At 41.8% G+C, this 62804-nt stretch overlaps 1 protein-coding gene across 2 annotated transcripts; it reads right to left on the bottom strand.

The window, feature by feature from the left end:
- Positions 1–7949: 7949 nt before the first annotated feature.
- LOC147905108 (uncharacterized) lies at positions 7950–36123 on the bottom strand. 2 transcript variants are annotated; one of them, XM_087390199.1, is made up of 6 exons: positions 35836–36123; positions 12479–12517; positions 11915–12364; positions 9184–9724; positions 8853–9076; positions 7950–8596 (listed from the first exon to the last, which is right to left on the bottom strand). In XM_087390199.1, exons 3-6 carry the CDS (start codon positions 12242–12244, stop codon positions 8234–8236), a joined length of 1458 nt encoding a protein of 485 aa, XP_087246325.1. In that variant the 5' UTR covers positions 12245–12364; positions 12479–12517; positions 35836–36123; the 3' UTR covers positions 7950–8233. The 2 variants fall into 2 exon arrangements, with proteins under 2 accessions (XP_087246325.1, XP_087246317.1); XM_087390191.1 differs by lacking the exon at positions 12479–12517.
- Between the last annotated feature and the right edge of the window lie 26681 nt (positions 36124–62804).

The following is a 62804-nucleotide window of genomic DNA, read 5'->3' as shown; positions in this document are numbered from 1 at the left end:
ATTGCAAATTTTGGCATTATGTTCCCCTTCTTGAAGTCAGGAAATGTACAAAGGGTAGGACTCCTTACCATCATTAAATGCCTCAAGGACACATGCTATTACTATGGGGTGGTCCTATCCACATCCCATATTAGTTCTTTTAGGGTACCATTTGGAATTTAGCTTCCCCAATAGTAGTGCCAATAGGGGTACCGAGGGAGTACATACTAGTGTCCAGACAGCCATTATATCTTTTTGTCTCCATGCTACTATCCCTAGGTACATGCAATCCTCTAAAGAGGATCTCCTAGGTGGGTGTATTTTTACACATGTTAAAAAATTAACAATTCCTAAAGATAGTTCTACTAGATTCCAAGATCTAGGAAAGAGGCCTTGTCCTGGTGCACAAGGATTATAAACATAAAGTTAGAGATGCCTGCAAGGACATGGTATTCACCCATAAATCATGAAGTTAGTGCATGTGGTGCTAGACCAAAAGCATGGTAAAATAGTAAAAACTCATAAGAAAAATAAGGTATTGAACACCTACTTCCATAACTGAATGTGTGTGCTGATCAGGTTAGGAATATGTGTGTGTGCGTGCGTGCATGCATGCGTGTGTGCATGCATGCATGCGTGCATGTGTGCATGCATGTGTGTGTGTGTGTGTGTAGATAAGAGTGTGTGTGTGTGTGTGTGTGTGTAGATAAGTGTCTATGTGTGTGAGATACATTTACTAATCAAAATTTGTGTGTGTGTGCATGTGTCCGCTTGCGCATGTGTTTTGATAACATTTTTCATCTCGTGTCCTTTTGAAGGAAAAAAGAGATTCTAGACATGATGTTGACTACAAGACATGTGTTTTCACATTTGTCATCTCTTGTTCCTTTGAAGGAACTAAGACATTCTACACATGATGTTAACTGTAAAGATGAAACAGAAATGTTCCAATGTCAAGTTTGGGGACAATACTAAGGTTCATGCCTATGTTAAGAGGGATACATATTGGGACTAGATGTATTTTCAAGGACAAGTAAGCAGAGAGGATTTGCACACCAACAACTAGAGCTTCTCCATGGGTTTGAGGAGGTTTGGAAAGTGTAGAGAGGAAATCATTTGAGTATAGAGGAAAGAATAGAGAGGAAATCATCTGAGGAGGTCTTGAAAGAGTAGAGAGGAATTCTTTTGAGTAGATAGGAAATCATTTGAGTCAATCCTTCCATGAGCTTTGGAATGACATGAAGGGTACAGCAAAGGTGAGACATAGCTAACATGGAACACTACTCTAGGAGACTAGTGTTTGGATGTGGTATTTCTTTCATCACGTTCTAATTTCTAAACCTTATTTCTATCCCAAAATATATGAGGTAAGAATCATGTTGTACTTTGATAGATGGATTCAATCTTTGTGTTAGCCCAAGGTATTGCCATCACTCCATCCATTGTTAGGGGGTTTTTAGGTTTTGGACCCTCAAAGAGAAATCCCCACTTTAAAGAGATCATGCCATCTCTCGATGGGAATTTAATGTGCATCCATTGTGGTTGGAGTAGAAATTGGGACATATATGTGAGCGCGAGGATGTGACCCCCATCAATTATGCAATAAATTACACGTGATCATTCATGGTGTGTTTGGAATTGGTTATGGGTAGAATGGAATGTTGAGTCATCACATATTGCATGCGCAAAGGTGTGCATGTGTGGTATGTATATGTATGTATGGACTTACATGTTCATTTGGATAGAGATCTCTTGTAACTTAGTAATTCTAATTTGTAGTTTAAGATCTTGAGAATACCCAGGAGGAAATAGCGATAGAGATTTCTTGTATATGTATGTATGGACTTACATGTTCATTTGTATATGTATGTATGGACTTACATCTTCATTTGGATAGAGATCTCTTGTATTTTAGTAATTCTAATTTGTAGTTTAAGATCTTGAGAACACCCAGGAAGAAATAGCGATGGGTGTCAATGTGGGCAAGACAAATCTCTAGATGAGTCCATAATGCATGGAAATGGGAAGAAGAACCACTTGAGTTCCCCATCTCATGACTTCCACTATCATGACAAATATCTAGAGGAGTCCATAATGCATGGAAATGGGGATAAGGACCACTTGAGTGCCCCATCTCATGACTTCCACTATCATTGGTCATGCCATAAAAAGAGCAAGTGGCATCAATTAAGTGCAAGGGAGAATACTTGAAGGCTTCATAAAAAATTAGGAGCAAGAGGGGCTTGATTTCCAACTCCAATCAAAGCATCAAGAAAAACTACAATTAGAGGTATCTAATTTTGCCTCTTACTCATGTGATACCACTTTGTAAATGGTATATGATGTGTGGATGGTATAATTATATAGATATGTGCATGATCTCATACCTTCCTTTTTTGATAATGGTACAATATTTTTACATATATGGATGTTATTCTGCAGAATGTGGAAGTGCTTGTTGGCAAGTTTGACTTGTTAGCATTAGATATGAGGGTAACACCTAGTGCTAGATCTAGTGGATGTTATTATTATGGGCAACACTTGGGGATATGTTTATGTGAAGATTAGATATGTGGGTGACACCTAGTGCTAAATCTATACACGAGCCTAGACCTTAAGTGGGTTCAAACTTGACAAGATCATTGGTTTTTGAGCGTTGGGTATAGTTCTGTATGGTTCATTTGCATTTTGAATCTCTTTCGTGGCTTTTGGGTTTGGATCTAGCTTAAGAGTTGAAAATCCACATTTGGACTGGAGTAGTTATGTCAATGTCTTGATGAGTATCTTGTACTAGTGACTTGAACTAGGATTCATAGAGAATGTAGAAAAACCTTTGAAGCTTCACTATCATCAAGTTTTGGAGCAAGAGCTTGCCAAATTTGAGAGTAAATTTAGATCTAGGTTGCAACTACCATAATTGTGGATTTTAGCAATTTGCAAGCATAGAAGACAACCGCAAGTGGGATGGTTAGTTGGGATTTTTTTGCTAGATACTAAGAGCTATGGAATTCGTAAGCTAGAAGGTCGAAGCTATTTTTGTGTTAGAGGCCACTCTCTAAGCAACTACTATCATATTGGGGCTACTGACTACTTGTGGATAGTAACTTCTTGCATACTTGCTGTCTTGTGATGAATCAGCATGTCCATTTCAATTGGTACTTGGTTTGTAGCTAGAACATATGTATGCAATTGACACACTAGGTTGATTGATATTGGATAATTGTAGATAGTCTCTGAAGCACATTGTTAACTAGAAAAGGGGTACGTTAAAATCGTATATGAACAAAGGCTCATCAAGTGATAATTGAGATTGGACATTTGCAGGGAGGAAATTTTGAAATAAGCAATGGAAACTGGGCATGATCAAGACGTGACATGCTTCAAGTTGTTTTGGTTCAGAGAGAAGGGGGGCTTTCATATGCTTGGAGACTTTTACTTTTAGGGTTTTTGGAAGCAAAATATGTATATGCATTTCATAAGCTTGGAGACTTCTACTTTTAGGGTTTTCAGAAACAAATATGTCTATGGGTCTTGACTCTCAGAGGTTGTCTTGTTTCATGAGCCTCTACAGTCAATAGTGTATCAACATCCAAACCATCACTTGTGTGCAAGGTGCCCTGTTTCAGCCATGTAGCTTTGGATGTTTTGCATTTTGAGGTATAGATTTGCATAGAGCTTATACATATTTTTTTATTGAATCACGTCAAGTTTAATGTAATTCAAAGAAGTGAAAGCATAGTCGAAGTCCCTACCCGAAAGCTATGTGATTTCTAGACTACATAAGGACCAAGGGATCTTAAGGGGTTTGATTGTTATGACAATTGGAATTGTCCCATTAATTTAATCGTTCACTATTTAGTCGATCAAGATCCAGCATTTCTATCATGCAACTGATGCATGTGTGCTCGCTGTTCGTAGTGACGCATGTGTGCTCCTACATGGCTAGATATATCACTAATGGCTATATGAGTGTGTGGCATTATGTGCACCACTTATGCGATGAAGGCATGTATAGCATGTGTGCACCGTCCATGCAATTTTATGTATGTATGGCATGAAGTGCACCATTTGATGGCATCTATCACATGCGTGCACCATCCATATGTGATTTATTGATTTTCTACCACGCTGAAATACTGAAAGGATGATTATTTATGGTGATTAATTCCAAGATTATTATATTCTTCAAATATATCATTATTATTGATTTTTGTGAAATCAAGGGAAGACTAATTGATCGGGCAATGCCATTTGGCGAGGCTATAATTTCGGCACATAAACGCAACTCCAGTGATGTGGGGATGAACTAGGCTAAGCCTATTTTTTTATATTGCAAATGCTCATGTACATAACTTAATTTTTGAACATTAGAGGCTTAGCCTAAGCGTATTAACTAAAGTGGAAAACGATAACTTTATTTTAGAAAAGCAAGCTATTTTGGAAGTGGCTTGTGGGGCTTTTTCCCAATTTGAGATGTACATGAAGTTGTATGATTCAATTAGAATTCAAATACATAGGAGATGGAAGGAGAGCACGACTTCTATGGGGGGAGATTACACCCAACACGCTTCTGTTTGTGAGTTCTGAAAGTGTCGTTTCGTAAAGTGTTTGCTATGTTTTTAAGGATTTGCAAGTTCCACAAGCATTCCCCGTCCTAGAAATTAATAATAATGAAATATTTCAAGCATATAATAACCTTGGAATTAATCACCACAATTAATCATCTTTCAGTATTTTAGTGACACAAAATCAATAAATCACATATGGATGGTGCAAACATGCGACACATGCCATCAGATGGTGCACTTGATGCCACACATACAGAAAATCACACAAATGGTGCACACATGCTACACATACCGTCACCGCGTAAGTATGCCACACACTCATACAGCCATAGCCGTATATCCAGGCACATAGGAGCACACATGCATCACTACGAACAACGAGCGCACATGCATCAGCTACTATATAGAAATGCAATATTCCAATTCTCATAACATTGATGGCTTTTTGGTGATGAGTTTGCGGTTCTCCTCCATACTTGCTTTACTTGCGGTTGTTTTGGTTGAGGTGGGGCAGAGATGAGGAGGACATTGCAAAATCCTTGGGTGCCAAGGGAGTCGAGAGCAAGGTATTGCTGCAACTGTCGGGGTAAGGTGTTTGTCACATGTGCCTTGATGTGGCTGTTTAGTTTTTATGTGGTTTGGAATACTTGATGGAGTGTAAGGAGAGTGTATTCCTTACAATTGTCTAAACTATTTGGCTACGAGCATCTTTCTGGGCTATTCAAGGACCTACAAAGTGAACTGGTTTATATGGTTTGGTTGAATAAAACTCACCAAGAATTGGGGAGTGCCAAAAAATCTCACGACAATAAGATCACCAAAAAAGCAACTCCTTTACTATGGGGGTCTCTCCCTCACCTACCAAATTTAGCATTATTATCCATGAAAAAAGAAATAGTGTAATGCAAGTCATATTTCTTCACTATTATGTCTTGACCATAACTACGTCTGTTCTATTTAGATTCAAAATATGGAGTGATAGGTCCTCTCTATTTTGATTTTGGTAAAGCCCCATTGGGAATAGGCTTGATTGGGACTCCAAATGAGATATTTTCATGGATCCACAATGACAAAACATCCCCCCCTGATTACTCCCATCATATAAAGTAAATCTATACAAATCTCTCATAGTATACGTAAAGTTGAATCATAAGGAGATTTGAAATGCTTATGTCATAATTTTCATGCCGTTACCAAAATGTAGTTACTACAACAAGCAACTCATGCAACTTAGGCTAAATTATCCACCTTATTGAACTTGGTTTTAGCATTTGCCATCTACTCTAGATCTAGTTGTCTTGTTAAGCTTCAAGTTAGAAGATATAGTCAAGGTCATATGAAAATCTTCGTTATCTTTTCTTGGCTCACAAGTGATGGACTTGTGAGGCTTACATCTATGAGACAACAAACCAAAAGTTGTTATACCTCGAGGAAAACATGTGGACATACCCACAATTTATAGCTGATTTATTAAACTTGGTTTTAGCATTGGCCATCTATTCTGGATCTAGCTGTCTTGTTAAGCGTGAGTTTAGAAGACATAGCCAAGGTCGTATGAAAATCTTGTCTTTCCTTGGCTCACAAGTTGATGGACTTGTGAGGCTTACCTCTATGAGACCACAAACCATAAGTTGTTATACCTCAAGGAAAACATGTGGACATACCCACGCAAATAAGCAATTGTGGATCACAATCTAGCAAGAATCAATCCACCATGGCACTTTCCATAACAAAGGTTGAGTGCTCATGAGCCACATGGTTGAGATGGCTCATAGAGGATCTTGGTGGTACTCAAGATACGACTAGTGTGATTTTTTGTTATAATATAGTGCCATAGACTTGGTAAAGGATCAAAAAAACATGAGAGTTTCAAACACATTGACATCCAGTATAGGGACTATTCAACCTATCCACTATTTCTCTGTGTTTACCAAAGCCTTGTGTTGTGAGAACCTTGATAAATTCAAATATCATCTTTGTCTATTTGATGATGACATTGGGGAGTGCTCATTGGTCAATCTACCTACATGTACATATCGAGGTATATGCGAATACATTGTATTGTTGATTATAGGTTTGGAGTGAACGTCTCCAGTTGCTCACTTGTCTTCCAAGCATTGTGCCATTGTCCCAACTTCTTTACGTAGTCTATTCCAAGCCAACTCTTATTCCTTCCTTGCCCTTATGCAAATGCTTTTATGCAAGATGCACTTCTTCAATTAAGTCACCTCTCCAAGTGGCATGCTTATTTTCCCTAAGCCCCCCTTGGGTGCTACTAATACACACTACTCAAAAGGCTATTAAGCTCTTAAGAAGAGCCTTCAAACTAATAATAACCTCTCCAAGACAAGCATGAGCCCTCTTCTTGCTTTAGGTTGCTTACATCGCTTAGGTTGGCTTTTGCTCTTACTCAAATGATCTTCCAAGCTCTAGTTGAGCTCCACAAACTTTCATGACTTTTTGTAACTACTACAAGGGTTTACCAACCCTCTGGCATTTATATAGGCCGGCTTTGGTCAACTTGCTTTGAAGCTAGTCATGGCTACCTTCTATGTAGTGATGGGCTTTGGTTACTCATTTGCAAAGCCTTGCACCCTAATCTCTACTTTGACTCAACTACTAGTGCCACTCGCCTCCAATACCTTATATTTTCCTTCACACATGTTGCTATTCTCTAAGGCTTGTGGACACCCTACTCTTAGTTTCACACTTGAACTTAGAAGATTGCAATGCCATAGGACCATCACTTTGCTTATACTTTCTCAAAGTTGCTTAGGATCATTCCACCATCTTGGGCATGAGTCATGTGGTTGCCAACAAGGTTGCTTGCCTAGCCTTCCTCCCCAACACTTGTATAATAAAGCTACTACATGGCTTCTAATATGAATCTCTTTATTTCAAACTTATTCTGGCTGCATAAATGCCATTCTTTCATATTGTCCGCCGTGATTTTTGTTCATAACTTTTCCTCGGACTCTTCAAATGTTTTAATTGGCTTTATTACAAAACAGGCCAATCATAGTAAACAATGTATTGGGGGCCACACACACATTTACCACTTCCTATTAGATGTGTTTAGGAGTATGAATCCGAAATCCAAGTGACATTAATGAAAATAATCTGTTTCTTGGGTTTTAAAAATGTAAAATACAAAACATGGGGGCATTTTTCAAAATCGCATATTAAATCTGGTTCTTGATTGAATCATGTTTGGATGGTATTAGTGTATGCATCGTCAGCCTCCCTATGTACGAAATGGGATATAAGAGGGTGAAAGTTTGGATACAACTTGTTTACTAGGTTTGCTAGCCTCTTAGCTACTTAAAAGAAATTCATTTTATCATTGGAAAATCTAACTAGTCATATGACTCAAACAATTTGAAGCTGAAGATGGGGTCTACTCAAGTTTCAACCTGTGCCTTGTGCGAACAGGGAAAACAGAAAAGTTTCCAATAGACATCCCCTGAGTTTCTTTGCAAGAAATGAGTGAAATCTGTCCAAAAGACGCTACATTAACCATTTCAAATGTCATTTGAAAGCACGTTGATTTGAAACAATTCCCAGAGAGCTTGAGATAAGGAAAAGTGTATCTTGAGTTTCATTCAACGAAGAAGAAGAAAAGCTGCTAATGCCCACTAGATCATTTCAAAACTCACTATAAAACAGCAATAATAGACATTGGGAATCTAATAATGATATGGCCCTGGATGAAGCATGCCTGCCTCATATCCATGGTTTCTGTTGAAAGGATAGGGTGTGTCATAATAGTCCCCTTCACCTTTAAATGAGCCATAGCCTCCAAATCCTTCATTTCTGTCAACTGAGCCCATACCATAGCCAACCTGATCATGAGAACCATCGCCAGGCAGTCCACTAACGTTATAATTGTGATAGGTTGGGCCAGATTGCTGCGGGTGCTCCCGCTGATGCTGGTACTGTTGTTGCCTTAATTGTGCCTCGCGCCGCAAAAAATCTTCCCTCAGCTTTCCCTGTTGGGCTCTGAGAGTTACAATCTTTTGCCGGTATTGTTCTTGAATATCCATCATGCACTTCGATCAAAAAAAAGAAGTAAGCACCCATTCAAAAACTTTTAACCTGCTTCTGCTTACAATTTAAGAATGGGAAAAGACCTCTACCTTCAACACCACAGAAACCTATTCCAGTCACAACATTAATCATTACCTGCCTCAGAGCAATAGGCAGGTTGCCATCTTGGAAAACATGGATGGACATATAGCAAGGGAAGGAAATTACAACATTTTCATCATCAGTAGCAATACATTATAAGCATGGTGCAGTCTAAACCTCACGATGCCTGGTATTTTCCTTGTCCTCTGCATCATTAAGCTCCTTAGTAAGCTCCATTGCCTCCTGGACAAATCTGTGTTCAAGTGCTTCAAGAGCCTGGGTAATCGACTGCTGTTCATAATTTGACTCCATTTTTTGCATACGACCTTGGTCTTTAGAACTCCTGCTCCCCTTCTCTTGGTTTGGTCTGCTATCTTGATTCTGACGACTGTATGGAGATCCTAAACACAAGAAACAGTACAAATATTATACAAAATATTAGACCAAGTAAACTAGATAGAAAATTTTACGCTTTGAAAATCTCATGCGTTGAGTAGTTGCACCTCACCTCCTTTGTGCCCATATGACAACATCGGTAAGGATCCATTCTGATTTCCAGCCTCCCACTTCCGCCTTGCTTCCAGCTGGCTTAGCTGCTCAATGCTGTGCTGGTCTTCACCAAATGGACCATCAACTTGTCCATGATAGGGCTGCATATTTGGGTGGTGGTGCATTTGCTGATTGGCAATGTGCTGCATTTGTGCAGCAATCAGAGGATTCACATTCAAGCCATGGTTGAGTGAACCCTGTGGCCGGCGCAGATTCAGCTGCTTCCGATCATCTTGTACCATATCTAGAACTTTCTTCACTGCCTCTATAGCCTTTCCAACCATAGCCCGATTGGTGCCTGAAATTCGAATATAAAAGGCTCCATTTCCTGCTGTTAGGCTGTCCTCTAATTTTAAACGGCATCCTGTATCCTTTTCAATTCCCTGTATTGTGGCACCCCCTGTTCCTATAATTCTCGGCTTCAATCTCTTGTCTTTCACAGGGACTCTCTCTACAATCTCCCCTTGCTTGCGGTTAGCTCCCAAAGTTGTTGGGCAACCCTGCACACAAGTGATTTTATTCACAAGAACACAATTGAAAAAAACTCTCAAACAGTCCCAAAAGGCATCCTAACATAACCAGGTCAAACTGTAGCATGAAAGATTGTTAAGATTCAGGTGCAATTACTTAAGTCTAAAAAGACAACAAATAGGTTCAGAATCATGACACCACCCACAAGATCGAACCTATACACACAGCAGGGACTAGCTTCTATACCCATTTTCATCAAAGAAGGCTTCTTTGACAATAGACTGCATATATGTCCAAAATTTCATAATTTCTGAGTCTTGAATGCTCATGGCAGTTTCAGTCGAGTTTTTGGTTTCCCACCAGTGCACTCTTATCCCCTGGTGTGTGTTCAGGCACAGCCCTCCCATTTCCCAAGGAACACACCATTAAAGCTCGAGCGCTGACAAGAAGTTGGCTTGCAATTACGTAGTAAGATTATGAAATACCAAGACATACACATTACACAGTTCGGAAATTCTCACAAAGCAATAAAACAGCATATTTGCAACAAATGATACAAGGAAGGTTATAAGTGTAATTCTGAAACGCAAATTCTCATCATCTAATTGAGCTTCAAAAGATTTAAAATATATGCTACAATTGGTCTTGATGTTTGCCCATCAAGCCTGACATGCAGTGGGATGTATGACCACATCACCAATACCCAGGCCATAGGCATAGATCAAGTAAAATACAGATTGCTAGGGCATTCTATTCAATATGCCTTTCTCAATTGAGGGACTCAAGTGAAAGAGGTGAAATCTTTGCTTGTTTAGGCCTCGAAGAATCTTCATGCTACATCAAAATATCAGGATCGAGCGCATACTCAAGCTCTTAATTCCTGATTCACACCCCCGATCTTCGCTCACAACATATGATCCATTTTACTGCAGTTAAGCACAACTTTCAAGGACTGACTGCAAGACAAAATCACAGATCTTGAAAAATATGCCCAGACTTAAGAGGCTGGAGCATTAAAGAAATAGACCCAAAGAATGGGAATATTTTTATCTTACTGCTCTCTAATACAAAAACTCAAATAATTTTGAATCAGAGCCATGTGCTCCACCCAGATATACAAAATACACATTCCTAGGAGTATAGAAAGTTAATTTGCTCCTCCATATGGTGCACGTGCAATATTGAACCACGAAGTTGCTCTCTCCTTTCCAAGCTTCCTCTGTTCCATACTTGACAGGAATATATAAAGAGTTTCTATGTCCTTCCTCAGGCAAACTCACAGCCAGCCATGACAAAACCTGGCGTATCATTCACTAAAACTGCATAAAGGGAAACAAACTTTTTAGATTTTTGCAAAAGGTCTTTCCACTACATACAGGAGCTTGAAGAAGAAATTGAGCCACAAGGTGAATACAGGAAATCTAGCTTTGTAAGACTAGAATATATCCAATTGTACAAATTCAGATTTTCGTTGTTCTACAAGGTGAATACTGTTAAGACATAACCTGATTCACCTGATCCACAAATTACCTCTACCCCTGCCGACCAAGCCAACCCTTGTTAAATGATTGTCTAGCTAGTTCACTACCCCCCACCAAATAGGGGAAAAAACGTCTCCTTTTGTCATCCATTTTCCACACTGTAAAAAACTCTACAATCCCACGTCCAGACTTGACTTCACAATGATTCTATGCAAAGCATGATCATGAGACTACTGTCTACATGCTGTGACATCTTCCACACATCATCATACTGAACATCCAAAAAAACACCATATGTCCATGGAGAGAATTTACACTTGATCCTTCCAACTCTAGATCTCAGTTCATGCCTCATAGAGTCTAAAAAGCCATGTCACAATGTAGATGGCAAGTTACACAAAGGACAAGAGTTACTCTGGGTTGCATCCACCCAAGTATATCGCAGAAAGGACAAGAGTTTTCTTCTTATATGGCAGATCCTTTGCCCGAGAGGTGTGAGACACGGGCAGATGCACTAAGAATTCAAAACCATGTTTTCCTCTGGTCCCAGGGTTATATGGCATCCTTCACCCAAGAAAGGGGTGAGAAGACAGACGCCCCTATGAAGGTAGGCTACAACTTAACGTGAATTAACAGGACGCCTTTGCAACATCCCTTACACAACAATTCCTAAGACACTATATAAGAATGGAGAAGCAGAGAAGATCTGAAGTTACCTGCTGGGAATAACAAACATACCTGTGAAAAATGGCCATACTCCCCACAAATACGACAAAAGAGCTCCTCTTCTTTTTTTTTCTTCCAATTTCTCTCTACTGCTTTGGCCTTGGCCTCCCACACTTTGGCTTCTCTACTGGTGAAGTCAGTGGGAACTGCATTAGGATCACGAGGCCCATCATCCTCATCAGATTCCCCGGCAATTGAATTTTCCTGTGCAACAGGTCTTTTTTTCACACTGGTGTTATCATGAGCATTTTCACCGCCAGGCATAGGAGGACCAGTATATTCCTTCCCATAGACCTCCTTAAACCATTCCTCATCTCTTTCCTCATCCTTTGAATCAGCCATTGATGAAACCACAAAATCCTGCTTCCTAAATTTGAAGAACTACTTGACACGCCGGTGTGGCAGAAGCACCAGTAGTGCTAGGGCATTGCACCACTGCTTCGCACTGTACAGAACTGTGTTCTGTTGCAAGCAATAAACCCTAAAAATTGTCAAACCCTTGTTAATGCTCTGCTGAACAAGTGTGCGCTGTTCAGCATGTGCTGCCATTCCTTATGTAAAAATAAAGGAGCTTACCCAAAATGCAATCTTGCTTCTTTAATATAATCCAAAGACCTGAGATTTCATTGCATTCAATGATATGAAACCAAAATCCACTCGAGCAGAACACTTAACACATAAAAATTATGGGCCTCCCATCATTGAGATTTTTCAAAGACAATCCAGAATTTAAAAAATTATATTTCATATAACCCATGCCAGGGTTCATTCCCACACTTAGCATACAAAACCAAAAAATTCAACCCTACAAGAGTTTATTCAACAAAGCTTGAAGGGCTGCACCACATGCTGTCTCTCACTGGCATAACCAGGACATCATCACACTCTCAAAGTAGTTCCATAAACACAAGATCATACAGAACCAACACACAGGCCAAAACTTGTAGCTAAATGATGACAAGCTGGCAGCTGGCAAGGTTGGGCAAGATGATTGTTACAAAACCAAGCAATTACATCCAACATGCAAGAAGAACCTGAATCCAATTGTAAACACCAATGGATGATGCTCAAAAATCAGCCAGCCACCAATACATATATATCTAGATGAATCCAGGAACATGCTGAAACTCGTCCTCTAAAAATAGTAGCAAGTCCCTACTATGCGTGATGGAGTTTATGGCTTTCAACCCTTGTCACTGTCATGAGATCGATAGTGCTGTATGACATCCCCACCGACTTGATCAGTTCCAACAGTGGGTGTAGAGGATAGTATAAACATATGTTCTCACACATACAAATTTCATCTACTAAATCTTAAAACATAAATATCTCTACTTTTTAAGGAAAGGAGTGAAAACACATGCTCAGCCTATTCTGCCATTATATACCTAGATGGATCCAGAAACATTCCCAAACTCATCCTCTAAAAACACAACATAGTGCAGTTTCAATCTCACGATAGTCACTCATAAGATTGAAAACCATAAAGTCCATCACGCATAGCAAGGACTAGCTACTATGACATCCCCACTGACGTGACACTGCTCAAACTGCAACCAGAGTGATCTGCATAATGTATGCTCAAGAAATCATAGTCCCACGGTAATGACCGCTACTGAAAATAGAACCTGAGATGCCTCAAAACATGGGCGCCATTGCATAATCGGACTCGGCAAGAAAATCTGCAAATATCTCTCTTCTGCCAGAACTCCAAAATCCCAACTGATGAGTGAGAAATGGGAGTCAACACTTATCCACTGCCATGTGGCATAAATCTAAGGTTTCAAAACCTTAGAATGAAAAATGCATAACAGAGAGACGAAATCGAATACACAGAGATCTATAACTCTGAAAATCCTCCACCAAATCGCGTAAGAACTGATAGGTAGGGGTTTTTGGGCGTCCGGAACGCAATGGGACAGACGGTTTTGGAAACCGTGGTCTCAATCATTGGGTCCAACACACGGACTGAAAAACGTTTTTGGAAACAGAGCTGTTTGTAAACTCCACCGGAGTGCGAATGATGAGCAACATAGAAGTTTTAGGACCTCCTGAGTCCTCCTGAGTCCACCGGAGGGATGTAGACCATAGTATAAAAGTATGCTCTCACACATACAAATCCACACACCCACACATACTTAAACATCCATTTATACAAAGCCTTCGTACTGAGTTTCTGTCGGCACTCCGTAGGTGAAGGGCAAACTCAGCCATGACGACGGCTAGCACTAAAGGAGAAGGCTAATCAAAAAGTAGTCCAAATCTCTTCATTCAAGCTACACAGCTGCTTGTGAAGTCTAAACGATTTCATTTTAGTCCCTCCCAAACGAGCATCTGAATCTAAATCTAGCTAATAGGGCAACGCACCGTTTAAGATAGAAAGAATTATCGCAATACCAACAGGCCGCAACTTGGACGAAAACTTCACAAGGTGAAATTTGCATGTCCGCTGATACGGCAGAAGCATATACCTAGATGAATCCAAGAACATTCCCAAACTCATCCTCTAAAAACACAACATAGTGCAATTTCAATCTCACGATAGTCACTCATAAGATTGAAAGCCATAAACTCCATCACGCATAGCAGGGACTAGCTACTATGATATCCCCAATGACATCATCAGCGCCCAATAGTGGGTGTAGACCATAGTATAAAAGTATGCTCTCACACATACAAATCCACACACCCACACATACTTGAGCATCCATTTATACAAAGTCTTCGTACTGAGTTTTTCTCGGCACTTCGGAGGTGAAGGGCAAACTCAGCGATGATGAAGGCTAGCACTAAAGGAGAAAGCTAATCAAAAAGTAGTCCAAATCTCTTCATTCAAGCTACAACTGCTTGTGAAGTCTAGACGATTTCATTTTAGTCTCTCCCAAACGAGCATATAAATCTAAATCTAGCTGATAGGGCAACGCACCATTTAAGATAGAAAGAATTATCACAATACCAGCAGGCCGCAACTTGGACAAAAACTTCACAAGGTGAAATTTGCATGTCCGCTAATACGGCAGAAGCATATACCTAGATGAATCCAGGAACATTCCCAAACTCATCCTCTAAAAACACAACATAGTGCAGTCTCAATCTCACGATAGTCACTCATAAGATTGAAAACCATAAACTCCATCACGCATAGCAGGGACTAGCTACTATGACATCCCATGAGTTCATTCCATGAGGCCGTGAGTTCACTCCATGAGGCCCCATTGCAATTGGTAAATTGTCAAAAGATTCTCATGCTTCCGCAAGCGAGCCACATTTGGCATACATATCCACTGAGGCGCTGTAAACAAGAAGACCTTTGAGCCCATATTGGCAATAACACAGCATGTATCTCTCAGCCTCTTTCTGCATCCTTCAGTCCGGCACAAGCTCAGTACAGCCACAAAGGTATACTTATCAGGATGTATAGAATCCTCTTGCATCTTTTGGTGAGGTTGAGGACATGCTGTGATTCCCGACATTCATTACCCATGATTCCCAACATTCAACATAATGCATGATGAATACTCGCAAACCAGTTTGCAACCCCCTTTTGCCTATGGTTTGATTTTTTCATGGTTTTCTCTACCAAAATCGTATGACACCTGCATCACTCCTCAACGTTGATGCTCCTCATCAAACAAAAACTCAATGGAGGCATTCAGTCTTGGCATAGGAATCACGCTCAACATAGTTGCTATCACAAGAAATCTCAAGAGTAGACAATAACACTGCACCCTCAGCAGAGTCAATATTGCAAGATATCTCAAGAGTACATAAACACGGAATTTTATCTACATTTTTCCAATTGCTACATTAGAGAAAGCAACTGCTCCATCCTTAATTCCTCTGGCAAACACATGTCTTGTCTTATGCTGTGTAGAATTGCACTGGGGCAGCCCCACACTGCCTGCTCCCCAAATGCCTCAATCCATGAAGGGGTCAATTGCCAGAAAAAACCAAGACCTATGAGCCTCAAATAGAGCTCGAAGAAGAGTTAAGAGGATCCCATCAAGTCTGTGCCTGCATAGCCTCTCAGCCATAATTTGACCTCACACACTCTCCCAAAGGAGCTAGTTCACTCTGATACCACTGTTGACAACTTGCAGCAACTGAGTTGCAGGCTGCTGAGCTTGAAATAGACTGTTGCCTAGAACTCTCCTCACAATGGCTGCTATAAACAATACTCTCTTCTAACACAACAACAATACAAGGCAAAGTCATGCTAGCCCAAAGATAACTCTTATTAAAAATATCATTTGAAGGTCATACTGCACACAAAAGAAAGCAAACTATATTTCATTATAACCTTCATAAGATTTGTACACCTAGCTTCCAACCTAAATATTTTGTAAAACGAGCAAAACAACAAGCAAAGACGAGGGAAAAGGGGGTTTGTAAGACATGTGAAACACAACTAAGAGTGAAAGAGAAAAGTAAATGTATGCTTATGTTCTCATCAAGACCCAAGCATAAGCTGCAACCTGTTTTCAAAAGATCCTAGAATCTCTTGGGTAAAACCAGTGATTACTAAGCTATAAAACCCCAACTCAAACAAGAAAATTGTGACTGTGACAGGACGATGACACAAAAAGAAGAAGAAGATTTGAATGTGTGTGTGTGTGTGTGTGTGTGTGTGTGTGTGTGTACCTTTGTAAGACTAGAATATATCCAATCGTACAAATTTAGATTTTTTGTTGTTCTAAAGTCCAAAATTCTACAAAGAAAATAAAAGAGAAAGCGAAAGAGGAGAAAAATGAGGAGAGACATCCTTAGCAAGCAAAGCAACACTTATGTCTTCATCAGTGCCCAAGCATAAGTAGCTATACTAGGTTTCTAAAGACCCACGGAGTCTCTTGGGCAAACCCAATGCTTACTAAAATACGTCAAATAAACAAAAGAGAAAGAAAACAAGAAATAAAGAAGAAAGGAAGAAGGTGACTAAGCAAAAATAAGCTCTCCTCTCTCTCTCTCTCTCTCTCTCTCTCTCTCTCTCTTTCAAACTGAGCAAGAAACTAGATCTTGCCACTCCGTTCTCGAAGGTTTACTGCACCAAAAACAGCAAGAAAATTGACATGCTCATTAACATGTTGGTGGAACTCCAAGCAGAAAATCTCCAACTCCACAAGACTGTGATGCAATTGCAAAACAGAGTGACAGTGCTAGAAACCAAAGTGGAAACAGGCTGCAAACAGGTACATGAACTTAAACAAGCCCAAGAACAGGGGAACAAGGAAAGATTCACCCTAGAGGAACCCAAAAAGTGGGTAGAAGTTGCCTCAAAGCTCACACCCGGTGGAAATGCAAACGAGCATAAACAAGCTCAACAAGCCCAAATTCCTCCAACCCGCAACAACACTGCTACACAGGAAGACCTACAGGAACAAAAAGAAAAAGAAAGACGATCCCGTAACCTTGTCATACGAGGAATTCCAGAGGTGGAAAAGGAGAGTCCCCTCAGCCTAGCAAAAGAGGTGACAGAGTTCTTTGCAGAGCACTTCGCGATGCCAGATGTGGCAGTGTATGGAGCACATCGTGTGGGTAGAATAGAAGAAGATACGACTCGTAAAAGAGCCATTGTATGCACAGTGATGGACACAACAAAACGTGACATCATTTTGGACAGCAGTAGAGTATACCTCAAGGGCTCCCCTTTCTATGTCAGTGAGGACCGCACCCCAAAATAGCAAGAAATAAGAAGGAAGCAATACAATGAGAGGCTCAAGCGACAAGGGAAAATCCCTCCAATGGAGGAGACTATCAAATAGGGATGCGAGACCCATGGGACTCACAAGTCCTTACAAGTAATGTTTTGGAATTGCAAAGGATTCCCCTGGAACAAGGGAATTAGTATCAATGCTTTCATACAAGATGTAGACATCATTTTCCTTGGAGAAACATGGGAGAGCGAAATTTGCACGATTCCAGACGTACCAGGATACATGGTGCATACCGTGTATGAGAAACAGATAGGGAAAAGAGGTCAAGGTGGTGTAGCATGCATGCATCAGGAACATTTGGCAGAAAAGATCAGTTTCTACAGAGCCGACAAATACAAGAGGTTTATATGGCTGAAAGTCGAAGGCGCATGCCCTCTCTTCATTGCAGGTTGCTATATACCACATCATGACTCTCCCTTTTGGCAGGAATGGAATAGACACCAGTGATGCATTTGCAGCCTTATGCCTAGACATTGCTGAGTTGAAGGAAGTAGGTAAAGTCATAATACTGGGTGATCTCAATGCAAGAACTGGACAAATGCAATTTCAGCCGATCATGCATGATGAAATGGATAAAGAAAATGCAATCGAAGTGGATGACAGATGGTACAGGATCTCAGACGATAACACCATTAATGCACAAGGCAGAGCACTCAGAAGCATGATGAATGGTCTACATATGCCAATACTAAATGGAATGCAGCTATTTCCCGGGACCAATGGGACTACATGTTTTTCGGCTAGTGGAGGGCACAGTGTATTAGATTATGCTTTGGCACATGTAGATGCATTACCTAACATTCAGAGCCTCAAAATAGGAGCAAAACAGCCAGAGTCATACCATCTCTCCCTGTGGCTCACCCTTAGTGTGCAGGCTGAAATCCACACACAGAAAATTACAGCACATCCAGGAGGCTTCCAGGTGGATCAAGAGAAACACAAAGAATATGCCATCACACTGGATGCAAAGCTGAATGCAATGGCAGTTACACCCACATGGGGAGCCCTCAAAGAGGCTATCTTGGACACCGCCACAAAGGTGTTTGGAGTAGCCCCCCAAGCAAGACAGAAATTGGTCAAAGGTCTACCATGTAAGAAATGGTACGATGAAGAGTGCAAGCAAATGCGCAAAGCATTGAAACACATTCCAAACACAAACTTGTACAGACAGAAGGAGAAACAATATAATGCTCTCACACGGAAAAAGAAGAGGCATTACATTCTAGAAAAGGAAAAATCTGATTTACTTACATTCATCAAAAATCCCAAGAAAGGTTGGAGGCATGTCAAGAGTCCGAAGAAAAAGATCATGGGGAATATATCAGATGAAGATATGATGGAATACGTCATTAAACTCTACAATCATGTCAATGCGACAGAAATGGGGACTGAAGAGATACCACTTACTTCTCCCAATCCTTTTGCATTTGAAGACATAGAAACAGGGCTGAAAAAGATGGCCAATGGAAAAGCATCTGACCACATGTCTATGTGCGCTGAATTTCTAAAATGGACAGGAGACAAAGCAAGAGAATTGTCATGTGCACGGATTGGTATCTGACGTGTACTAGGTACACAGAACTAGCTCAGGTTAGCCTGGGGAGGCTTAGAGCTAGGCAGGCTTGATTCTCGGGTTGAGTGGCAAGGGTACGAACTATTTATAGGTCTTCGCTATTTTTGGCGCCGGGGCCCGAGTCTATAAAAGAGGCCCAGGGGGTTCAGTTCTCAGTGTGCAGTTGGGAGCAAGTCTCGTTCCCAGGTGCTAGGTCTGATCCTGGATTGAGTCGCGGACGCGCGCCTGCATATCTTAGCGTAGCCCAAGGCCCAGTGGCAGATCCAGGGCTTCACAGCGCCACCTGGTGGTATGGGACACCAGGCTGGTTTGGATCTGATTGGGAGTTCGTGCCAGTAGCTCAGCTCGTGGCTCGGAGGGGACATCTTCTGATTCGGGATCACTTCCCGTAGATGTCACGGTTGGGTGGTGAGCAGCCTGCTCAGATCTGATATTGTGTGTGGTTTGTTTGCAGATCAGGGGTTTCAGGAGTGCTGGGATGTGTCAGTTGGTATCAGAGCCAGCTCCTGAGGTAGGAACTTCTGATGCGAGAACTTTTGACGAGTTTTTCCTCCAGGTATGCCCTAAATTTCGAAATCTGTTGCTGCGTTTTTGCTGGATACCTGGGATAGGAGGGGTGGAGAGATATCTGGGAAAAGGAAGAAGAAAAGGAGAGAGAAAAATCGAGATCCCTGAAGGCCTGTGAGAGAAGGCTGTAGGAAGGGGAGAGAGAGCAGAAAGGTAGGAGAGAGTGGCGGAAAAAAGCTGCAAGGGAGGCGTGGAAGGGGCGCCTGGGATTATACGGAACAGTCTGGGGGGCAAAGAGAGGCTCGTGGGGCGGCGAACAGGCTGTGTACAGCCTGCGCAGAAGGCTGATTACAGCCTGCGCATAGGGCTGCATACAGCCTGCGCATAGGGCTGTGTGCAGCCTGCGCATAGGGCTGTGTGCAGCCTGCGCAGAGGGTGCTTTTTCCGAAAAAGCACCCCTCCAAAGCTAGGGGAGCTTGGCCTTTTTTGGAAGCACAGCTTCCAAATAAGGCTGCCCTACTCCCTATATAGTTGGGGGCAGGGTACCAGCTTACCCACAAGCCCAGCCTCGAACTTCGAAGCACTGCCTCGAACTGTGCGCCAGCCTGCATCAGCCGTCCCTGCCTGAGCCAGCGCTACCCCTGCACCGTGCAGTCTGCAGCGTCCGTACACTGCCAGCGTCAGCCTGCGACAGCCATCGTAGGCTCTGCATCAGCACCGTACGGAACTGTACGGAATACCCTGCGCCAGCCTACGCCACAGTCAGCGCCAGCTGTACAGATCCCGCTGCAGCGAGCCCTGCGTCAGCACTCCCTGCACCGAAACAGTACCCGCAGACTGTACGGACGCCGTACAGTCCACGTCAGCGACCGCACAGTCCACGTCAGCGCGGCCGTACAGTCCACGTCAGCGGACCGTACAGCCACTTCAGCAGCGCGTGTATCCGGTTGCTGGTTCGGAAAGGTCTCGGGATTCGTGGGCTTCTCATTCGCCAGGTTCCAGCATCTCCTTCCGTCAGCATCCTTCGGGACGGTTTTCTTCTGCTCCATTCTCCTCTGTACTTCGTTTCAGTCGGTTATTTCTCTCAGCTCGTATTCAATCGAATTTCAGCCATGTCTGATGCTCCAAATCCCGAGTTCACCATGGGAGAGCAGGACTTGGATTACACTCCTGTGGGAGAGGAGGATCAGGGTCTCTATGACGACGTGATAACCAAAAAGGCCTTCAGTGAATTTACGACTGCTCTTGATGGCAAATTCGAGCAGGTCAATGCTAATCAATCGGGGTTGACACAGCAACTCCAGGGGATACAAGCAACTCTCACCCTTCTGGCTAGCACTGTACAGGCACTCACGCATGTGGATGCCATGGCTTCAGTGCTAGGCCCGAATATAACTCCAGATCCTTTTCCGGGTGACCAAAAGTCAAGAACAAAGGAGGTAGTTGACACTTGGTTGCACAAGTGGCAGGTACACTTCCAATTCCACCCCTATCCAGATGAGAAAAAGATCCAGCTTGCAGCAGGGTTTATGTCAAGTAAAGCCTTGCTATGATGGAAAGAACTCCAGCCTAAGCCTGATACTTGGACAGATTTTGAGGGCATCTTCAAGGAGGAGTTCCTGAAGAAGGAGGATGACTACGATATCGTTGGCAAGCTCAAGGCCCTCGATATGTCAAAATTAAACTTGACCTTTGAAGTTTATCTTCAAAGATTTAGGGATCTGCAAACCAGGGCCACTAAAATGGATCCAGTGACCTTGTTAGGTTTCTTCGTGGATGGTTTGCCAGACTCCTACAAGTTGCAGATAAAGAACAACAAGTGCACAACGTTGCAGGAGGCCATGACATATGCACACATATATGATGATACCATGGCCGGTACCAAGGCAACCACAGTTACCGATACGAGTGGAAAGAACAAACGCAAGTTCTTTCAGCATACGACTGGTATTGCGGAGACGAAGTCTACAGACAACGCCTCCAGGAAGAGCTTAACTCCAGCAAAGAATGGTAAAGCCCGTTTCCTTCGCACTCTGAGGCTCAAGAAAGAAGGGCGATGCTTCTATTGCGAGGAGCGGGGCCACACAAAGAATGAGTGTCCTAAGCGGAAGAACCAAAAGTTGGTGCTAGGACCGAAGCTCCAGGCAGGTCCACGTACCGCAACCAAGGGAGCAAACCAAGTCGCGATGACAGGTATTTCAGTAAATGTCATTACCTGCCCACTCTCTTGTAATTGTACTTTCAATACTTTGTTGTTTGGTTCCCATGATCTTTTCCGAGTTTATGGAGAAGTTAGGGACCAACAGGTTCACATTCTCTTTGATCCGGGCAGCTCTCACAATTTTGTTAATTACAAATTTGTGCAGAAGATGGGGCTGTCCACAGTACCTAGCGACCACACCTATGAGGTACAGCTTCCAGCTGAAAGCAGTTTTGGGATCGCAAGGTTGAAGCGCTTCCTATCCGGATTCAGGCCTACACGGGAGCTCTTACATGTTATGTTATGCATCTGGAGCATATAGACTTGTTGATCGGGATAGAGTGGTTTAAAACCCACAATATTCAGATCGGATGGACGGAGCATACGCTTTCTTTTGTAGATAAGGACACCCAATTTTGTATTCAGTGTGATCAAATTGCCCCTTCTCAGGGGCCTATTGTATCTGCGATGCAGCTTCGGAATATATTAAACAATTCTCATTATGATGTCTATTAGTGTGTTTTGATTCCACTTTCTTCATTTGTTGTTTCGGTAATTAACAAGAATGAATTAAGTGTGTTTGAACACCGTGAATTGAGAATATTGTTAGATAATTTTAAGGACGTATTCCCAGCTCAACTACCGGAAGGTTTACCTCCAGAACGGGCAGTAGATCATGGCATAGACTTAGTCCCAGGGGCTCAACCTATCAGTGTACCACCTTATAGCATGAGCCAGGTAGAGGAGGATGAGTTAGCTATCCAGCTTCAGGATTACCTGAATATGGACTATATCCGCCCAAGTAAATCACCTTGGGGTGCACCTGTCCTCCTAAGAAAGAAGAAAGATTCTTCCTGGAGAATGTGTATAGATTATAAACGATTAAATAAAGTCACAATTAAGAACCGCTATCCTTTACCTCGTTCCGATGATTTGATAGACCGTTTGGCCGGAGCGAAGTATTTCACTAAGATTGATTTGCGCACGGGTTATCATCAAATCCGTATCTATGCTAAACACATAGATAGGACCGCATTCCGGACTAGGTATGGTCATTACGAGTTTCTCGTATTACCTTTTGGTTTGACCAATGCTCCTGCTACTTTTCAGCAGATGATGAACGATTTGTTCAGGGATTTTCTGGGCAAATTTGTTGTAGTGTTCTTAGATGACATCTTGGTATATAGTAAAACGCTTGAGGATCACATAGGACACCTCCGGGTTGTCTTAGTTGTTCTAAGACAGCATAAGCTCTATGCCAAGATGAGTAAATGTGACTTCTTTATGAAGGAGATCATTTACTTAGGACACAAGATTTCTTCTGAAGGTATTAGCATTGATCTGGATCGTATCTAGAAGGTTTTAGAATGGCCTATCCCTCAGACTGTGAAACAACTTCGTTCTTTCCTAGGATTTACGGTATTTCTTCGGAAGTCAGTGCGTGATTATTCACATATCACGGCACCCTTGACCAACATATTGAAAGGTCGTGGACGCAGGTCTACCCAGCCGATCTCTTGGAATGATGCAATGAACAAGGCTTTTGAAACCTTGAAGTTTTCTATCAAGGAAGCACCCGTTCTTGCATTACCCGATCCTATCCGGCCTTATGTTTTAGAGGCCGATGCGAGTGATTATGCGATTGAGGCAGCTTTATTCCAAGAGGGCAGAGCTGTAGCTTTTGAGAGTAAGAAGCTAGACGACACTCAGTATCGTTGGCCCACACTCGAGAACGAACTTTATGCTGTAGTGTATGCTCTTAAGGTTTAGAGACACTACTTGTATGGTTCAAAGTTCCTTGTATTGACTGATCATCAGTCAATTAAGTATGTGTGTGATGGATCAGAATTGAGGGGAAGGAAAGCTAGATGGGCAGAATTAATGCAGGATTTTGATTTCGAAATACGTTATCGTAAGGGTTCGTTGAATAGTGTGGCGGATGCCTTAAGTCGAGTTAAGTTTGTAAATGCTTTGTCATTTACGAAAATATCCTCAGACCTATTTCAATCCTTGAGAGGGCTATACGCAACTGATAGTCATTTCAGTTCTTATTGGCAGAGAGTCCAGGATGAGAGCTCCATGGTTGACCAGGACTCAGGGATTGTGCCACCTAGGATACAGGCGGCGGGAGGTCAGTAGATGATTAGGAACGGCTTGCTGTTCCGGAATGAAAAGATTTGTGTGCCTGATGTTCTGGACCTTAAATCCAAGATTCTCTGGGAGTGTCATGATGCTCCTAGTGCGGGACATCCAGGTATACATAGGACTCTGTCTCTTGTGAAGCATACCTTTTATTGGCCTAAGATGCGTGCATTTATAGAGAACTATGTAGTAGGTTGCCGGGTTTGTCAGGTTACTAAGGCTGAACGCCTTAGAAGCGCGGGCTTATTACAGCCTTTACAGATTCCAGGTAATAAATGGGAAAGTATTTCCATGGATTTTATTACTGGTTTACCTCGAACGCGCAAGGGTCATGACTCTATTTGAGTCATAGTCGACCGTTTGACAAAAATGGCTAGATTCTTACCTACAAGAACAACTATTTCAGCTGTTCAGTTGGCTCACGAGTTTGTGGACCACTTGTTCAAGCTGTATGGTTTGCCATCTGACATAGTCAGTGACAGGGACTCAAAGTTTACAAGTAACTTTTGGACACTTGTTTTTGAGAAGTTAGAAACTACTCTAAGTATGAGTTCCTCGGATCATGCACAATCCGATGGCAGTACAGAAAAGGTCAACCAGTTGGTTGAAGACATGCTTCGGGCATATGTATCTAAGAGACAGTCTTCATGGGAAGATTATCTACCTATGATTGAATTTGCTTACAACAGTGCAAAGCATTCTAGTACAGGTTACAGTCCTTTTATGCTTATGTACGGGTTTCAACCTAAGTCACCAGTTATGGTTGGATTAAAAGGGATTCAAAATGATGCTGCTAAGAATTTCTTGCTAGATATGCAGGAAATGTTGCAGTTTGCCAAGGAGTCTATTAGAAGTGCCCAAGATCGGGACAGATTTTATGCTAATAGACATCGTTCACCCAGAGTTCTCTGAAGGAACGATGGTATATTTGAGAATTCCTAAGGAATCCAAGAGCCTAAGTACTGGTTTGGTTCCAAAATTATCCCCCAGATACTGTGGCCCATTCAAGGTCATTAAAAGAATTGAACCAGTTGCATATCGACTAGAATTGCCTCCTGATGTTAAAGTACATCCAGTCTTTCATGTCAGTAGACTGAAAGAACTCTTGGGTGCAGATGATCAACTTGTTTCTCCTCATGAGATTATAGAAGTTACAGATTTAACTTTTATTCCTCACGAACCTGAATGTATTCTTGAATTTCGCGAAAGACAGAATACAAGATCAAGTGGAAGGATCGTGTTGAGAAGGATGCAACATGGGAGACATTACAAAACCTCCAAAGAACATTTCCAGATTTCTTAGCGAACTCAGGAGTGAGTTCTTAGAGGAGGGGGAGTATGTCATGTGCACGGATTGGTATCTGACGTGTACTAGGTACACAGAACTAGCTCAAGTTAGCCTAGGGAGGCTTAGAGCTAGGCAGGCTTGATTCTCGGGTTGAGTGGCAAGGGTACGAACTATTTATAGGTCTTCGCTATTTTTGGCGCCGGGGCCCGAGTCTATAAAAGAGGCCCAGGGGGTTCAGTTCTCAGTGTGCAGTTGGGAGCAAGTCTCGTTCCCAGGTGCTAGGTCTGATCCTGGATTGAGTCGCGGACGCGCGCCTGCATCTTAGCGTAGCCCAAGGCCCAGTGGCAAATCCAGGGCTTCACAGCGCCACCTGGCGGTATGGGACACCAGGCTGGTTTGGATCTGATTGGGAGTTCGTGCCAGTAGCTCAGCTCGTGGCTCGGAGGGGACATCTTCTGATTCGGGATCACTTCCCATAGATGTCACGGTTGGGTGGTGAGCAGCCTGCTCAGATCTGATGTTGTGTGTGGTTTGTTTGCAGATCAGGGGTTTCAGGAGTGCTGGGATGTGTCAAGAATGGCTATCACAAGTGTTAACACACGCTTTACAACATGGTTTCCCGCTTGATTGGCAGGAAAATTGGGTTCAGCCCCTTTTCAAGGGAGGCGACAGAAATTCAGTTACCAATTATCGAACTATAATGGTTAGCTCCACCCCAGCCAAACTTTTTAGTACAATACTTGAAGCAAAAATCAGCAGCTGGGCAGAAGAAGCCAAGAAAAGGGCTATTGGGCAAGCAGGCTTCTGCAAAGAACACAGAACTGCAGACCACCTCGTTACACTAAGGGTCCTCATGGATGAAAGCAGATTACACAGAAACACTCTACTCTGTTGCTTTGTTGATTTCAGAAAAGCAATTGATACAGTACCACGAGGAGGTTTATGGGATAGAATGCACATCCTGGAGGTCCCTCTGACACTCAGAGTGGGCATCTCCCGGATATATGAAAAAGTTCTATGCCGATTGAAGCAATCTCAGGGACTATCGACTGCATTTCAAAGCAACATGGGAGTCAAGCAAGGCGGCCCACTCTCACCCACTTTATTTGGGATATGCATTGACAGGCTAGAAGAACTTGTAAAAGAAGCTATGTCAACAGAAGACATACAAGGCCCCAAAATAGGAGTGTGGGTAATATTGTTACTGCTATATGCAGATGATATAGTTCTTTTTGCATATGATCCCGATCACATGCACAAACTATTACAGATATTGAAGACCTTTTGTCTAGAGAGCGGGCTGCAGGTAAATGTCAACAAAACCAAAATGATGGCAGTGTGCACCATTCAGCCTTTACATCCCCCAGACATTATATTCGATGGACAGCCCCTCGAATATGTCAATACTTTTAAATACCTAGGAATTGATATTCCAGCAGATCATAGATGGTGGCAATGTGTCCAAAGAAGACTAGACACAGGCTGGGGCAAATACTATCACTTTGAAAATGACTACAGGCACACCGACACTCGCAATTGGAAGATTCGGAACATTTTGTTTGATGCATATGTGGTTCAAACAGTACTCTATGGAGTGGAAGTATGGGGAGGCAGCATTCCCCCCCATCGACATGGAATGAGATCGAAAAAATGTAGAAGGCTTTCTTACGCCGCCACTTAGGTGTAAAGGCAACTACTCCATACTCGGTGCTACTATTAGAAACAGGCAGGAGACCTATCGAGTTCAATGCTTTGGTTAGAGTACTGCAATACTTAGTGGAGGTACAACAAATGCAAACAGATAGATTACCTCACACGGCATGGATGGCCAGCATGAAACTTCAAAAGAACCATAAGAGCAAGATCATTTGCACAGGATGGGGGACAGATATAAGGAAGTGGTTCAGCAGATGGAATGTAGACTCATACCTGACTATGCCACCCGCAAGAATTGATATCCAAGAGTTTCAGATGTCCCTACTGAGCACTCTACAGACTCAATGGCTGACAACAAAGAGGAGGGTGAAGCTGGAGTATTACCAAGATCACATCAACCCCACATGTTGGTCCACATATATGACAAAAGAGGCCCCTGCTCAGGCATACATCAGCACTTCCATCCCCTTGCTCTATCGCAGAAATATTGCTAGATTCCGGACTAGATCTCACATGCTTGCAATTGAGAAGGGAGCGTGGTTGAATCTTCCGCAACATGCCAGAATATGCAGATTTTGTGACTCTCAAACAGTGGAGACAGAGGCACATATAGCTCTGCAGTGTCCCAGTTATGCACACATTAGGGAGGACTACCGGAAGTTACTGGGAGACTCCACATAGTTAACATCAGTCCTTTCCACTGCCTCGCCGGCAGCATTAGGATCTTTTGTTACCCGCCTCTTTTTGTACCGTCAAGAACTTGAAAATTCTTGACCCTTCCACACCGGAGGAGACTTTTCTTGTACACCGTTCGGGTCCCATGGGTCGTTTTCGGCCCCCCGTGGACGATAATAATTTCTACTTCTCTCCCCATACCCACCACAAGCAACAGCGCCGCCACAAAAGAAGCCAACAGCCACCACAACAATAGCCAGCAACCGCTGCCACCAGAAGCCACAGTCCGCCTCAGCAAGGGACACGTAACCCCAGGGTTTGGGCTGAGCCCCAAAAACCCAACCCTGGGGTTTAGTTACAGCAAGGGGCGCCTGAATATATGCAGGCCACTATGCATGGGGATGCCAAGACTTCTGTGGCCTTCCCCAAGATCAAGACACTTGTCTCAACCCCGACAAAAGCACTATATTCCTCCGTTGCAGCTCTCCCCTCACCTCCCCCCTCTGTGTTTGCAAGGGTGCCTTCCCCATATGCAAAGAACTATCTACAGCAGAAGAGAATGGTAAGCATGATAGACCCACGACCATATTTATTACTTACAGCAAGAAATCCGTGAGCTCAAGCTCAGACTTGCAGCTTTAGCAAGGAAAACAGATGCATGGGAAGCACAAGGAAAACAGGAAATTTTTCACGAGGTACTGCAGATACACAGTAGCACCCACACCACAGATGGTGACTAAAGTCCAGGACAAATCAGCTCCAATCAGTAAAACAGGAAATTACAGCAACACTGGACACTAAAGTTAACACATCGGATGTGTATGAAGAAGTACAAGAACAGGAAAAGAGGGTGGCTAATACACGACTCGTACGCAAGGAGGGCTACCAGAGGGCTGGTTTGAAGGAACTCAAAAGGAAAAACTTGAAAATATCATGGCAAGAACCCCACAACTAGAATGGGATGCTGAAGATGTAATAGGTGTCTTACAGGAGGGGACACAAGCCAAAGTATGCTTCCAAAACAAGATGAAAAGAAGCAAGATTCTTAAGCAAACCAATAAGCTGAAAGGCACTAAAATATGGATAGCGGAGGAGCTCACCCCAACTCAGCTCAAAATGAAGGCCACTGAATTGGCTAAAGTGAAGGATGCTCGAAAGGAAGGAAAATGGGCTGTTTACAAAGATGGAAAAGCACTTATAAGAGACATCCAAACCTAAAGACTCTCAGTCTTAAACTGATGTAATGCAGGCCGATTATCATTGGTAGTAGACTGTAGTTAACCTATAATAATTTTGTGAGTGCTATGTACACTCCAAAATGAATGAATTATTTAAAACATACAAAACTAAATGAACCTCTTAAACTTATGTACCACTTCCTACAAAGATATACCTTGACTAGAATAAGTCCAATCATACAAATTTAGAATTTTTGTTGTTCTAAAGATCAAAAATCTACAAAGAAAATAAAAGAGAAAATGAAAGAGAAGAAAAAAGAGGTAAACAAAAACTTTAATGAAAAACAAAAGGAAGACATACTTAGCAAGCAAAGCAACACTTATGTCGTCATCAGTGCCCAAGCATAAGCAGCTATACTGGGTTTCTAAAGACCCGCGGAGTCTCTTGGGCAAACCCAGTGCTTACTAAAATACGTCAAATAAACAAAAGAGAATGAAAACAAGAAATAAAGAAGAAACCAAGCAGGTGACCTAAGCAAAAATAAACAAGCAAGTCGAGAAACAAAAACTTCCAAAAAACTAGAAACTCTCTCTCTCCTACAAAGATGCAAAATTACATTCCTATATACCTAGACGAATCCAGGAACATTCCCAAACTCATCCTCTAAAAACACAGCATAGTGCAGTTCCAATCTCACGATAGTCACTCATAAGATTGAAAACCATAAACTCCATCACGCATAGGAGGGACTAGCTACTATGACATCCCCACTGACATCATCAGCGCCTAAGACCATAGTATAAATATATGCTCACACATACAAATCCACACCCACACATACTTGAGCATCCATTTATACAAAGTCTTCGTGCTAAGTTTCCGTCGGCACTCCGGAGGTGAAGGGCAAACTCAGCCATGACGAAATGTACCATTTAAGATAGAAAGAATTATCGCAATACCAACAGGCCGCAACTTGGACGAAAACTTCACAAGGTGAAATTTGCATGTCCGCTAATACGGCAGAAGCACATGCATACTCAATCAAACTCTCTTTTGAAACGAAAAGAAAAACGGGCTGTTCAGCTCCCCGCTTTTGGTTTCCAGCTTATGTTCAATCATTCTAAACATGCGTAAGGCAGATACACCATAGATAAAAGACTTCATATCTAATTTATTTTTCTTGGATTATACCTTGTGTATTAGTAAAGAGAGAGAATAATGTTAAGTTATTTATTTTATAAACAAACGGAACACCAATGCTAACACACACACGGAAACAAAACACGAGAAAACACCAATGCCAAAAAATAAAAAATAAAAACTTTTTCCGGGTGGCAGAAGATAGTGTGCGAGAGAGAAATGCAGAAAAACATCTAGAGAGAGAGATATGTGTTTAGAGAGGGCACAAGTGCAGGAAAAATCTCTGCTCTTTACTGCTGAATAAAACCACAACTTAAAGAACCATACCAGGGCTGAAATCTGCACCCAGGAATGCTCCAAACAACAGGCTGGACAGCGCCTGAGAAGTGTACAAATGATGAGCACAATGGCCCTTTATATAAAAGCGGGGGAAGGCTGCAGACTGGCCAACTAGGTCTGGTTGGCTGGTTGGCTTGGCCTGTATGGCACCAGCCCAGCTGGCAATAGCCAGCCCTACGTCATGCTGGGTAGGAGATATCGTTGGTGAGTATGCAACATTCTACTCATTCTTGATTACGAGTGCGAGACTCAACACTCCCATTTGGGAGGAGCTGGTGCATGTAGTGTTGGACTAGGAGGAGCGGTTCGATAATCCTCCACAAGGCAGAAAATTGGAAGCCTCGGTGGCCCTGCAATCAATCAGGCAGGGAAATAACAACAAAGGTAAAGAAAAGTGGGATGAAGTCTAATATGGACCATGAGGCTTGGAAGGCAAATTGATCATGTAACCAATGCGGCAATACGGGTCACTTTTGGAGGAAGTGCCCTCTGCGGAGCCACGAGAAGCGAACTAGTTCGTCAACAGCAGTCGCGACAATCCCAGTGTTTGTACACGTGGGCTCGTGAACACATGAATTCCATCTTCTTGGAGTAGGGAGGCAGCAGGTCGCACCATTGGTGAGTCTCGAGAGTGGATTGTGGATAGTGGTGCTTCTAAGCACATGACACATTCCCAAGAGAAGATCAAAGAACTTCGGTGACACTCAAGTGATATCTGCATTGGTGATAAGTCCACTGTACGAGTCAAAGGTGAGGGAAGATGGAACATCATTTCCAATGGCAGAGGGGGAAAGCATAAGTCCCGGATTCTTATGTTCCCTTCTACCTATTGCCAGTGCATGAAGTTTGCAAGACTGGGAAGCTCGTGGAGTTTGAAGAAGAGTCACTGGCTATCAGGAAGGAAGGACAAGCTAGGTGGTTTTGGAAGGATCGATTGACGACGGGATCTACAAAATCCATGTGCTCTCTTCTCTTACACGTACTCATCTTAATGACTTGTGGCATTCCCAAGATGGTGAAGAGGGAGTGAAGCCTCAAAGTTGGAGTGACTTAGATTGGGGAGCCCAAGGAGATCTACATCAAAGAATAGTTGTACCCCTGGTCCGGGAGCAATCTCATGAAGCAGCCAGAAGCAGCCAGCCTTGTCATCCAAGGAGGTTGAGAACTAGGGTGCTCAAGGAGCTGTGGATGAGATGGTGTGGCTAGTATACAAAGGCTACTTGGCGAGGAGGCGAGTTCGAAGGAGGACCTGAGGTTGTTCAGATGCTATGTAGTCACTCCAGCTCTTTGGGTTTGGTTCGACATCTAGGAGCTGAGAGGGGGTGTGTGAGTTACCTCCTGTCTGTACTATAGGAGCGTGGGTTTCATTGTGGGTGTGCCCAATCGAGATAGTAGGTAGAATCTTCTGTAAAGATGTGGTTAGTTGGGGGCTGGCTAGAGGGCCTATTTATGGCCTGGTTTACATAAATTAAACTTCAAAAGATGTGCCTCAGATGCTAACTTGTATTTGTACAAGAAAGGTGGACCTGGCCAAGGCATCTATCTTCACCAGCTTCTCAGCCATCTCTAGCAAGCTTGCCATCTCAAAGGGTAACCTTCCTCTTGTGAAGGGAGAAAGTATGGGAAAGAAAAGAAAGAAGGGGCTACAAGTAGACTTTCAACCATGCCTGTTCCTCGCTTCTTCTTGCCACAACCTGTCCACACCTCCGAACGGCAGCAAACACCTTCGACCTAAGAGCTCTCTCCGTTCCCAAGGCTTTAGGCTACCTTGGGCTTTGATACATCAAAGTACGCAGCGGAAGATAGCATGGGAGTCGGAAATGCAGAAAAACATCTAGAGAGAGAAAACTGTTTTAGAGAGAGAACTGCACGTCAAACTGCAATGGACATCAGGGTACAAGTGCTGGGAAAACTTCTGCTCTTTAGTGCAAAGTAAAGCCACAACTTGAAGAACCACAGCAGGGCTGAAATCTGCACCCTCAAATACTCCAAACAACAGGCTGATCTGGTCAGGTCGGCTACCCAACCCTGGTTGGTGGTTGGCTTGGCCTGTTTGGCCCAAGCCCAGCTAGCAATAGCCAGCATCTAACTGACCTCTTGAAGGCCTTAACCAGCCCTTAACTGAGTCCATAACCAGCCTATTTCCCCCTGGCCCCAACTAACCACATATTTGCCAGAAGATTCTACTTACTATCTCGGGCAGGCACACCCACAATGGAGGCCTCGCTCCCTATAGTACAGACAGGAGATGCCTAGCTTTCACCCTGGGGAAAGACAAGGGTCTAACAACCTAGCTTTCTAACTGCTAAGCCAGCACCGATAAATGTTACCATATGGCAGCCTCTCTCCGCCCTTGATCATACGCGACAGCAGGGCCAGGGGGCATGCACTGAAAAATCTGAACATTCTATTGCAAGTGTTGTTCAATAAGAGCATCTTTGAGATCGTACATAGTCACTTACGCTTCTGTAGGCCACGATACAATATTTTTTAATAACCCATCTGTGAAATTAAATCCGCCCTAAGAATCCCCTTAAGTGGTTGTATTCTAGGGAGTAAGCAGCCTTCCATTACCTGTACATTTGCTGGATCAACAATTATGCCTTCAAGACTGATGATATGTCCAAAATAATCCACTCTTTGTACCATAAAAGCACAATTACTTGCTTTTGCCAAGCTTTAAGTACTTCACCACTTTTTAGCATGGATTTATTGGCAAGTTCAAGACACACATTCTTTTATGATCTTGGAGTAAATTTAAAAAAATACTTAGCTGATCAAAGAATACACATGTGAGGCATACGAAACTTATAATTTATTGTGGCCTTATTCAAGCCCCTAGAAGTAGTCGCGAATACACATTTATGATTTTTAAATCACCAACGAAACAAGTAAAACCAAAGGGGTACTATTGAATAATTTTGATTTTCCTTCATACAATACAACTTTATATACCTTTGTAAGACTAGAATAAGTCCAATCATACAAATTTAGATTTTTTGTTGTTAGATACAATACAACTTTACACTACTTTCTTTTCCACTCAACTTAAGGAGTACAAAAGCTTCAACACACGTGTTGTGCCTAGGAAAAATATATCACGTAATCTACATCTCTATCTGGATATCAAGCGACTAATAATCAAACAAAGTACACGATTGTCGTGGCTCCCCACATATTGCTTACACTCCATCTATCACATGAGAGATGAGTTTGGCACATCATGTTCGGATCGTAATGCGAGCTGCTCTTCATTATTTTTGAAAGATATACAGTTACTAAAAGAAAACAGCATTTTTTTCCCCCTTTTGGCTAGAGAGGGGGGGGCTAAAAAAGCCATTTTGAAGTAGTCTCTAGTTAGAAGAAAAAGAAAGCAAAAAAACAAAAGGAACTTCCAAACCTCTGCAAGAACACTCTGTTGTGGCATAACTTAATACACCCATAACATGCCTACTACTACAATCCTATCCAAATGCATGTCATTATAATCTTGAGCCTCCTTGAATCACCCGTGCCCTTTTAAAAAGTCAAACTCAGTACCCTCATGTAAGGCTCTCGCATAACTTAAATTTTTTGACCGACACATTTTCAACGATATTAAGCATGATTATTCATACCTTATGATTCAAACAAGCTTGCCATTAATTTACTATTTTGATTATTCATATGTACTAAATCTTGTGGACCCTACATTAGTAAAATAACAATAACTATTGGATCTGCACCCCTATCTCTTAAGGTACTAATGAGGTAAGGGTTTGAGATAGGCCAGCTAGTATTTTAAGTCACTATGGCAATTGGGAGCCACCTGATATTTGTCCAAAAAATATAGCACAAAGGTTTCCTTGCTCTTTTCCAATCTTCTTCTTTCAACTCGCAGTTTTGAATAGGTTTTTGGGACCCTCGGATGTCCCTCCTTCAAAATTAGAGACAAGGGCTTAAGCCTCTCCACTATTCTGATTTTCCTTGCTTAATGGATCTTCATAGATGGGCACAACAAATTATATTTCTTGAAGCTTAGGGAATGTCTTTCTTTATAATTGTCCTTCAATCAAGCCGCTTGACTTAATTGAAATCAAAGACATATTTGAGTTTTTTTAATTAAGTTTGGTTATGAAAGTTTACCCATGCAAAAGTCTATCCAACTTTCGCATGCCTAATCCGATTCATTTTCAATAGAGTTACGCTCAGTGACTTCTTCAAAGACTAAACATGCCTTCTACTTGATTTCACCCACGCCTAGTACTACTTCAAGGCTTCGGACTGGTGGTTTGGGCATTGAGTCGCCACCCCTCATGCCATGGCTCTACAAACCAAGGGATAAACTCTCGCGCTTTCGAGGAGAGGTATGCCTGCTCTCTCTTCGGGGTTTACACTCATAGAATGGGGGTGGGTAGGATAGGAGCAAGCCAAGCGGGTGAGTTACCCCCAACAATAAACCAGCCCACCCACAAGCCTTTCTCGATAAATAGTAGACTAGCCTTGTTCACTTGTAATTGGAGTATTCCCTAGAAATAAAAAACTTGTATGCAAGCAAACTCCTTAAACACGTTAGCTCTTTCAAATGCTATTATTATAGGTTCATGTGGTGAAATAATGATGGCTATACTCTCTACCTAGGTTTCATCAAGATTTAAGAAACATCCTAACTTTTATGAATCCAAGAATATGTTGAAATTCATTCTGTAGAAACACACGCACACAAATAAGTCATAAACCTTGTGATAGCCACAAGAATACAATTACGAACTCCACAAAGCTATAGTAAGGATGAGCTATTTTAACGACTAATGGTAGGTGTAACTCATTGTATAAGCATCCGCACTTGCACAAGCACACAAAGCCATGTCCCTCAGAGCCACAAGCATAAGGTCTTCCCATCACAGCTCTAGCATACATTACTTTGTACAACCATGACTCCTTAAAGAAAGGACAACATCCCTCAAAAATAAACCTGCTCATTTGCCATAAGTAGAAACAATGAGACACGTCCTACTTAGTGAATCGAAGAATACACCTTCTTGAGATTATGGAGCCTTCACGCCATATTACAAACGAAAGCAACTAAAACTAACCCTAGCGTCTTGCGTGTACCAATGACAATCAATGTACTCAAATGAATGAGCGACCCTTGTCAATAATTTAAGTTGCAATTGAACGTATCACAACTCAAAAAACGTAACAGCTCGGCTCCTTAATATAGCGCTAGCTTTTCACAACAAGTTCCATTCAACTCTTTTAAGACTCTATAGTGGCTTGGGCTCAACCAGCTTAGCCACTACTTATAAGTACAGCCAACAGTCTGCGAACCTTAACATCAAGGGAAAGGACAGCCGGCGAATAAGAACCCTAGCGCCACAACAGACGCATCAGAGCAGGGAAACGAAGAGTTACGATACGGCAGGTCGAGCAGGAAGTGACGAGAAGGCAGGCATGCTAGATAAGGACCAAAACAGAGTGCACAGGAAAAAAGTAAATAATTCGAGCAGAGCACCGGTGCTGGGGGCCAAAGATCGAGAGCACCTGCGCTGGGGAGCCAAAGATCGAGAGCACGATGGAAGTCCGGTTTCAGCAGCAGCAAGAGCTCCCCATCGAACAAGCCCTTAATACTATCGCCGGGTTAAGTACGCAACATGCCTTTGGGCCTACCTCAAAGGTAGCCATATCGGCTTGAGAAGTGACATTAAGAATATTTAGGCATATTCCTAAGCAACTACACTCTAACTTGGACATAATGCCATCGCGCTCTCTCTATCTCTCTCTCCTTTCCGCCCTCTTTTCCACGCTGCATGTCTCAGCAGGCCTTATGAATTATTTATGAAGCATTCCCATTATCCCGGTCAGTCCCAATAAAAGACCCTAAGTACAACAAGCGAACAACATTCATGTGGCCTGCCCAAGATGGTGAACGGAGAAGGGGCTAAATTGAAAGCTAAGAGAGAGAGGAGAAAAGAAGAGCAAGGAGAGAGAGAGAGAGAGAGAGAGAGAGAGAGAGAGAGAGAGGGGGGGGGGGGGGGGGAGAGGGGGAGGGGGAAGGGAGGAGAAAAAGATGGAGGATTTCAAGGGATACAAATAGCAAGTGCAACTTAGCCCAATCACAAATATATATTTTTGTAGAAAATAAAAGCCTTAATTTTCTCTTTTGGAAGTCCCATGTGATGTGCTCATACGCTTTGTCTATATCTAACCCAAATAACATGCCTTTCTGCCTTATGGTTGACTAAAGTATAGTCCACGATAAGACTAACATTCAATATATTATCAAATATCTCACTAGCCTTTACAAACCCACATTGTTCTTTGTCAACTGCCTACATACACATGTCCCTGATACGGAGTGAGAGGACCTTTGCGATCGCCTTGTATGAAGTATTGAGTTGGCCTCCAGTCACCAATCTGTATCTTGCTTTGCTTTTTGGGAAAAGCTTGATCAACCTTGTATTAACATCTTGTGATAACGTTCCTCTTGCCATTGAAGCATTGACCATCTCTACTAGATCATGTCCCAGGATATCCCAAAATTTGATATAAAACTCAGCCGTGAGTCCATCTGACCCAAGGGCACGATCCTTTTTCATCGAACCTTTCCCCTCTGATTTTGCCTTCAAACCTTTCCCCTCGGATTTTGCCTCACTTCTGACACCGATACTGGATTTGCACAGCTACCTTGCTTGTTGTCAGACATCTCATCACCCTCATGATCTTCACTCTCTTCATCCCCCCATCTCAACCTCTTCACTCCAAATGTTGTGAACACCACAGAGGAGCAAACGCTCATTCACCATGTTCCCGCTAGCTCCAAAATATTAGAGGGTAGGATGGTAAAAGAGGGAGCCACTTGAGATGGGGCAAGGCATTAAAGAGTGCTAAAACTGGGAGGGGGAGGAGGGACTATTTATAAATTCACGTCTCCTATTCTAACACATTAATTAATTAATTTTGGTGCATGTGGGCTTAATTAACCTATGTTTATCTATGGCTTAATTTATTTATTCTTTAATTAACCTATGTTTCTCTATGGCTTAGTTTATTTATGTATTAATTAACCTATGTTTCTCCATGGCTTAATTTATTTTATGCATAGACTCTGTCCAAGGGGGGCTTCCCCAAATGTTCAAGAAAATATTTGAATCCAAAACCTTCTTTTTCCACGAGTGAGCCCTACCACTAAGCTATAAGTAATATTATATGCCCCTTTCCTTATAATAGTATTATAAATCCTCCCTCATCCCCCTCCCCCTTTGAGATTTCATTTCCTCTTTCATGCCCTTCATAAGTGGTCCTCCCCTCCCCAGCATTACAAGTCCCTTCTCTTTAATGCTCCTCCCCCTCCCCCTTTTATTTAATTCAATCCCCCCACGTGAGACTAATTATTGCCCCTCCCCCTCCCCCCTTTATCTAATTCAAGCCTTCCCCTCTTTATCCCTAAATATTTTGCCATCATATACCACTCCCCCCCCCCCTCGCCCCACACCAATAGGGGGTTTTTTCTCACTAGGGGCCCCTATTAGTATAGTTATGTATTGGGGTTGTTATACTACTCTATAGCTTTCTCTCTCTTCTCTTCTATATCTCTATCTCTATCGCTATTTTACTATATATAAAGGAGACTAATCCCAAACCTAAGATGTGGAGGCATTTTGAGGTTCATGAAGAGCAACAGGGAGCTTCGGGAGAGGTAGGAGGAGGGAGAGGGAGGGAGGGACGGGGGGGGGGGGGAGAGAGAGAGAGTAGCACTACAACCATTTTGTTAGACATGTATGCAAAATGTGGGAGCATGGAGGATGCACAACATGTCGTTGCAATTTCCCAGATGTGCTAGGAGGGTGTTATAGAAAATTATAGAACTTGTGTCAATGCATTGTTGTCTTGCAAGTTAATGACAAAAGTGTTGAAAGATGGCAAGCAAGCTAACTGGATTGGAATCAGATGTATGTGTACAAGTAATTCTTTGATGGATACATATGCCAAGTGTTGGAGCATGGAGGATGCACAGAATGTCTTTGATGAGTTATGTTTTTTAGAATGCCATTATTTCAGGTTATTCCCAGAAGGAAGTGGATGGACTGGCTTTGGAGTTGTATACACAAATGCTCCTAGAAGGTGTTCGGACAAATTGTCAAACTTTCATTCCATGATTTTAGGTTATTCCCAAAAGGAAGTGGATGGACTGGCTTTGGAGTTGTATACACAAATGCTCCTAGAAGGTGTTCAGACACTTTCATTGTAGCATTGAAGGGCATACAATAGTTGGGCAACACTAGAAATGTAGGAGCACATTGATGTTAAAGATATTAAATGAGGGTGTAGGAGCAAATTGAGGTTAAAGATATTAAATGAGGGTGTTCAGAGATAGGTAGAGCCATCCTCTACCAAGCAATGAACACTCGATTTGAGCCAGATGCCTTTGTACATGCAATGTTGGTGGATGCATACGTGAGATGTGGGATGATAGAGGATGCACAACATGTCTTTGATAAGTATGATCGAGGTTTGCATTGATTCGATCCTTGCGCATAGATTTGCATGGAAGCAATGCAATGTCTTTAATCAGTTGTGTAATTATGATGTGGTTTCATGAACTACCATGATCTTGGGATATGCTGAGCAAGAAGAGGGTATACTAGCTTTGGAATTATATGCACTGATGCATCGAAAAGGGTTTCAACCAAATGATTGAACTTTTGTTGCTACCTTTGATTCTTACAATAGCCTAGTAGCACTACAAGAATGGGACCAAGTACATAGAAGCTATGTGAAAACAGGGTACCTAGAGAAAGGAATAGCTATGCACTCTCATGTAGTGAATCATGGATGTGAGTCAAATGTATTTGTTAGAACCATTTTATTCAGCATGCATGCAAAATGTGGGAGCATGGAGGATGCACAGCATGTCTATGATGCGATGGTGCATCGTCATATGGTGTATGCCCAGAAAGAAGATGGTGTGCGGCCTTTGGAGTTGTAGGTACCCACTTTGGTGGATACTTATGTGAAATGTGAGGTCACAGAGGATGCATGTCATGCCTTTGATGAGTTGCCTCATCATGATGTGGCTTCTTGGACTACCATGATCTTGGGTTATGCCTAGAAGGAAGATAGATTGCTGGCTTTTAAACTCTATGCATAGATGCAGCAGGGGGGCACAATCCTAGATAATCATACTTACATTGGTATATTGAAGGCTTGCAGTAGTGTGGAAACGCTTGATGTGGGGACAAAAATTGATGGGAACATTGTGAAAATAGGACCCTAGATAAAGTTAGAGACATACACTCTCAAGCAGTGAAGGGATGCTTTGAGATACATGTATTTATAGGTGACAATTTGGTGTATACTTATGCAAAATGTGGGAGCGTGGAGGATGCAAATCATCTCTTTGATGAGTTGCCTAATTGTGATGTGGTTTCATGGATTGCCATGATCTTGGGAGATGCTAAGCAAGAACAGGGTATGTTGGATTTGGAATTGTATGCACTCATGCACCAGAAAGGGGTTCAACCAAATGATCAAAGTTCAAAATGAAGAGTGTTGTCCCCTTGCTATGTTTCGTGGGCCATGTGGCTAAGAGAATGTGATCTTTGTTAGAATAACTTTGCTAATGTAATACATTCATAGAACCATCCCTCTAAATTATGGAGTGGATAATCCACACTTCTATCTTATCCGTGTTGTGTAGCTTTTCCAAGTTTTTCATAATCCTCAAGTAGTACATGGCAAAGGTTTTTCCAAGTGGTAATTATGTGTGCAACTTTTGTTTAGACATCACAAAAATTATTTCAAAGGCAAATGGGCATTGTATTTTGTCTCATCAAACCCTCTATCTCCCCTATTTTTTCCTACTTCCCCTATGCTTCCTCTATTCCCCCTATATCCCCTACTCTCCCCTAATTAATAAATTCTAAATCCCTGAAGTCTTCATGTGCACCACCCTGTCTGCACCTTGCATCACTATTCATGTACATCAAAATGCGGCCCCACCATCCTTCTCGCTTCCGCTTCCTTGGGCTCTTCACCTCCCTCGACTCCCCCAGCCCCAACTAGCCTACCTATATATTAACCAATGGAAATAAGTGAAAGAGAGAAAGGGTTTAATTAAAAGGAATTTAATAAGATAGGGGTGGCTTGAGGGGGTTAAAAAAGGAGGAAAAGATCTTTAGAAAGTGTAAGCAAAGAGGGAAAAAATTGGGAGCAAATAAAAGGTAAAAAGGAGGGGTTGTTGTAAGAGAGAGAGAGAGAGAGAGAGAGAGAGAGAGAGAGAGAGAGTGGGGTTTAATGCAAGGGGTATTATGAAGGACCATAGATTTAAAAAAACCCAAAGAAATTAATGAAAATTAAGGTGCCATGGAACGACAAGAGGTAGAGAAGAACAAGGTAAGGAGTCTTTAGTTATAATGAGAGGGGGTAATGCAAAATAGAGAGGGGGAATTTTATGTATAAAGAAAGAAGGGGAACTAGATGTATTTATATAGAAGGGGGGATTTTAAAATAAATAAAAAGGGGAAGAAACCAGTAAAGAAAAGAAGGGGGGTTTTTTTAATTGGGAGGAGAGAAAGTTAAAAGTACATAAATAGAAAGGGGGAAACCAATAAAAAGAAAGGGGAGATTTAGATAAAACTATCTAGAAAGGGGAAAAATAAGAAGGGGGGACTTAGATGTCGACGTGGACTGTACATGTAGAGTTATATAAAAACATAGGGGAGGGTAGGGGAAAGGAGAGAGGGAAGGGGGGTTTCAATGAAATAGTCAAAGTAGAAAACGGACGGGGGCTTAATTGTTTAAATTAACTAAAGAAAATTAAAGAAACGAGCGGGGGGGGAAAGAAACAAGACAAAAGAGGTAATGAATAAACCTCAGAGTCCATGGTACGATGGAGAAGCGTGAAGGCATGGACGAGGGCAATGAAGTGATGGAGCGGATCAGAGAGGAACTGAGCAGAGCTATTACAAAGACAGCATCGAACGGCGGACGGAGGAGAGGAGAATGCAAGTACAGTAATTGGGAAGTTGATAGGCAGGGCCAACTAGTCACAGAGTCGCATAGGCTGGCAGCGAGAAATAACGGAGCACGAGGGGTAGAGCAATGAAGTAGAGACCGTGGATAGAGGAGTGGGGGGATAGTGCTCACTAATTAGAGGCAGCAGGGAAACCGAGGGAGCTTAGAGCTCAGCGAATGGGGTAGACTCTTAAAGCAGAGTGGGCACAGGTAGAGGATTAAAGTATTTAGGGAGGTTCTGACAGTGAGTCAGTGGCGCACCAGTAGAGGCCGCGACAGTTTAAGTAGGGAGCGATGCACGTAGAGGTGAGACAGTGCGTAGGGGGGGTGTGGGTAGAGGAGTTTAGAGCGGGGGTAGTAAGTAGTGCCAAAAGGAAGTTGCATTAACTTTTTTTAATACAAATCTGCATTATTTTTACTTCATAAACCTTTGATTGATAGTGCTAAACATTGCTTTGCATTAAAGCAAAACTTTTTTTACAAAGGTTCATTATCTTCGCTACTTAAGCTTGATAAGTGTGTGGCTAAAGCACATTCCCATCTTACCCTTAGATCCACATCTTGCTCTTCAAGAATGCATTCAAACCTTCCATGATGTCTGTCTCTCCCTTAACTTGGACCCTACTCCTCTTTTAAAAACCTCTCCCATCTTTTTTGGAAAGATTTCCGTGCCTTCTTTCCCCTCTTTAAAATCCATAAGTCTCCTCTTGAAGATAAAATTGTTTTTGGGACGAAGTTAACTGGCTTCTTGGCCATGTATTCATCACTGGCCTAGATAAGGCTTGCCAAACTCCCATCATTCTTGGCAAATTTTTAGTACACACCCTGACCCTTGAAAGATTAAACTCCCTTGAATTTCTACCCTCATCCAACCCCCCTTCCACTACTCTTTCATCCCTTGCTATTACCCTTGATTCCCTCAATCTTCCTTTTACTTTCAATTCTTTACCCTCTCATGTGTACCTATAAGGCACACAAACATAGCTTTTGTTGGCTTACCAAAATCCATAACTGCATCTTCTCCTCATTGATCTCTTAGCCTCAAGGTTCAAAGAGCTAAAAAATGTCATCTCCCTCGAGGGAGAAAAACAACATTCCACTTATAAAAAATTTCTCAATGTATCCACAAACATGCTTTGGGGCATTGATTCTAACTTACAGTTCCTCATCAATTTACCCCTTGAGATTCATTCCTTATATTCTGCTGACATAGCAAACTGCTATGAAGCTATTCCCCACTTTGGCCCTTTTAGCCTTATGGAATCCCTCACCTATTTTTGCAAATTTGCTTCTAAAGTAGGCTACAAAGGCTTCTATCTCAAATTTGGTAGTTTCCACCTCACAAAAAGGGTTAATGTAAAAACTCTTTTTAGCTTTGATACATTTCTAAGCTACAACCACCTTCTTCTTGATTCATGTGTTATCCAGGCTGGCTCTCTTTGCTGGACCCAATCTAAAGGCATCCCCATGGGCTTCTCTTGTTTACCTCTTTAGTGCCACCTTTATCTCACTTCCTTCGAATTCAAGTTCATAAAGAAATTAGCATGTCTTGGCCTTTCCCACTCTCTCTCTCTCTTTCTCCTTACCTTTAGGTATGTCGATGACATCCTCTTCATCAATCATCCCCTCATCACTAATTTCCTTGACCCCTCCAAACCTCTCAATGAGGATGACCCCCTTACCATCTACCCACTTTACATCATCTCCCTCAAATGTAGCTTAACCTCCTCCTTTATCAACACCAACCAAAATCTCATAGGACTCTCTTGCACCTTTTTAAACACTCACATCTCTTTTTCCCCCCCTTTTCTTGGAGATTTTTCTTCTACATTTGTTTGGAAGAAAAAACTCCTCAAATTTCCCACCATCTCCCTTATCTACTGCCATAGCAACCGACCTTTTTCCTCATCATATGAAGTCTGCCTAACCTTCCTTCTCCCTATCCTTTACTCATGTTCTAATGAATTTGATGCCTTGTTTCATTTATCCTTACTTATTGACATTTGCAAAGACAACGGCTTCGTTCCTCATAGAATCAGTAAAATTATTCACAAAAACTACATTGCCTCAAATTCCTTTCCACATCTAAAACTAAATTTTTACACACTTCTTTCCCTTTTCGGGTAGATAATAGGTCATCACACTCGATGATGACCTACTGTCTCACCTTGTGTGATGTACTCTACTGGGGCAGGTACGTACACACACACACACTTCCTATTCATTCCCCCTTTACATTTACTTTACATCTTTCCTTACCCCCCCTCCCCACCTCCCCCGCCTCCTTTTTTTCCCCTATTTTCCCCGGAATTCCCCCAATTTCCCCCCCTTTTCTCTCTACTTTTCCAAAAATTTCCCATTTTTTTCTAATTTCCCATAACCTCCCCTATTATCCCTAATTTCCCCTATCCCCCTTTTTTAAAATTTTTGTTTCCTTTTTCCCTAAACCTTTTCCCTATTTTTCCCTTATATCTCCTAATTCTTATATCCCTATTTTTTGACTTAATTCTCCTATTTTTTCCTAATTTCCTAATTCTTAGTTCCCTATTTTTCCCTATATTGCCCTTATATCCCTATATTTTTAAATAAATTAATTTGCCTTTTTCAAAATTTAAATTCTCCTATTTTTCCTAACCCCCCCTTTTATCCTAAGTTCCCCTGTTCCCCCTAATATCCCTATTCTCCCCTAATTCCCCTATTTCTCCTACTCTCCCAAATTTTAATTTTCCCCTATCTTCCCCTAAACCCTCCTATCTCCCCTATTTTTCCTACATTCCCCTATGCTTCCTCTATTCCCCCTATATCCCCTTCTCTCCCCTAATTATTAAATTTGAAATCCCTTAAGTCCCCATGTGCACCGCCGTGTCTGCACCTCGCATTGCTATCTGTGTACATCGAAATGCGGCCCCACCATCCTTCCCACTTTCGCTTCCACGGGCTCTTCACCTCCCCTGAGTCACCTAGCCCCGACTAGCCTACCTATATATTATCCCCTTCCCTTCTTGCACTACTTACTACCCCCGCTCTAAACTCCTCTACCCACACCCCCTACGCATTGCCTCACCTCTATGTGTGTTGCTCCCTACTTAAACTATCGCGGCCTCTGCTATTGTGCCACTGACTCGCTGTCGAACCCCCCCAAATACTTTAATCCTCTACCCACGCCCGCTATGCTTTAGAGTCTACCCCATTTGCTGAGCTCTAAGCTCCTTTGGTTTCCCCGTTGCCTCTATTCACTGAGCACTATCTCCCCACTCCTCTGTCCATGGTCTCTACTTCATTGCTCCACCCCTCGTGCTCCATCATTTCTCGCTACTAGCCTACGCGACTCTAGATGACTAGCTGGCCTTGCCCATCAACTTCCCAATTACCGTCCTCTCCTCCATCCACCGTTTGATGCTGTCTTTGTGACAGCTCTACTCCCATCTCTTCACCGCCTCCATCTTCTCCACCGTACCATGGACTTTGAGGTTTATTCATTACCTCTTTTATCTTGTTTATTTCCCCCCCTCCCCCCCTCCCCCCTCTCTCGTTTCTTTAATTTTCTTTAGTTAATTTAAACAATTAAACCCCCCTTAGTTTTCTACTTCGATTATTTTATTAAAACCCCCCTTCCCTCTCTCTCCTTTCCCATATCCTCCCCTATGTTTTTATATAACTCTATATGTATAGTCCACATCGACATATGAGTCCCCGCTTCTTATTTTTCCCCTTTCTAGATAGTTGTATCTAAATCTCCCCATTCTTTTTACTGGTTTCCCCCTTTTTATTTATGTATTTTTAACTTTCCCTCCTCCCAATTAAAAAAACCCCCCTTCTTTTCTTTTTACTAGTTTCTTCCCCTTTTTATTTATTTGAAAATCCCCCCTTCTATATAAATACATCTAGCTCCCCCTTCTTTCTTTATACATAAAATTCCCCCTCTCTATTTTGCATTACCCCGTCTCATTATAACTAAAGACTCCTTATATTGTTCTTCTCTACCTCTTGTCATTCCATGGCACCTTAATTTTCATTAATTTCTTTAGGTTTTTTTAAATCTATGGTCCTTCATAAGACCCCTTGCATTAAACCTCTCTCTGTCTCTCTCTCTTACCCAACCCTCCTTTTTACCTTTTATCTGCTCCTAATTTTTTCCCTCTTTGCATACACTTTTTAAAGATCTTTTCCTCCTTTCTTAACCCCCTCAAGCCACCCCTATTTTATTAAATTTCTTTTAATTAAACCCTTTCTCTCTCTCACTTATTTCAATTTGCATTAACTTTTTTTAATACAAATGTGCATTATTTTTACTTCATAAACCTTTGACTGATAGTGCTAAACATTGCTCCATATTAAACCAAAACTTTTTTTTACAAAGGTTCATTATCTTCGCTACTTAAGCTTTATTGTGACTCCAATAACAAGGGAGGGGTGTTGATGACACCTGTCTTCCCAACCAAAGTTAAAATTGGTTCTCACTATTTTGCTTGTTCGATGGTGGTAGGTAGGCAGACTCCCCTCTTCAATAAAAGTGATGCTGCCAACGACTTATCAAAGCTCTAATGCTCACTTTTTCTCTTTTGAAAAAATTGTTCATCCTTTAATGATGCTACTTCATTTTTTGTGGATGTTTATTGCAAAGTTGATCTATTAAACATTTCTCTTTTCTACTCCAAATTTGTCTACTCTTCACTATGGAAAGGGGTGTTGTAAATGTCTACTACACACACACACTTTCCCCTACAACTTTGGATGGTTGCACATAGGACCTTTAAGTCATCAAGGTCGTTATTTGGCTTTTTGACTCTCTGATCTAACTCGGATTTCCTCTTTCCTCGCCTCCTTTTTAGAAACATTCTTGGGATGTCTCGCTCCAGTCAAAGACCCTCAACAACCCACTTCCTACTCCCTCTCCCTCTTCTCAGGCAATAGTCTCCTGCTTCCAGGTTTTTGAGTTCTTTTCTTTTATTAGGACTCACGATCTCAACGCTTTGGCAAAAAACTCCCCTTTACTCATCAAAACCCTCTCCTTCAATGATTGGGTTAAACTTCGGAAAGCTATCATGGCAAGCAGTCTAGAAGTCAAAAGGAGGTCCATTCTTAAATTAGGAAGGTCTCTTTGAGACCAATGCGATCATGGCAAGTTGTCTCATTGACATGCATGCTATATGTGGGAGCATGGTTAAATCCCAACAATTGTTTGTTGCATCCCCCATAAGAGATATTATACCATGGAATGTGTTAAGTGTGGGATACACCCACTAGGCAAAGAGTGAACTCCAATGGCATGTGGTCCTCACTTAGATTTCAAATTCTATATTATGATATATCTACATCATAAAGATTTTGGTATAGTTACATTCCAAAGCTTTTGGAATAGCTATGTTCCATGCAATCTTCTATGACTACACATGTATATATGTATGAATGAACTCACACATACACACACACACACACACACACACACACACACACACATGGTGGTGTGTTTTGGGATAGGGCAAAAACATACATTATGGTATACAAGAAAAAATATGCATAAATGGTCTAGAACTCTACAATGGAAGAAAAACTGGGACAACTAAAAGTAGAATTAGCACTCTACAATGCAAGAAAAACTGGGACAACTAAAAGTAGAATTAGCACAGATAAAATATACGTTTCAAGAATTATGTCATGTAAAAAGGGAGCTTGGCATAGCAAAGATATACACTAAGAGGTGTTTTTACATGGAACATGGTCATATGATTGTGAAGATAGTGGGAGAGAAGGAAGGAGTCTCACTTGCGGCTTTCTCACATACACAATGGGGGAATACACACAAAGGTGGAGGCTGAAAACAGTTTTCCTCTTCTTAGTTGTGAAAGCCAAAAGAACTCTAGTACAAAGAAATAGAAGAACCCTATATGTGGGTCTCAACCAAGCTCAGCTAACTAAGGTGGCATACTAACTGAGCCACGAACTAGAGTACATAAGGATAGCTGTCATCCAGCTATTATTCATGGGCGGTGTACCAACCGCATTTGTAGCTAACAAGTCGGTGACATAAATGCACAACGGTCACCCTGGCATATCACGAGTGGAGCTCGATATCTCAACACCCCCTCGAGCTCAATCCCAATTCCTGCACACCAATCAGGTCTCTGAACTTGCGCAGCTTCTCTGTGCCCAATGCCTTCGTAAATATGTCAGCTACCTGATCCTCTGTGCTGACATAAACTAGATCAATAAGACCTAGTAAAACCTTCTCCCACACATAGTGATAATGTACCTCAATGTGCTTTGTTCTAGCATGATAGACTGGGTTATTTGCCAAGTGTATACTACTCATGTTGTCACAATAAATGACAACTGGCCCATATGTAGAGTGATGCATATCATAAAGTAGCTTATGCAACCAAGCTACCTCACATGAAGCCATTGCTGCACCCCTGTACTCAGCCTCTGTGCTCGACAAGGCAACTGTAGGTTGTTTCTTGCTGCTCCAAGTGACTGCAGCACTCCCAAAAGAGAACACATATCCACTGGTAGATCGTCTATCAGAAATACTACCAGCTCAATCAGCATCAGTGTATCCATGCAACTGTATCTGAACCCTAGCCTCATAAAATAGTCCATACTGCAATGTGGACTTCACATACCTGAGTATGCATCTAGCCACATCCAAATGCAGTTTCCTTGGAGCCTGCATAAACTGACTTACCAATCCAACATCATAGCTCAAATCTGGCCTGATAATAGTCATATAAATCAAACTTCCTACTATGCATCTGTACATAGTAGGGTCTTCTAGAAGCTCACCTGCATCTGCGCTCAGCTTCAGATTCTACTCCAAAGGAACTGAAATAGGCTTACAGCTTGTCATCCCATATTTGGACAGCATGTCCAATCCATACTGCCTTTGCAAGAGCCGTATCCTACTTGGTCATCTAATCACCTCAATGCTCAAGAAATAATGCAGCTCTCCCAAATCCTTCATCTCAAACTTCTGCTTCAATAGCATTTTCACATGAAGGATATCTTCATCACTATCATCTGTGATGATCAAATCATCAACATAAATGACAAGCAGCATAATACCTTTCTCTGTTTTTCTCACATAAAGTGAGAAATCTGCCTTGGAAATCTGAAAGCCAATAGTGACAAGATACTGTCCTATCTTGTCAGACCATGCTCTAGGTGCTTGCTTCAAGCCATACAAGGCTTTCTTCAACCTGCAAACAAACTCAGGATGAATAGCATGAACATAACCTGGTGGCTGCTCCATAAAGACCTCTTCTTGCAAATCACCATGCAAGAAGGCATTCTTTACATCCATCTGATGTAAAGAACATCCCTTTGATGCAGCCATAGCAATGACTACTCCTACAGTTGCCATCCTTACAACCGGACTGAATGTTTCTTCATAATCAATGCCATATGTTTGTGCATACCCCTTGACAACTAATCTTGCCTTGTATCTGTTCACAGAACCATCTGCATTGTGCTTTACCTTATAAACCCACTTATAGCCGATTGCATTCTTGTCTTTAGGCAAAGGCACCAATTCCCATGTAGCATTTGCTTCCAAGGCATCCATTTCTTCATCCATGGCTTTCTCCCATTTTTCTTTTCCCATGGCTTGCTCAAAAGAAGTGGGTTCTGGTTCCTAGATCACTTTGACCATATAGGCATAGTGAATGGCTGTAAATCCATCATATTTCAACCTATCCACAGGATACCTAGCTCTGGTAGACCTGCGCAAAATAGGCTCACTTCCAGGTGCTCTCAAAACATCCTTGGTCTTCCTTACTCCAGGTGTAACAACAGAAGGAATACCCAACTCATCATCAATGCTCTGTTCTGAGCCACTGGATTCACCATCCACATAAGAGTGACCTGCAGTCACATCAAACATGGGCTGATCTACCTTCTCTTTTCCTTTTCGTGATACCTGCATACCACTATCTGCATTGCTTTGAAGAGATTCTCCTGATCTCAATCTGCCTGTCCATGGTGAAGTATGTGAACCATTGCTAGAGGACACTGCAAGTCCACTAATATTTTGTGATTGCTGCTGTGAAATATGTGCAACATTACCATTTTGTGCATCTACATCAGCAATCACATTTATTGGTTTATACCAGCTACTCATCTCATCAAAAACAACATCTTTGCTCAGTATAAACTTACGAGTAGAAGGGTTATAGCATCTATACCCTTTCTGCTACAAAGAATAACCAATAAAGATGCACTTCTCAGATCCAACTTGGACCTCAACTCATCTGGCACATGAACACAGGCAATGCAACCGAAAATTTTCAAATGAGAAATATCTGGTTTCCTACCAGTATACATCTCCTCTGGCGTCATGCCATCTATTGCTGCAGTGGGAGTCCTATTCATTATGTAAACTGCTGTAGCAACTGCTTCAGCCCAATAATAATCTGGTAGGTCTTTTTCATTTAGCATGTCCCGAGATACCTCTCCAATATGCCTATTTTTCCTTTTTGCAAGTCCATTTTGCTGTGGGGTATGACTGCATGAATATTGCTGCTTTATGCCATGCTCCTGTAGGAACCTTGCAAACTCATTTGAGAGGTACTCTCCCCCTCCATCTAACCTTAGGCATTTTATTTGCAGGCCTGTTTCTTTTTCAAACATAGCTTTAAAAGCTTTGAAATGCCCAAACGCTTCACTTTTCTTTTTCATAAAATACACCCAAACTTTTCTGCTGTAGTCATTAATAAAAGTGACAAAATAATGACAGCTTCCAATAGATGCAGCTTTAGTGGTCCACACATCAGAGTGGATTAATTCCAATGGCTTCTTACTCTCTTGAACATGTCTAGGAAATGGTTTCCTTGCCTGTTTTCCAAATTGACAGGCTTCACATATCTTATGCATTTCTGCAACCTTGAATTTAGGCAATCCTGCAATAATATTTTGGGCCTGCATTGATTTAAGTCACTGTACATTAACATGATCAATGCGTTTATGCCAAATATCAATATCTATAGCTAGACCGGTCCCATGTGCAAACATTGTTGCACTCAATTCAGGCATGTCTGCATCCAACATAAACATCCTGCCCTTCTTCTTTCCTTTTGCTATCAAGCGACCGTTATTTTTCATATCCTCAACAAAGCATCCATGAGGATTAAATCTAACCTACAAGCCCTGCTCAACCATTTAACCAATAGAAACCAGGTTCTTGGTGATATTCAGGACATGAAATACATCAGACAGGTATTTCTTTTTCCCATCCTGCATAGACAAAGGAATTTTACCAATCTGCACAATAGGATATGCAGTATCATCACCAGTCTCCACAAATCCTGGTCTTTCCATTTTCCTTGCATCTTGCATCCATTCTGCATGACCTGTCATGTGGTTTGATGCACCTGAGTCAACATACCACACATCATTGCTTTCTTCTGCACTTGTCACAGAATTGGTTATGTGTTGCACCATAAATAAATGCTCATTTCTGTCATCACCCTGTCTACTAGAGGATGCATACTTGCCTTGCTGCTGCAATTTTCCATTCATAATGTCATTCTGCTTTTTGTAGCAGTCTTTAGCCACATGACCCATTTTACCACAGTAGTAGCATTCAACATTGCTGTTTGCATTTTGGCCTCTCTGCCATCCACCACGACCTCTTTGGCTCCCCCTGCCTCTAGAGTTACCACGTCCTCCTCCAAAGGATTGGTTTTCTTGAGTTTGCTGCATATTCTGATTTCTACCACGGCCTCCAGATCGGCCTCCTCTACCTCTGCCTCTACCTCTTCCAGCATTTGAGTAGAAGACAGTTTCTTTTGAAGTTCCTCCTGAAGAAGATGCACCACCATTTCTCTGCTCTTCAGAAATTAGAAGAGCAAACAACTCCTCAAAATCAGGAAATTTTTCACGAACGGGAATGGATGTTTGGAACTGTGCATAATCCTTTCCTAGACCATTCAAGGTCACAGAAACTAGATCATCATCTTCCACTGGTGACCCAATGGAAGCAAGTGCATCTGCAATTTTCTTCACCTTCATGTGGTAGTCATTGATGCTCATATTTTCTCTCTGCACATTGTGCAACTCCTGCTTGAGCTGCATTTTCTTGGCCTGCGTATTTGTGCTATACATTTTTGCCAAAGTATCCCATGCCTCCTTTGGTGTACTTGGATCCTGAATATGCACAATCATAGAATCTGAAATATTGATAGACAGCCAGTACATAACTTTTCTGGCTCTCTCATGCCATCCTTTAAATGCCTGCATTTCTTGTTGATTGGGAACATTAGGAAGAACTGGTGGTTCTTCATGTCCTGTAATGAATCCCAATAGCCTTTTCCCATAAGGAAATTTGTCATTCTAAACTTCCATGCTTGGAAGTTGTTCTTGTCAAGCTTTTCAGTGACAATCTGTAAAAGAGAATCAGACACCATTACAGAACACTGTAAAATATTCTGTCACTACAAAAGACAGCTTCTGCCTCACACGGGCAAATCTGCAAAACTGACGAAAGTGGTATTTGACCACATAGTCACTTCCTAGTGATGATTTTGCATCAACAAGCAATAAGGATGATTCTGTAACTCCCAGTATCTCTGTGCACAGGCATACGATGCAATTTCTACGGTAACTTTTCACCGACCTGCAGAGCAATGGTCACACAGCAAGAACAAGGCCTTTTTCTCAGTGCTTGCGGAGAACTTCCACCTCCAAAACGGGCCTCGAAATGGCCTCAAATCAAAAAAATAAAGTCACCAAAGGCTTAACTTCTGCCTGCAGCATATATTGTCCTCTCGTCACACCGCGAAGGGTGTCTCAATCTAAGACAATGCACTCTTGCACTATCCGGCTATGCTACTTGTAGAGATTTGCTCCCAAACTTGAAAAAGGAAAGCAACACTGGTCCTCTTACCAGGACACTGCGAAATTGGTTTGCTTTCTTGAGCTCCTTACCATGAACTAGGCTCTAATACCATGTGAAGATAGTGGGAGAGAAAGAAGGAGTCTCACCTGCGGCTTTCTCACATACACAATGGGGGAATACACACAAAGGTGGAGGCTGAAAAGAGTTTTCCTCTTCTTAGTTGTGAAAGCCAAAAGAACTCTCGTACAAAGAAATAGAAGAATCCTATATGTGGGTCTCAACCAAACTCAGCTAACTAAGGTGGGAGTACATAAGGATAGCTGTCATCCAGCTATTATTCATGGGTGTTGTACCAATCGCATCTGCAGCTAACAAGTCGATGACATAAATGCACAACGGTCACCCTGGCATATCATGAGTGGAGATCGATATATCAACAATGATATGGAGCATGAGGCACATGTATCCTTCATGAATAAAAGGAGTCACAATGTTATTCAAAAGTCACAAAAGGGTCTCAATTTAAAAAGGCTCCAATAAATGATGTGGCACATAAAACTGCTCTAATGCAAAGACATGCAAATGCAAAGCCAACCGTCGTATTCGTCACTAGCTCGCAATACTAGTTGAAACGGGTGACTATATTATGAAACACTCAAGTGAGACCTAAGAATTTGGAAGTGTGAAATGGCAAGCGTTGCAAGAGCTGGCGGTGCGCAAGGTGAAAGAGAGATACAAGGATGCCATGCAACATTACTCAGTTGAGAGCAATAGTTGTGGGTGGTAATAGAATTGGTGAATGGGAGTGAGTCTACACATTGGTATACCATTCGTGAATAAGAATATGGTTTCTTTTATGAATAGGCACACGTAATGCTAAGATCATGGGATCGGAGTTGTCACTCACGCAGTAAAGCTTAGCATAGACTGTGCCAAATACTCACAAAACTTATATGCATTAGCGTCTATTAGATTTACATTAACAACCAAGCGACAGAGAATTGCAAGGAGCCACTGTGGATACAAATGGCTCATAAGGTCAAAACAAAGCATATGCACGGGCAAGAAAAACAAGTTGAAATGACTGAGGTGAGCCAGTTATAAATTCACGATGTACGATGCTATAATCTACATGCTTCAAGACGACCGCTTTATGAGCTCTATCTACGCTCCATCTATAACCAATGGTATATCTATACAGATATAAGTACCATACGAGTTCAATATGGTTCTATTTTGCTTACTTACACATAAAATTGGATACAAAACTCGCAAAAACCTGCTCCTTTAAGAAAGCAAGTCGATAGCTTCATGCTAGTGGAATCATGACTAGCATACGCCTCAGTGATTTTGAACATTGCCCATTGCATGTTGATGAGCCATATGTAGAGGGAGTAAAATAACTTGGAGGCAATAGCGTACGAGTTCAGAGAGTCGGATGGAGATCACGAGGAGGCCTCAAAGCAATCCATGAACGTAGTGAACGACAGAACTACCAGGATCAACACCATTACATAGCCACTAATTAAGCATAAAGGGGGCCTTAGATTGGAAGGCAATAGCATGGGTAGTATTATTGGCATTGTAGCCTATCATCTATGCAAAAGATTGCAAGAGCAAAAGTCGGACGTCATGGTAGCTCTTAACAAGTGTGATTGGAATGCTTAAGAAAGTTTACAAGGTATGATAAACATAGTTTTTCAGTCACGTGACTATGAATAGAAGACATGCATATTACTCACAATTATGATGCGTGCTAATTGTGATGCGTGCTGCATTGCTCTCAAGTTGACAATTACAAGACGTTGCAATCTCAATTAGAAGCAATATGGCCTTAGAGAACTAGATGGGGCCGAATGATAGCCATGGTTTTTATTATCTATTGAATGATACTCAATCAAACAGAGGATATACAAAAAAACAAAGTTACTAAGCAAGACAAGACTCGATAGTAACAAGTCAAGAAGTTAGGGACATATTGTTTGGACTAGCCGTCAAACAATCGTAGTCACATTACAGTGAAGCTCAAAGGAGAATCAAAGGGTATGAATATTAATAGTAAATCATCACACTGCGGATTATCTTTTTTTGTTATACTTCTCTATGGGACATAGAATGTGCAAAAATAATTTGTGGACATGCAAGATTGTGTTATGGTGTAATTTCTCCTAGTACCACCCTTTAAAGGGAGAGCATGTATAAGTCATGGTGTGACAAAACAGGTGGCATAAAAGTAGTACCAAAACAATGGAACATCTGGAGGCATATGAATCCAATATTGAAACTCTGGCACCCCCCACTAAGGTGCCAATGTACCATTATAATTTCCAAATGTTGTTGTGACATCGATAACAAGTTCCAGAGCAAAACCTGTAGTCCCACATTATAATTCTTTGTTCTTACAATTCTTTTTTGTGGATAGATGCAGGTGAGTGGAACTATTACAATTCTCTCAATAATTTTTTTTCCCTTTATGAAGGGTAAATCTTAATGAGTAATGTATTCTCTGTCCTTGAGTCATTCCATTAGTACATGGTCACGTCATGTAAAAATATTGTTCAAAAGTTATATGGGTTTTGTCAAAAGAAAACACACACACACACACACACACACACACATGCACACACGTGCATTGCTAGTGTGACATTGTTAGCATCAAACACCTACACTAGCTTAGCAGCAGGGGAAGTTGGGGAGAAACTTGACCACAAATCTATGTTAACAGGGTGTTTAGAGAAAGGTAGGGTAATCCACTCCCTTGTAGTAAAGAGTGCCTTACTCTCATATGTATTTGTGGGAATATTTTGATATGGGGACATGGAGGATGCACAAAGGGTTTTTGACCAATTTCCCTTATTTATGTGTCTTCCTAGTTTACCATGATCACTGGGTTATAGCAAGCCAGACGAGGGTCTATTGGCTTTGGATTTGTATGCTTGGATTCAATGGGAAGGCATCCAACTGGATGTCCAAACATTCATTTGTGTATTGAAGGCTTGCAATAGCCTTGCAGCACTAGAACAGGGGAAGAGAGTTGATAGGAAATTTGAAAATTTTAGACATTTGGTGAAGGTTAGAACCCTCAACTCCAAATTTTTTAAGATTGGCTTTGAATTTGATTTATTTGTGGGAACCACTTTGCTAGACCTATGTAATACGTAGGAGATTTGAGTGTCTTTAATGAATTGCCTCATCTTAATATGGTTACATGGAGTACAATGATCTCGGTGTATGTCAAACAAGAAGAAAATGAGGAAGCCTTGATGTGCAAATGCAAAAGCAAGGTTTATCACCAAGTAGCTTTATCTTTGTTTCCATCTTGAAAGCTTGTGGCAACACAACTTTGGATATAAAAAAGGAGGTCCATTCTCAAATTAGCAAGGTTGCTTTTGAGATCCCATGGTGAGACCCAGCGGAGCGGGTCTCTAACCCATTGTAGACGGGTGATGCTACTCTTATATTTAACCTATTAACCATGCATAGGAGGGGAAAAAACGAGGACATGTGGTAGTTTAGAGAACAAGATCTTGCAACATGTCACAAAGAAGGAGCTCTTGGATGGAGGCTTTGAGAGCCGGGAGGAGATGGAAAGACAAGAGGCAAGCTTTGAGTGGGGAGGAGGTGGAAAGAGAAGAGGTACTTTTGGGAGGAAGGATGATATGGAACATTTCTCAAGGTAAGAGAAAAAGAGATGGAGGTTGGATTAGAGCAGCGTGTGAAACAAATTAGCCTCCTTTGGAATAATGCCAAAAATAACAAGGATGTAGTAATGAGCCTCAAAAGAATCTCGACCAAGTAGTTTACATATGTTCCTCTCTCTATTCTTCTAGAAAACATGTTTCCCTATGAATGCAAGGCTAGATGTTTAGTATGCTTGATGACTATAAGGTGCAATTCCAAAAGTTTAAAATCATAGAAAGGAAGCAACGAGAAAGGAAAGTAAGAAGAGAGAATGTGCCTTCCTCTTTCTCCCAAAGAAACTCAAACTATTTTATTGACTTAGCTCTTATTTCGTCTCTTATTAATCCAAGTTGCAAGATGGTTAATTGTGGTGAATCATGGGGGTGAACATGATGTTTGGGTCGACTCACTAAGAACATCAATCCCCACATCATGGTAATGCCTGACTTGGGGGTCACTAGCTATCTATATGTTATGTTTAAGGCTTTTTAGTATCCGGAGGTGTATGAGAGAGGAGAAATTTTAACAGCTTCGACATTATGATGGCTAAGGGCATTTTAGCACTATGTGTGATATATTATGTGATATATACTCATTAGATAAGAAGAGCACTATGATCCCCTTGAGGGATCTTGAGGAATATTTTACTTATATCCCATGGGGATGAACGAACAATATTTGTTGGTTAATTTTTAAACCCTTATGCTATTTAAAATAGAGAGGAAAGAAGGGAGCAAATAAGCTACTCCTACTTGAACTCTATATCTTTGGATGGGAGGAATCTCACTATAGGGAGAATAAGAACTCATTGAAATTCTAGGGATTTGAGCTGAAATATTGTGGATACTATTATTGACCTCTTAGAGAATACGAATTACCTATGGTATAGGTGTTGTAGAATTGGCCCACCATGGAAATCGTTGGATTCTTTCATGTTCCCTGATGCTAGATTTTTTAACGTATTGTTAACATATTGTTAACATATGCCCTGATTTGTGTTGGAATCACAAGTCATGTAAGGAGGTGACACTTGAAATCCCTTGGACTTTACCACATAGAAGTCATGAATGACAAAAGATTAAATGCAAGAAATAGAAGATATGGGGGAAGGAATCCTATCAAGATTGTGTCAATAATGGTGGTACGAAATAATGTAAACAAGTTGAACTACATTCATAAGGCCTACCCTAACTTTGATTCATACTATGGAATTGATTTAGTGAGAGGATGTTCTCTTGCTTGAAGGGTCGTTGCACTATGGAAGTGTAGATGAGGGAGTGGTTGGACCAGTAAATGAAGTTTGTACCTTGTAGTCATTTGTTGTATGTTTCATTAGTCTAGATGTGGTCAAGTGTGGACCCCATGAATTGTTGTTGGTATGTTAATAATTTATTACATTTTGTGTTTGTACATCTACGTTGAAGTCCTACAATATATGTTGACGATTTTGCTCGTATGTCTTTTATTGCATTTTGTAATGCGTGGATCGAATTTCTTGTTGCAATTTTTGGTGCCTTGTAAATGTTGATGACAGAGAGTTCTTTGGTGGAATGTGTTTTTAATGTTATTATTAGGCATGCGCGCATCTTTTAGATGTTTTTGACATTGAATTTGCTAGGTTTGAGCTATGCTTGTACTAAGTTGCAACCCATAGCCCCTATGTGTCTTTGACAGAAGAGAATCCTAGAATCTTGATCCTTTTCCCATTTTGCAAGTGTGTTTCTTGTAGGCAAAGGATTGTCGCTTGCTTTTTATGACATCAAATCTTCTACATGACCTTGCAAGGACCTGGTGTTCACGCTTTGCCATGTTTTCAATTTTCCTCCGATTGTCACAAAGTCACATTGGTCAAAAGTTTATTTGGATTGTGTTTGCAAGCGAGCACATGCTTTCAGAAGATCCACATTATGTTTGACACAACCGGCAACAAAGACACAAACCAAATGCATTCCATAAGAATGCCATTTTAATATGTTAACATGGATGCATTGGAACCCACTGGGGGTGCTAGAAAGAGGAGAATCTAGGGTACAAGGTTGGTTATCAAATGTTCCAATGAAATTACACTCTTTTGTGCTACACTGTTTGTGACTAAGTTTTCCTTGTGGTCTTCTTTAGGAACTTCATGGAAGATGTGATGGGAAGAACAGACATGGATGATATTGATTGTTCATACACTCTAGCCAATTTATTGAAATCACTCAATATCATTGGGATACTAAGGGACCCAAGACACAAGTGCCTATGTGTGTAAGTTGTTGAAGAGGTGATGAAGGACTTCAAGGACATTGTAGATGCAAAGGAGATGCTTGCAGCTTGTGATATTTTCAGTGTAAGTCGTGAAGCTTACACATCTATTTTCAAAATTTTCAAGTCTGTTATTTTGGGAAAGTATAGAAAGTCTATGTTGCGACAACCCACATCTTGGTTTGTGAGGCATTGATGGCGAGAAACAAACCAACGTGCAAGAGAAATGCACGGAGGGTACCATTGCGTAAGGGGCACAATGACTTGGAAGAGTAAAAAGAAATATGATTTGCAAACCTTTAAGATGAATGCTTTCAACATGTCTACTTAGATGTTGAAAACTGCTACAAGCAATGGTCAAATTCTATGGCATGAGAGAAGATGGTAAGAGGAAATCCATTACAATATTGCACTTTACTTAGTTCATTTCCTATATTGTGTTAATCCTAACTATTTCTCTCTTTTGTTGTATAGAATGCAATGGCAAGCTCATATTTTTGTCATTAAAATGGATGAAGCTTAGTTGGTGAAAGAACAAAAGTTAGAGAGAGTGAGCATCTACATTATGAACAAAGCCTTAGCCTTTGTTCAAGGGAACGAGGAAGTAGAAGATATATGGTGGCTTGCAACATTTGAGACTCCGAAAGAATGCCATGAGACATTGAAGTGGGTTCTAGACAGAACAAGAATCCCATCAATAATCCAAAGACAAGAGGAAGTGCAAACATTGATAGTAGATGGCCATGGAACATTTTGATTTGAATGGCATCTTGCTGGTGACTTGAAAACCCTCAAGTGCTTGCATGGTTGGGATACAGGGGCACATTCAATGTTTATATCCCTTTATTGCATATTTTCTCAACATAATTAAAAGATTGGATTACAATGGGAGAATGGCATTCTCTCTTATAGCCAAACACAAGCTCCCAATCGCAACAAGAAGGATCCAAAGTGGGATCCCATCTTGCCCAGCCCACTAGAGAGAGTACACATATGTATTTTACACACAGAGCTGCACATACATAAGTTGTTGTATTTGCATTTTGTTTATGTTTGGAATTTAATTCAGCAAGAAGTATCTGCACGATGCATTACAGAAATTGGGAAGTTGCTGTTAGAGATGGGATTCCATGGAGGACATTTCAAACTTAAGGAGGACAAGAAAATGTATGGGGCAAAAGTATCCATAGGTGGAGCGAAGGAAAGGAGATGCCTATCTAACCACAATCTCTTGGGTTGGGAATACTGGAAAGCATTGGGTGAATGCATGACCAATAATGCTTCACATCCTCAAATAGCAAGTTTTAGAGCTAAAGTATGGACAAAGGTAGATGCACTGATAAAATTGCTTTGCCAAGTTCGAATCGAATCCATGTATTATTAAAGGTTCATGATAGCTATGAAAGAGCTTATGCAATTAATGGTGAAAGCATGGGGGGAGACGTACATTACACATTACATGGTAATCTTAACACCATCATATTATTTAGCACTTGCTTTATTAAAATTGTTTGTTGCTAAAATGATGTTTGTCATGTTTGCAACATATTCTCTATGCACACGGACCATGGTTTGTACAAAATTGGGGACCTTTGTCTATTTGTAATACACAAGGCATGGAGAAATCACACTATAGAGCCAATGCAACCTATTTCAAGAACTTAAGGCATGGCGGTGGTGTCACTTGTAGCAATGCATTGCATGAGATGTTCGACTGGTTTTTAAGATGTCTACTAGGTAGGACTTTGAAGTCTAAAAAGGCAAAGGCATCATAACTTGCAAAAGCAGTTCAAATTGTATCAAAGAATAATAGGGAGTCAAGGAGGAGTTGCACATTCATCATAAGCTAGAGTGAGAGAAGGGAGCAGATGGGTCCAACCAGAAACAAAAGCTATGGTGTAATGGTATACAATTATGAAATGAATATCTTGCTTATTTTGACCACACTTTGTGTACTCACTCTTGGAATCTGGGCAAGGAGGTTGGGGAAGGTGGGGGTAGGATGAGGGGGGGGGGGATGGGGGCGACGGCAGGGGAGGGGGGGCGAAGGGAGGGGGTTGGAGGGTTTGGGATAGGGGATTAGGGTAGAACCCTAAACGTAATTAAAAGGGGTCCAAAAAGACAATGGGCCTATATAAAATGTTTTTAAAAACCCTAACTCTCCTTATTTGATGGCACAAGTCAAGAACACTACCAGACCCACATAATGCCCCCTCCACCCTTCTTCCTCTAGCTCCATGGCATCTACGCACATGAACCTCTCGAGGTCTACTGGCACCTCTCATTAGCACTCTCATGAGCCCATCCCTAAATCCCATCACTACTCCCCCAACTCTTGTGAGCCCTCCCCCACCTTCCAAGAGTGTGATCCCTCCCCTAGGTCCTATGAGCCCTCCCCTGACTCTCGTGAGCCCTCCCCATGTCCCGTGAGCCCTCCACAGACTTCTGTGAGCCCTCCCCCAAGTCTCGTGAGCCTTCCCCTCCTTGTGAGCCCTCCCCTACCCATGAGCCCTCCCCTACCCGTGAGCCCTCCCCCAAGTCCCAAGAGCGTGAGCCCTCCAACAACTCCCGTGAGCCCTCCCCAAAATCCCGTGAGCCAACCCTAAACTCCCAAGAGGGCCCCAGAGATTCATTTATTGATGAGTACTTCAGGACGACCTCCTCTGATAACCATGACAAAGTTGCTTTGAGATCTCCTCCCCATGACCAGAGCAGCACACTTCCCATCCCCCTGAAAGACAAACCACCCTTCCATGTGAGAGGACGCCCATGTCTCCCCCAAATGAGCTCCAAATGAGCATAATGTTTTTTGAGAACCTCCCCTATATTGAGAAGCTTTTGGACAGGATTCTTGGAAAGCAAACTGCAAGAAAGAGTACCATCATGCATGTCTCGATTCTACAACCCATCATCAACATAGTTCTTGTGCCCATGCCACCACCTGAAGCTTAGGGTCAGGACAAAGTAGATGTCGAGGAAGCCATATCACAAGGACCTAAAGAAAGGTGCAAGCTCATGTTGGCCATGAGAGGAGGATTCAGAGGAGGATATGTAGAGAAGAGCAGCGCAAGAACTTCAAATCACACATGAGGCCATGGAGCCATACTTATATGGCTTCCACCAAAAGTTAGAAAGCCATACAAAGCAAACCAAGAGTGAGGGCCCTAAGGGAGATCAGACAGTTGGTGCAGAAGAGCACTGACAACCTGATCTCGTGTGCTCCTTTCCAACGTGTTGTATGAGAAATAGCATAGGGGTCAAGTGTTGGATAAATTGATGTTTAGGGGACACACTTATGGACATGGTCATGTGGTGTGTGTGTGCCAATGTGCTAGTGCTTGTGTAGGACATGGTGTGAGTGCTAGTGAGCACCATGGTAGCTGTGTCAAGTGACTTATCAGTTAGGTGTCACCCATCTAAATGTGATTGAGATAAGTTAGGGACTTGGTGGCCAGTTTGATGGAGGACTTGGGGGTGTTACTGATGGAGACAATCAGGGAGATAATCATGGATCTAGAGCCACCTACTCAGGGGCTTCCACTATATGTAACTCTACTCATGAATGAAAATGTACTTGCCATTGCCTATTTTCTTGCTTGCTCTTTCTCATGCTCAAATTCTAACATCAAGGCCGATGTATGCTTTAGCACAGGAGCTATGGGGGTGCTCCAGGAGGCTGTAGAGCAAGTCACGACCTCTTTGATTGAGGACACGAACCATCCACGCAAAGCTTGACATGGTCATCGACAAGGACATGGCTCTAGCAAAGTGGCTACGGATGGACCCAAACTTGAAGCCATAGAATATCTTAGAGCCCACCCTTAGGACATAGACTACCACCTGCCCTTGAAGGCACATTGTTGTATCTGAGGCCCAAAGTGCGATCTTTTTTAATAAAATATATCTAGATTTTGTAAATTATCGCACTGTTGAGTAAATTCTCCTTGTAGAAGACAAAAGTGTCAGGACGCTGCAAGCAGTCCAAAAAGCCCAAAACCTACCATAGAGTGAATTTGGGCATTCTTGGCCCAGCCTCCCAAAATGCCCAATTTGCATTTTAGGCTTTCTGGGCTCCTTGCGATGTCCCAGACACTTTTGTCTTCTACACCACGGTGAAATTCCTCCAAGAATTGACAAAACTGATGATAACAGAGCCTTAAATTGTTAAATAGCATTAAATTGGCTTTGAATTTACCCTCAAAAGTGAAAAACAAAGAAATGAAATCAAAATTAATAGATAGTCTTTGACATGAAAGATGTTGGGATTATACATCATTTTATTACATTACAGATTGAATGTGTTTTCATGGTTAAAAATGTCAGTTTCTATTAAATCGAGGCAAAATTTCATCATGTTGCAGAAGGCAAAAGTGTTCAGGATGAAGGAGCCCAGAATGCCCAAAACCCGCCACGACATGAATTTGGGCATTTTGCGAGGGCTAGAGGGCCCAAATTCACACCATGGCGGGTTTTTGGGCATTTTGAGCTCCTTGCGACGTCCCAAACACTTTTTCCTTTTATGGCATGGTGAAGTCCACCTGAATTTGATAGAAATAATCATCAGAACTCCCAAGGTGAAAAGCATAATAAATTGGCTAGAAATGCATTAGTTTAACACAATTAAAAGGATGGAACAAATATGTTAAACCATAACATCAAAAAATACAATGGAATAAATATTGTAAATTCATCAAGAGCTCCGTAGGCCCTCAAGGTGAGAATTTCTTGTGGAAGACCA

The sequence above is a fragment of the Dipteris shenzhenensis genome, chromosome 2, assembly GCF_047967505.1.
Source record: "Dipteris shenzhenensis isolate YYH24624 ecotype China chromosome 2, Dip_SZ_1.0, whole genome shotgun sequence".
Classification (NCBI taxonomy): domain Eukaryota; kingdom Viridiplantae; phylum Streptophyta; class Polypodiopsida; order Gleicheniales; family Dipteridaceae; genus Dipteris; species Dipteris shenzhenensis.
This window is presented reverse-complemented; position numbering and strand designations above follow the sequence as displayed.

Bases quoted from the DNA above. Each gene is read 5' to 3' on its own strand.
- LOC147905108 (XM_087390199.1), bottom strand. From the start codon at position 12,244: ATGGCTGATTCAAAGGATGAGGAAAGAGATGAGGAATGGTTTAAGGAG. The intron at 9,725-11,914 runs GTATGTTTGTTA...ACTTGTGTGCAG, and splicing joins AGTATGGCCATTTTTCACAG to GGTTGCCCAACAACTTTGGG. The intron at 9,077-9,183 runs GTGAGGTGCAAC...TCTTGTGTTTAG, and splicing joins GTCATATGGGCACAAAGGAG to GATCTCCATACAGTCGTCAG.